The sequence below is a fragment of the Callorhinchus milii genome, unplaced genomic scaffold (assembly GCF_018977255.1).
Source record: "Callorhinchus milii isolate IMCB2004 unplaced genomic scaffold, IMCB_Cmil_1.0 Scaffold21, whole genome shotgun sequence".
In the NCBI taxonomy this organism is placed as follows: Eukaryota; Metazoa; Chordata; class Chondrichthyes; order Chimaeriformes; family Callorhinchidae; genus Callorhinchus; species Callorhinchus milii.
Window position 1 is genome coordinate 1,990,906 of NW_024704762.1, and position 69,709 is coordinate 2,060,614.

Sequence of the window (69,709 nt, forward strand, 5' to 3'; positions counted from 1 at the left end):
ACCCCACTCCGAACATCACAGCATGGGGATGCTCCACTTTGATCAGTGTGGCTGGGGACAGTATAGAGAGGTCGCTAATCCGTGCTATAGCTGATCCGGGAGTGCTGGACGGACAGTGTTGAGGGAGCTGTACTCTGTCTCTAACCCATGCTGCAGCTGATCTGGAAGTGTGGATGAACAGTGGCAGAGGGAACTTCACTTTCTGATTCAGCATTCCCAGCACAGATAGAGAGACAGATAGATGCACTGTTCCATGCTGAATTCAGGGCAGCTTTTTGCTGTGAGGAATTGGGCGACACCGGCCCCAAACTGACCTCGCAAAGTGTCGTTCAGCTCATCAGTCTGATCAGGGTTCCAAATCGGGCACCAGCTGGTAAAGGAGTGTCATAGACATTGTCAATGAGAATGGTGGGCGTTTTCAGCACACCAGTGCTTGCACAATTTGAGCGACTGAACATGAGGAGTAAAGGAATTTTCCAAATGTAACAAGACAAATTGTAATAGCGATGTAATGTAATAGCAAGTCTCGGAGAGCAGAAACTGTGCTCTTTTCCTGCTTACAGCAGCCTCAGACAGACTGGACTGCCAGCACGTAAAAATAGTAACCTGGTGTATTGCCAGTCTAACATATGCTGTAATGTGTTTAAACAGGGTGCTATGTTTCGCACTAAGGTGTACTCGCTTTAAACTAGACACACCAGACTCCAGAGTTTATTTTTTCAATAAGGATATTCCCATTCACTGATGTTGCTTCAAATTTTATTTTTTTCTGATGTTTCCGAACTCTCAACAGATTTATTTGGTCAGCTGGTTGCCCAACACATAAGAAGCCCATCACTGTGCTTAAGAGTATCCAAACCAGACTAATAATAATAATAATCCTTGCATTTGATATAGCGCATTTCACGTCGGGAGGACATCCCAAAGCGCTTCACAGAACACACTGTAAAGTGAATTGACTGTATATTTGTGGGCAAACGCGGCAGCCAATTGCGCACAGCAATGTCCCACAAAGTCGTAGATTGAAAATGACCAATTTATTATTGTTTTTGGTTTTGGAGGGTTTATTATTAGGCTCTGTGTGGAGTAAGGAAACTTGCCCAAGGTTTCGCCCTCTGCCTGGAATTGAACTCAGGTCTCTCACTTGCAAAGCGAGTGCTCTAACCACTGAGCCACAGGACTCCACGAAGTGGAGTGTTCCTCATACTTGTGTACTACCTATGCAAGGAATGCTGTGTCTGAAAAGTAATGCACATTCATAGAATCATAGAATTGTACAGCACAGAAGGAGGCCCATCGTGCCCGTGACGGCCCTTGAACAAGCTATCCAAATTAATCCCACTCCCCTGCTCTCTCCCCATAGCCTTGCAAGCTTGTCCTCCCAAAATATCTATCCACTTCTCTCTTAAAAGTTGTTATCAAATCTGCTTCCACCACCGTTTCAGGCAATGCATTCCAGATCCGAACAACTCGCTGTGTGAAAACATTTTCTCCTCATCTCCCCTCTGAGATCTCTCCCAGACAGACGGACGCAACCTGTTTACTTAATCCCAGAGAATATTAGGCTCAAATTGCTGACAGCTAAGATTTGGGGGGAACCCAGTGTGTGTGTTGGGGTAACTGTTGGAGTCTAACCAGATCAACATGGCCATTGATATCACTGCCTTTCTGGCAAGCTTTCCCGCTGCTTGTCCACTCTACCCATTAGGGCTTTGGCTTGCAGGATTAACTGGAGCTGAGTCGGAAGAAATCCTGCTCTTGCCTGAGTGAGGATAACAACAACCAATTTATATTCATATGGTTTGTCACGTCAGGAAGACGTCTCAAAGCACTTCGCACAACGGGTAAGGCTTTTAATCCATGTAAACTGCCAATGTGTTGACTTGAAAGGGAGGATGAAAAGAGGCTTGGTGAACTTTGATTGTTTAATGGTGAGAATTCTCAAGGGGATTTGAGATGAGAACACTGAAAGATTTATGGTACGTACATTCAGTCATTTTTATTCCCAGTACTGGTTATAAATGTTAAGGAAACGTTTTATTTCTGTGATGTACTTTTTTTCATTTGATATCAAACAGCAGCTCTACCTACACTCTACCTAATCCTCTAGAATTGTCTACCCAATTCACTCTATTAAAGCCTGAAGTCATAATAATCATAATCATAATAATCTTTGCATTTGATATAGTGTCTTATCAAATCTTTGAGACGTCTCAAAGCGCTTCACAGAATATACTGTAAAGTTAATTGACTATATATTTTGTGGGAGAAACATGGCAGCCAATTGCACACAGCAGCGTCCCACAAACAGTCATGGATTGAGTGATCACATTTTTTTTGAGGGAATTCTTACCCCCTGAAAAGCGATCCCCCAATCAACTAAACCGGGTTCCCAATAACTACCAGGTAAACAGAGTCATCTGAAGTAAGGAAACGTGCCTAACATTTCGCCCTGACGGGAATCAAACTCAGGTCTTTCGCTTGCAAGGCAAGCCTTTCACTTCATGGCTCTTTGTGGGACTTGGTCTTTGCACAAATTGGCTGCTGCATTCACCTACAAATTCACTTAGCAATAAACACTGTGAGGCACAGTAATTGAGATGTCCTCCTGACGTGAAAGGTGTTGTATCAAATGTAATGATAATTATTATTAAAGGTTAGAGGAGCAATGACTGCAGTGGTAGCAATAGAGAAAGACAGAGGAAGATGTGAGACAGAGAGAGGGCAGGAGGCAAGAAGTGCCAGAAAATGCTTCACTCACATTGTGCCAATAATAGCCTGGGAACAAAAGCAAACTGATCTCTCTATTGTATCATATGCAATTGATTGAAAGCAATACATTGTCTGAGCTGTCTAGTCCTGTGCCAGGACACTCCAAGCACACAGTGAGCAGTCTAATACGTCCTGCAACGCTTCAAAGTAATCTCTGGCTGCCTCGCTTGTTGCTGGGACCAGACACTTTCTTCACTGACCTGGAATTCAGTCTGCAGACACGGAAGTTCAACCTCTCTAGACATTGGGAAATGCTGCAGAAACTACCGCCTGTATATATATATATATATATATACACACACACCAATGCAGTGGATTAACAAAAATAATAAAAGTAATCCTTACATTTGCTAGATTGCATTTCACATCAGGAGAACGTCTCAAAGCACTTAGAATACATTAGAATATACAGCACAGAAACAGGCCATTCGGCCCAACAGGTCTATGCCGGTGTTTATGCTCCACATGAGCCTCCTCCTGCCCTTCCTTAACTAAGCCTTCAAGCATAACCTTCTATTCCTTTCTCCCTCATGTACCTATCTCGCTTCCCCTTAAATACATCTACGCTATTTGCCTCAACAACTTCTTGTGGTAGCATGTTCCACATTCCCACTTCTTTGTCTAAAGAAATTTCTTCTAACTTCCCTATTTGATCTACTTGTGATTATTTTATATTGATGGCCCCTGATTTTGGTTTCCCCCACGTGGAAGCATCTTCCCTATGTCGACCCTACCAAAATCTTTCATCATTTTAAAGACTTCTATCAGGTCACCCCTCACCCTCCTCTTTTCAAGAGAAAAGCGTCCAAGTATGTTCAGCCTTTCCTGATAGGTATAACCTCTCAGTTCCGAGCATTTGCTGTACTGCACAGTGCAGTGATTGTGTATTCTGTAAGCGAATGTGGCAGCCAATTTGTGCACAGCAGTTTTCCACAAAAGCCATGAAGGCAATGATCCAACTTTATTGGGTGCCTGTTGGCCAGGACACTGGGAAAAACTCCTTTCTCTTTTTGAATAGGGCCAACGGGAACTTTAACATCTACTTGGACAGGTAGAAAGAACCTTGGTTCAATGTCTCATTTGAAGGATGGCATCCCAACAATGTAGCATGCCCCCAGCACTGCATTGGAGTGTGAGCCTGGGCCATATGAATTCAAATAATAATAATCCTTGCATTTGAGATAGTGCCTTATCACATTGTTGAGACATTTCAAAGCAATGTGAAGTGGATTAACCGTGCATTTTGTGACTGAAACGCAGCAGCCAATAATGCACAGCAGTGTCACATAAACAACAACAACAACAACAAGATTTCATTTATAGAGCGCCTTTCACGTCGGGAGGACGTCCCAAGGCGCTGGACAGTTGGGTCAGGAGTCAGGAGACCTGTCCTGGTGTGGGGCTTGAGCCAACAATCTTCTGATTCAGAGATGAGAGCGAGAGTGCTAGCAACTGAGCCAGGCTGATACCTGATGATCTGGTCAGATCTATCTATGTATATGCAGCCTACTAACTCATGCTAAATGCAGAGCTGCCCATTTTACTCTGCGGGAGAAGGAGAAGAGAGCAGGAGAGAAGTCAAGGAGAGGACATGGCCTTGTGTCCACATGAATTCTTCAACATTTTTCATAAGACTATGAGCCACATCTGTGAAATCTGCAAGGAACTAGATCCCGCTTTGATGTTGGAATTTTACACAAGTCATGCTCCAGCCCCCTACTTGTGAGGTTTCCATTGAGGTGATAAAATATCCTTACTAGACCCTGTCTAGTCTAGTCACTGGGAGATACATGTTTGTCTGTACAGCTGGGGCAAACAGGAGAGCTTCATTCACCGGCAAACCTTTGCTCAAACAGATGTTAAACAAACAGCGCCAGTTGTTTTAGTCTGGGTCGCTGACCCTGGTGTGAGAAGGACAGAAAGTCGCTCTCTGTTAACTTTTCACCGCGGAAAACAGGCTTGTGAGAGACAAGAATGTGTAAGTGTGAAAGTGGACTTGATTAATTCTTTAACATGTGGAAAGGTTACACAGATCATTTATGAGGACCTTGTTTTTAATTGCGAAACCTGGTTCAACTATCCTGGCCAACAGTCCCCTGGAAAAAAATGGTCAATTACTTCATTGGGACACTGCTGCACGAAAACTGGCTGCTGTGTTTTACTCACAGAGTATACAGTCACTACACTTTACAATAAATCCTGTGAAATGCCTTGAGATGTTTTGATGGCATGATAAGGAGCTATATCAAAGGTGAGGATTATTATTATTATTACATGGAAGCATAGACTATGACTTCAAAGACCCAACATGGGGTTTGAACACACAAGCCGCAGATAAGCAGATGCATTACCTGGATGTAACAGATTAGAACATATTGAAACTGAGGAGATGTAAAATACATCAGCTATCTCTGCACATTGAACCTGGGACCTTACTGGCCTGTCTGGCTCATTTCCACATTAAGCAATGCCTTTAGCAACAGAGCTTTTAGGGAAACAACTAAAGTGGATATCTGATGTAATACTAATTCTGATTCTGACGGAAACACTACTTCACTGAGCAAGTTGTAAACGTGTGGAACAGGCTCCCCAGGGAGACAGACGTTGGAAGCAGAAAGTGCCAATTCGTTCAAGAACAAATTAGATAGATTTCTGTTAGGAGATAATATTTCGGGATACAGTATACAGTTTGTGACACCGCATGTCATGCGACCTCCAGGATGGTGGAAGGCGAACTGGATAGACCTTGGTCTTCTTTTGCCCAGCAAATTCTTATGTTACTTATGTTAACTTTGCTACAAAACATAAGAAAACATTGACAATATTTCATTGGTGTTGTACATGTATTCCAGTGTTCTCAGTAGTAAAACCATTCAATAGTAATGTAGTAATTATTCTTGTTACAGGATTCTATAGTAGTAATAATAATCCTTTCATTTGATGTAATGCTTTACGTCATTGAAACGTCTCAAAGCGCTTCGCAGGATTTATTGTAAAGTGTAGTGGCTGAGTATTTGTAGACGAATGTGACGGCCAATTTGCAAACAAGCATTGTCCCAAAAACAGTCATGAAGTGAATTTTAATCAGGAATACTGTGAAACGTCTAATTTCAGTAAAACTGATGGTTTACTCTCGCAGTTATCCCAAAGCACACCCTGGATGTCTGACAAGCCTTGACTCTTGCCAACCTGCTCCTAATACTTTCCAGAATTAGGATTCATCCCTCTAGGGAGTGAGAGCGCATTCCATTACAACATTCTTTCTCTGGCATAGGTGGGATGCATGTAATTTTCAGTTTATTTTGGATACTGTTAAGCAGGGTGATGGGTTTCCGCATGTGTCAGACATCCAGCTGAGCCCCCAAAAAAGGGCGAACATGACAGGCAATTTGTATGCAGCATGGAATGGATCACCAGCGAGGGTGATTGAGGCCAAGATGCTGGGAATCATTTAACAAACAGCTGCAAGTTGTAATAGGAAGATGAGATCAATTGGATCAAAAAGCTTTTTCCTTGATGAAACTCTTGACATTGTAAGGACACGCCATATTCCTGTGATTCGTTGTATAGCACCGGGAACTAGGGACATGAAAGGCGCTATATAAATGCAATTTGTTGTTATTTACCATAACAGTTTGCATTAAACCTTTCACATAAGACGACATCTCAAGAGCCTCTGAGTGACTGAGTGAAAGCTGAAGCAAGGTGGGAGATGGGGGTGTGGGGGTTGGGGTATTGGAGACAGATGGCTGAAGAGATAGGCTTTTAGAAGCGTTTTGAAAAGAGAGAGAGCAGGATATGAGGTGGCGGGATTTGGGGAGAGTTCCAGAGAGCGGGAGGAGGGACACTTGCAAACCCGTGTAAGTAGAAGATTGTCACGCTATCATCTGGTGAAAGCGCTACGGTCAGTGCTGGTGAGATGTCAGCAATCTCCAGCTGTATAACCTGAGCGGTTTGCTGCGATCAGAATTGATGGATGTCTCCCGATTTGTAATTTCACAGGGAGAGCACGAGATGGCGATGCCACAGCAGCGTTGTCTGGTCTGCCAGAAAAGATTGAGCCTTTTGGGAATGTTTGCGCTCAGTCAAAGCTGCTTTTCCCCTTTTCTAAAAAAAGTTGGTGTCTGTTTGAGAGAACAGTGGAGTTATACTAAAAAGAAAGCGCTGCAGATGCTGGGAATCTGAAACAAAAACAGAAGTCGCTGGGATCGCTTCGGGTCCACGACCCAGTTCTAACCAAGGGTCGTGGACCGGAAACGTTGACCCACTTTCCTTTCTCCATAGATGCTGCCTGACCTGCTGAGTGCTCCCAGTACCTTCAGTTTTTGTTTCAGTAATTATGCTGTCTGCACGCAGCGCTGACAGGTCAGAGACACAACAAAGCTGCAGTGAACGCTACAGTCCAGCTCCGATTAATAGTGCTGAACGTACAATAAAACCATAGCCTGGACATGGCGCGATAAGGCGCTGTGGGAGTGCAAGTATTGTTATTATTAATATGGCTGTTTGTGAGGCACTGCTGTGCGCATATTGCTCAGTGTCTCTCTCTATTACTCAGTCCCTCCATTACTCAGTGTCTCTCTATTACTCAGTCTATTGCTCTGTCTCTCTCTTACTCAGTGTTATTCTCTAATACGCAGTGTCACTCTGTATTACTCAGTGTCACTAGATTACTCAGTGTCACTCAATTACTTAATGTCACTCTATTACTCGGTGCTAGTCTGGATGTTGCTCAGTGTTGCTCTGGCTGTTGCTCAGTGTTGCTCTGGGTGTTGCTGTGTATTACTCAGTGTTACTCTGGCTGTTGCTCAGTGTTACTCAGTGTTACTCTGGCTGTTGCTCAGTGTTACTCTGGCTGTTGCTCAGTGTTACTCTGGCTATTGCTCAGTGTTACTCAGTGTTGCTCTGGGTGTTGCTGTGTATTACTCAGTGTTACTCTGGCTGTTGCTCAGTGTTACTCTGGCTGTTGCTCAGTGTTACTCAGTGTTACTCTGGCTGTTGCTCAGTGTTACTCTGGCTGTTGCTCAGTGTTACTCAGTGTTACTCTGGCTGTTGCTCAGTGTTACTCTGGCTGTTGCTCAGTGTTACTCTGGCTGTTGCTCAGTGTTACTCTGGCTGTTGCTCAGTGTTACTCAGTGTTGCTCTGGGTGTTGCTGTGTATTACTCAGTGTTACTCTGGCTGATGCTCAGTGTTACTCAGTGTTACTCTGGCTGTTGCTCAGTGTTGCTCTGGGTGTTGTGTGTACTACTCAGTGTGGCCTGAGGGGAGCTGGCGGCGCTGTGGTTGGTGTGGGGGGGTGTGAGGGGCGGGCAGGAGGGGCGGGATGGCGCGCTGTGCTGTGTGTGTGAGGCCGAGGCCGGGCCTGGGGCCGGGGAGCCGGTGGCTGTGGCTGACCCTGTGGGTGTGTGTGAGCGCGGCCCAGGGCGAGGCCCACACGGCGGAGTTCAATGTGCGACCCGGCGGCATCATCTCGTCTTTCTCCCAGAGCCTGGTAAGCGGCAGCCCGGCCCCGGGCCCAACCCCAACCCCCGGCCCCAAACCCCGGGCCCAACCCCCGGCCCAACCCCCGGGCCCAACCCCGGCCCCGGGCCCCAACCCCCGGCCCCGGGCCCAACCCCCGGCCCAACCCCCGGCCCCAACCCCCCGGCCCCAACCCCCGGCCCCGGCCCCAACCCCGGGCCCAACCCCGGCCCCGGGCCCAACCTCGGCCCAACCCCCGGCCCCGGGCCCCAACACCAACCCCGGGCCCAACCCCCGGGCCCAACCCCCAACCCGGGCCCCAACCCCGGGCCCAACCCCCGGGTCCACCCCCCCCCCCCCCCCCCCCCCCCCCGGCCCCACTCATTCCAACTCAGATATAATAATAATCCTCGCATTTGTTATAGCGCTTTATTACGTCTTCGAGACGTCTCAAAGCGCTTCACAGACTATACTGTTAAGTGAATTGACTATATTTTGTGGGTGAAACGCGGCGGCCAATTGCACACAGCAGTCACAGAGGAGTCGTGGACCGAAGTGACCAACTTATTATTGTTTCTTTCTTGAGGGGTTATTATCGGGTGTATAATTGCCCGGGAGCTCGCTCTGCCGGGGATCAAACCCCGGTCTCTCGCTTGCGAGGCGATCTAACCACTGAGCTACAGGGCTCCCCTCCTATATATATGTCTATAAATCCTATATATTACACCACAAATACCCCATAAATACACCTAAACCCACTCACACTAAGCCATATAATATTTCACCCCAAATATCCCCCAAACCCTACTCACACTAAGCCGTATAGAGTATAATAATATAAATCCGTTATCTGACGCATCAAATAGACCCTAAATCAGATCTAATGATATAATCCTGCTCACCCGAAACCATATAAACCCTGCACATTACATCCAAAATACCCTTAAATTGATATAAAATAATCTAAATAATTTATATTACAGTCAAAATATCTTTCAACCCTGCTCACCCGTAAACCGCATAAACCCTTTAAATATTCCTAATTATCCATCAATAAAAATAATATAAACCCTTTACATTAAAGCCAAAATGCCCCCCAAACTAATATATTAGAATCAAAATACCCCAGACTCTGTGTATTCCCCTAAACTGATAAATAATATAAATCCTTTATATTACAGCCCAAATACCCCCAAAAAACTAGGGTGACCTATTTTGTAAAACAAATCCGGGAAAACATAAATAAAATTCAACTCCCCGCAATGGCTGATGCTGGCAGTTACTGGAGTTGAACTGATGGCTGCGTTTCTCTGATGAGTGTCTTTGTTTTAGAATTATTATTGTTTCCTGAATCCTCCGCTCCACCATTGGCGATTATGCCTTCAGCCACTATGCCCCAAAGCTGTGGAATTCCCTCCCTCAATCTCTTTCCCCATTTTCAGGTTGTGCCTGAAGGCCTTCCTCTTCGACCGTGCCTACGGTCACCTTTCCCCTCACCCTGCCTCGACATCAGGCTCTGCCATTGTTAAATGCTCTGGGACGCCACCCGGCGTGGGAGGCGCTATGTAGATGCAAGTTGTTGTTGTTGAGTTTGTTGCTGAACTCAAGACAGGGCATATTTGGCCCCCGGGGACACAATACCTCATCGGGGAAAAGTCCCCGGGAATCGGGAACTTATGGGCACCCTATGTTCAATATAAAACCCTTTAATTACAGTTTAATAATACTTTAATAATCCCTCAAAAAAATAATAAATTTATGCTTAATTCACCCTCCAGATAATTCATCACTAACCCCATCCCACTTAGAGTGACGAGTTATCAGCGGTTTTCCTGTGAAATCTTTATGATGTTCAACAATATCATAAATACCACAGAAATATAATAAAATAATAATCCTTGCATTTGATATAGCACTTTTCACATCTTCGAGACGTCTCAAAGTGCTTCATAGAATATACTATAAAGTGAATTGACTGTATATTTTCTGGGTGAAACGCAGAAGACAATTGCGCACAGAGTGACCCATAAACAGTCGTGTATTGAAGTGACCAATTTTTTTTAATAAAGGAATTTTTACCCCGGAAACATGAGCTGCCAATCAACTAACAACTGGGTTCCTACTTACTGCTAGGTAAACAGAGGCGTGTGGCATAAGGAAACTTTCCCAACATTTTGCCCTGCCGGGAAATCGAACCTAGGTCTTCTCGCTTGCGAGACGAGTGCTCTTGACCACTGAGCTACAGGACTCCAATCGTTACATAAAATATAAAACTTGTAAATCTTTGACTGATATTTTATAAGCCTATAGTCACTGCAAAAATAAATCTCAAAATATATTTTAAACTCCATAGAAAATGCAAATCCTTAAAAATACTTTAGACCTCATTAAAATGCATAAATCCTAGAATATAATATTAATCCAATAAAATAACTTAACTCTTAAAAACTCCATGATGTCCTTCAATACTATAAATCCTTTAACATTTACAAAAACAGCCCTAAATTCTATATATCCTACTAGAGAATCTACAAAACTAATTTTAAAAATATACTTTAAAACTCCATTAAATAAAGTTTGGTTTTTAAACATTTTTACCTTAAATTTACATTCCTCTGGTAGGCTTTTGAAAATATCCATGGATTCTGCAGGAGCTGTGAGACCAAATCCATGTTAGCTTTCAGAAGGAAACTGAATAGTTATCGGAAAGGGAGTAAGCTACAGGGGTATTAATAATGATAATAATAATCCTTGCATTTGATATAGCGCTTTTCATGTCGGGAGGACGTCCCAAAGCGCTTCACAGAATACACTGTAAAGTGAATTGACTGTATATTTGTGGGCGAACGCGGCAGCCAATTGCACACAGCAATGTCCCACAAACAGTCGTAGATTGAAAATGACCAATTTATTATTGGTTTTGGAGGGATTATTATTAGGTGTGTGGAGTAAGGAAACTTGCCCAAGGTTTCGCCCTCCCTGGAATTGAACTCAGGTCTCTTGCTTGCAAAGTGAGTGCTCCAACCACTGAGCTACAAGACTCCACTTCCTATTGGGGAAATGGCAGGTAAATAGGACTGAATGGATTGCTCTTCAAAGAAGCCGCTACAGACATGATGGGCAGAATGGCCTTCTTCTGTGCTGTAAAGTTTCTATGATTGTAAGGTCCTAGGTTTCTAACACTGCCCGACCTCATATCCACTATTTTTTGTATACAATTGGAAATTAATTTAAACTAAAACCTGGAATATTGTGTAGTTCTGGGTACGTCACATCAGGAGAGGTGTTAAGGCCTTGGAGAGGGTACAGACACGGATTATAAGAATGATTCCGGATTGAATGGGGATGGATTGAATAGTGCCACGGGATCTTTTAAAGTCCACTTGAACAGACAGATGGGACCTTGATTTAACATCTCATCCGAAGAACAGCACCTCTGCCATGCAGCACCCCAGCACTGCATTGGAGTGTTAACTTAGATTATGTGATTCCAAGTATCGGGGCTTGAACCTACAACCTTCTGACTCGGAGGCAAGAGTGCTACCACTGAGCCAGGCTGACACACAAATCCTATTATATTAGATAATTTATTTTGTAATTATAGTGTATATTTCAGCTACAAGGCCATTTTTTAATTGGAAATCAAAGGTATTTAGAGCATAATTTGTAAGAATTATGAATTTAAGAATTTGAATAACTTAAAGTCATGGTCCAAGTACCTACAAATCCAATAAAAAATGACTGTAAAGCTGAAATATACACTAATTACAAAATAATTTATTGAAATATAATAGTCTTCATCCTTTTGATATATTGCCTTATCACAACCAAACGTCTTAAAGCACTTCCCACAAAGCTTCTTTGAAATGCATGGAATCTTGCTGTAATCTTAAGCGCTTTGAGATGTATGTAAATGTGGCAGCTAATCTGCTCCAACAACATAATTACAGTCAGCAATGAGGTGGGTGGCCAATTAATCCGTACCTTTAGTGAGTTTGGATGAGGGAAGAATGTGTCAGAGGCTGAGGAGGCACGACAGCAGTGGATAAGCTTAAAAAAGAAGCATTGCCAGGTGCCGTGCCAGACCGTACATACTCAATAACAGCTCCGAGTCGCAAATGAGGACTTCTGCCATTAACTAGAAGTGTTTTCCCCTTACACTTGGGTACTCCGCTCCAGAAATAGATTTTGTACGAATGGAGTTCCCACAAGTCTACTGAATAATATTGCAAGAATGATTGATTGTAGCACAAAGTATTGTCAGACCTGGTTGTACCACAGTGGATTTGTTGTATCAGACCCCATGCTCTAATGCTCTTAGAGAGTAAGTTGCTGCTCAGCACCTCTATCATGTCAGGTATCTAATGATGTCATGGTTGACGTCACCAAACCCATCAGAAAGCCAAGCAGTCAGAGGTGACCGCTTGTGCAAACTTCTCCATCAGTCACTGGGATGTTACTGAGGCCGGTGGGGGAGAGCATTCTGTGTCTGCGATGATCATCACTTACAGTGTACCCACACTGTATACACTCCTGCATTTCTACCCCCATTATGAAGTACTGCGCTCTGAGACGCCGTCCGGCGTGGAGGGCGCTATATAAATCCAAGTTGTTGTTGTTGTTACTGACTAACATGAAATAAGTACTTCTGATTAGCAGTCATTTGAGGCTTAGGAATTGTTCTTACGAAATCCTGTTTGACATCACCATTTTTTACCCCAGCATTCGCTGACCCTAAGCTCAGGTATGAACCATGGTGAATCCGATTTAGAGTATTCAAACCAAACAGAATTCTGCACATGTAAACCACCTACACCTGGAAAACCTGGTGTCTGGAATGGAACGCGCACACTCTCGCTGGAGTGGTGCACCCTGGTGGGTATTTGGTGCAGGTTATCAAGGGCTGGAGTTCAACCAGCTAAAACCGTATAGCTTGCCATAGAGAGCACTATCAATTTGTCTAGCTAGGACCACCCTATTCTTAAGGCTTGTTTGCAACAACAACAACAACAAGATTCCATTTATAAAGCGCCTTTCACGTCAGGAGGACGTCCCAAGGCGCTGCACAGTTGGGTCATGACCCGAGCAACCAAGCAGGAACCAAGTGGGAAGAATCCCTACCTCAAGATGTTGATATGCCTCTCCCAAGTCCTGTTGATGAGCCAGACTGCCTTGTCCTTCGTAAGCAGTGCCCTGGATGACCTGTTTCGCAGTAGTCAGCGCCATTGATGGTAAGTGACTAAACAGCCGCTCACCAATTCGCTTACCTTGACCTTTATCATTGTATATGTCACTGTTGGCATGGAATAACTAAATCTACGACATTTCACTGAGCTTTGCAAAGCAAAGAAGATTTCAAGGACTCGCCAGGCAAGGACGAGGACACCTGGCACAGAGTTCACCATAGATTTAGTTTACTAGCCCCTTGTCGACCAGTCACAAATCAATTTTGTTGTAAGAAAAACAAAAATACCTATAAAGTGATGCATTGCGATATGACATTTCATTGATGGGCACCATCAAGTATCTGGTCTGTTTCCAAGGAGACAAACATTAGCATCTAAAATCCAGCTTAACAGATATAAAGTACCTTCAATCTTCCAAGACACCCCACTGTTAAATTGTATAGTTACATTTTTCACGTTACTCGGTGCTATAATCGATCATTCCTGCATATTATTTTGTTGTGTTCTGTCATGAAACTTTTAATAAAAGTTTCAGGATAAGTTCAAACTTTTTCCTTTCATAATTCCCCCTTCTTATCTCCTGAAGACGTTTTCTCTTCTGCTAAAAGGTGCAGCTCCACCATGACTGGGATATCTTGCTCATGTAATTCACAGTTGAGCCTTGACAGCGAGAGAGAGTTTTCACCAGCAGGGGGGACAAGCAAATAATGATAATATTAATCCTTGCGTTTGATATAGCGCCTTATCAAGTCTTCAAGATGTCTCTAAGTGCTTCACAGAATATATTGTAAAGTGATTTGATTGTATATTTTGTGGATTGTATATTATGCTTTGCATTTCATTCCGGATGTCTCAAACAATTCACAAGGTATACTGTAAAGTGAAGTGATTGTGTATTTTGTAGGTGTACACTGCAGCCAACTTGCGTGCAACAACGTCCCCGCAAAACAAGTGAATGATCGACTTATGACACATTTTTATTTACAACAACTTAAATTTACATTTAGGGACTGTCGGCCAGGACACTGGGAGAAGCTCCCTTCTTTTCGATCAGTGCCATGGGATCTGTAGCGTCCACCTGAACAAGGTGTGGCGTAAATACGCACTCACACTCCAGCAGGCACATCGGAGAGCAATCAGCAGTGAAAAACCCGGCTGATTTTCCTCTTTCCCCAGAGTCCCTGGAGCAACCCTGACTGAGATCGGAATGAATGTGGCTTACAGTTTATCTAAACACCGCCTTTCCAAATGCAGCCAAATTATTATAACAATAGTAATATAGACTAATTATTATTAACAACCTTTACTAATGTTAAAGATCCCATGGCACGATTCAAGAAGAAAAGAGGTTTTTGTGGCTGTTTGAGGAGCATTGCATTGTGCAAATTGGCTGCCGGGTTCGCCCACAAAAATACACAGTCACTACACATTACAGTATATCCCGTGAAGCGCTTTGAGATGCCTGGACGACGTGGTAAGGCGCTGTATCAAATGCAAGGAATGTTGTTATTATGATTCCCGGAGCAGAGTTCTCACAGATTGGTGTGACTCACATCATAACACCAGAGGGAGTCGATACTTACAAATCCTGCTCGAATCCTGTTGAGACTCCTATTTTAGATCTCAGTACATTGCTCACAGTCGTGCTGTTAACCAAGTTCTTTGTGCTACGGTATAGAATCATAGAATATTACAGTACAGTAGGAGGCCATTTGGCCTATCGTGCCTGTACCGGCTCTTTGGAAGATGTACCCAATCAGTCCCACTCCCCTGTTCTTTACCCATATCCTTGCAAATTTTTCCTCTTGAACCTGTCCAATTCCCTTTTGAAAGTTGTTAATGAATCTGTTTCCACCACCCTTATATTGAAACCAAAACCAGCCTTGAAAAAGAGTAATAATCTCTTTCAGACTCAAAAGTACTGCTCTCACGAGAAGGAAGTGATCCCGGTGGATGGTTGAGTTCATTTCACGAGCGCTGAGTTCTCTTGAAAGTATTTCATTTACTGTATACCCATCATGGAGTCCTGTAACTCAGTGGTTAGAGCACTTGCCTCGCTAGTTGGAGACCTGGGTTCCATTCCCGGACAGGGCGAAATCCTCATTCCACACGCCTCTATTTACCTAGTAATAAGTAGGAACCCAGTTATTAGTCGATTGGCGGATTGCTTTTCCGGGGATGATAATCCCTCAACAAAATAATAGTAATAATTTGGTCACGACTGTTTGTGGGACACTGCTATGCGCAATTGGCTGTCGCAATTTTCCTGCAACTATACAGTCAATTCACTTTATAGTATATTCTGTGAAGCGCTTTGAGACATCTTGAAGATGTGAAAAGCGCTATATCAAATACAAGGATTATTATTATCATTACTCTAACCCACTTGACATGGTAGATTGTGCAGGATAACACGCAAGGACTCTGATAGCAGTGAGTTGGCGCTGTCAGTGTGACTCGCTTCAGGGTTTGTGAATGTAGGTAGCTGATAAAGCATATCAGCCCAACTCTGTGCATAACCTGCCAACGATCTGTCTAAGATCATGCGTGAATAAGTATTACTTGGAAGAGATACGCGAGGGTGAGTTGCCTGTGTTATTGTTCTTCCCAGTAGAAAAGGGAAAAAGGAGTCGGAAATGCCTTCAGGACTGGCGGTGGATAGGCCAGGGAAATAAATGTAGGAACCGTTCCGTGATGAGAAGATGCTATAAATAAAACTATGCCAAACCATATTGCTCTGATTTTGCTAAGCATTCCTTAAACAGCTCGTGGCAGCCCGCTTCCGAGCTTTGGGAGCGAGGAGTTCTAATAGCGAATTCTGCCTATTAACTCCCCTCAAAGTAAAGGTACTTTTCCTTACCTCCCCCGTGCCTCATTCCATCAACTGGAAAGTGCATGCATTGGTTGAATTTGATTTACAAAGATCTGAGGGACTTAAAGCCAGGAATAAAATTCAGTGAGACATGGAGACGTGCCTGAAGACTTAGCACCAGCTATTGATCTATGGCTTTAAAATACGTTTGCGCCAAAGTATTTGCATAATGTTTTCTTCTGTTGCAGAAAATGGAATCTCCCTGGCCTTGCGACTATATAGTTTTTTGGCATTCAATTTTACACCTGTTAAATGTGAAGCTGATCGCAATGAAATTTGACAGGTCAATTTCCTTAATGCTATTTTTTTAACTGATAAGTAGAGAGGGAAAGAGAGAGAGGAGATAGGATGGATGGATGCTGTTTCACTGGAGTTGAGTAACATAATCGGCTATTCTCTGAGGATTAACAGGGAGAGATTTAAATGCGACAAAACATATTCAAATCTGCAAAGGTTTTTAAAAAGGAAAGTTTGTTAAAAAAATATATTTTTCTGCTATCAAAAATGATTTTTCAAAATTGATGTAATTGATTTAATTGTTTTTTCTGTTTGAACAAAAACAATCCACTTTAATTTTTAATATTCCCGCGGGTTAATTAAACGCTGTTTTAAAATGCAGATCAGTGGAGCCGGAAGGGCAGTTAAATAGAGCATGAATTGAAATGATTTAAAGATCAGTTGTTTCCAGTTTTACTGCCAGATCAGGTTACTGTCCCAGCCCAGACCAATTATCTGAGGACGAGATACTGTTCAGTACTGCACATTTTTTATTTGATAGCTGGATGTCTAACACATGTGGAAACCCGTCACCAGGCTTAAGAGTATCCAAACCAAACTGAGAATTCCATGCATCCCACCCACATGTGCCAATTCCCGTGATTTGGAATGGAATGTGGACTCTCTCCCTGGAGGGACGCACCCTGCTTTATCTAATTCCGGAACGTATTTGGCGCAGGTTGGCAAGAGCCAAGGTTTGGGAACCCCAAAGCGTGATTGGGGGTGAGGCGCTGCACTTCCTCATGTGGATTTCAATCAAAATGTGGAATTGTGATCAGCATTAAAGATGCACTAAATTAAATTAATTGTATATAGATATACATACACATATTTAGTAATATAATTATAACTACATTTTTATACTTGCGGACTAAAATAAGGCTTTGGTCCTCTTTTGAGAATGAATTAAGTATTGCCATATTCCCATTATTTATTTACAGTCCCGTTCTCATCTTTGAAAGGAAAAGGTGAGGGAAACGGGAGTGTGGGGAGGGGGGGGATGGTGAGAGTGGATGCTCGTTGAGTATAAAAAACGGCAAATTGCTGCTCTGTTCACCTACAAAAATACACAGTCCTTATACTTTACAGTAAATCCTGTGAATTGATTGAAATGTCCTCCCTGATGTGAAAGGCGCTATATGAAATTGTAAGGATTTTATGGGTTTGACTCCTTTCTTCCTAATGGGCTCAGAGCTTCCGCCGTCATTGTGCTGATCACAAGTGGACTTTTATTCAAATTAATTTGAATGTAATCTGAACCAGAAATCTGGTGAAATACACATCTTAAATGTAATTTCAGATGAAATTGCATCTCAATAGAGATTACTGATTGTCCTGTATTTTATTCAGGACGGATACACTTGTACATTCACATACGCCTCACAAGGAGGGACCAATGAGGTAAGCAGAAATCTAATGAAATTGACTTAATTTATTCCATGTGTCAAATTAAATTCATACGTTTAGTTGTATGAATTTTTCGACCGGCTCTGGCCTTGTGCATGTCCCTCATGCCCTCTGTTCCTTCCACCATTGGTTTGCTATGCTCCGAAACTCTGGAACACTTCCTCTGTCCCTCCAGCTTGCCTCATCCATCCCCATCTTCTGGTTGTGTCTGAAGATGGGGATGGAACCTTCGAATGGTCAAACCTTCCTATATAACAGTGTCTACGGTCACCTCCCCTCTCCCTGACTCGTCGTCGTGTTCCGCCACTGTCAAGCACTCTAGGATGCTATCCTGCATGAGGGGCGCTGTGCAAATGCAAGTTGTTGGATGGAATCATTTGAAATCTCGAACCCCATTCAGCTTTGTGTTAAAGCACTTCCCTCCCTCAAAAGGGCAGCAAATTGCTCCCCTGATTGTTTTGTTGATAAAGACACTGGGGGAACAGCCAAGGAAAGTCCCAGATTTCTTAGATGGAACTACAGTTGACCTCAACATCCCTGGGGGTAGGAAGGCTTAAAAATAATCAGCCAGGGTTTCTTGCAATCAAGGACTATCACTGATTCCCTGCCGGAATGGGCTTCTGTGTAGATATTGCGGAAGACAGGATTGGATAACGCATGAATATTAGCCACTTCGTTGAGGTACGAGAGAACACCTGTTTGTTGCCAGTGGAATCACATTTCCACAGAAGGTGTTGAACACTTTCAGGAGAGGAAGAGTGAACATGTCGTGCCTGATTATGTGCTGAATACATGTTTTCATTCAGTGAATTGTTGCTGTCTTCTCATCCTCCAGCAATGGCAAATGAGTCTCGGTGTCAACGAAGATAGCAAGCTCTTTTCCTGTTCCATTTGGCGGTAAGTAGCTGCTTACATCTGGTCTATTGAAATGTCTCAAAACGCTAATGTAATTAGTTAGTTTGAAGTGCCGTGCCCGTTCTGTAGGCAAACGCAACAGACGATCTGCACTAGCAATACCCCCTGTCTCCACCCCCTCCTCCCCAAAACCAAACAACAACAACAAGATTGCGTTTATAGAGCGGCTTTAACTTCAGGAGGACGTCCCAAGGCGCTGGATAGTTGGGTCGGGACCCGAGCAGAGGGGAAATGGTCAGGGTGAGGGGAGGGAAGGGAGGAGGGGGTAGAGAGTCGAGAGGGGAGCTGAAGGCACGGCTGAAGAGAAAGGTCTTGCGACCGGCCTTGAAGGAGAAAAGGGAGGAAGCGGTGAAGGCACTGGGGGATGGAGTTCCAGAGCCTCGGGGCTGAGAGGCTGAAGGCCCGGCCACCGATGGTAGGGCGGTTGGGGCGGGGGATGTGGAGCAGACCGGAGCCAGAGGAACGGAGGGTACGAGCAGGTATGTACGGGGATAGTAGGTCGGAGCGGTAGGAGGGGGCGAGGCCGTGAATGGCCTTGTAGGTGAGGGTGAGGATCTTGAATTCGATCCTCTGGGGGATGGGGAGCCAGTGGAGGTGAGCGAGGGTGGGAGTGATGTGGTCCCGAAGCCTGGTGCGGGCAGTACACGAGCTGCAGAGTTCTGAATGACCTGCAGCTTGTGGAGGGAGGGCCGGGAAGGCCGACGAGGAGAGAGTTCCTGTAGTCCAGCCTTGAGGTGATAAAGCAGCGTGAGGGGTGAGGTAGTGCCATAGTCTGGCGATATTCCGGAGGTGGTGGAAGGCGGTGCCAGTTGTGGTGCGGATGTGGGGAAGAAAGGACAGCTCAGGGTCAAACAGAACCCCGAGGTTCCTGATGGCTTTGAGAGGTGGAGAGTGCAGCCTTGGATGCTGATGCTGTCAGCGTCTGAGGTGCGGAGGCGCTGACGTGAGCCTATCAGGGGGGCCTCAGTTTTGCACACATTGGCCTGAAGAAAGTTGTCTCTCGTCCAGGACTCGATGTCGGACAGACAGCTGTCAGGACATCGGTGGTCGTGGAGTTGAGGGTAGAAGAGGAAAGGTAGAGTTGGGTGTCATCCTCATAGATGTGGGAGTTAACCCCATGTCTGCGGATGATGTCACCAAGGGGGAGCACATAGAGGGTGAAGAGGAGGGGACCGAGGACAGAGCCCTGAGGGACACCGCACGAGACAGTGCGGGGGGTGGAGGCAAAGCCTTTTGCAGAGACAAAATGAAGACGGTGGGAGAGGTAGGACCTAAACCACTCAAGGACAGGGCCTTGAAGGTTGAGGTGGGAGGACAAGCGATAGAGGAGGATAGAGTCGTCGCCCGTATTGAATGCGGCCGGTAGGTCGAGGAGGCAGAGGGAGCCCTGGTCGCAGATGGTTGAAGATGTCATTGGTGACCTTGACCAGGGCGGTTTCCGTGCTATGGGCAGCACGGAAACTCGATTGAAGGGGTTCAAAAAGTGAGTGGGTGGAGAGGAAAGAGCGCAGCTGGGAGGCGACGATTCTTTCAAGGACCTTGGACAGGAAGGGGAGATTGGAGATGGGCCGGTAGCTTGAGAGCTGTGACTCATCAAGGGAGGATTTTTTCAATGTGGGAGTGATGGTGGCAGTTTTTGAGGGGAATGGGAACAGAGCCAGAGGAGAGGGACAGGTTAATAGTGTCTGTGAGAAGTGGGGCAAGGAGGTGGAGCTGAGAGATAAGGAGTGGAGTGGGGATGGGGTTCAGGGAGCAGGTGGTGGATTTCAATGACAGGATGAGTTTGGTGACAGAGGGTGGGGTTTGAAGGTGTGTAGGGGAGGATGGGTAGGAGTCGGAAGGTGGGAGGGAAGGGGTGGGGGTTGGGTGGAAGTTGGAGGGGCAGTGACCGCGGAGCAAAATCCCTTGATTTTGGATTCAAGGAAATCCAGCATCTCCTCGCCGTGAAGGTTGGAGGAGATGACCTGCGCGGGTTGAAAACAGAAGTCTGGGGTTGTTCTTCGCCTCCAGGATTATCCCTCTGTCACCAAACACAGCAATGACAAATTTCTCTGTTTATTGGTGAATTGGAGCTGAGGGGGAAACATTCATTGGGACAAACGGAGAAACTCCTCGATCTTCTTCCAAATAATGCAACAGGATCTTTAGCATCCACCTGAATCCCCCAAGTACTTGGTTTGGTTTATTGTCTCAGTCGAGGAATAGCACCTCAGTCATTGCAATTCTCCTTCAGTCCTGCTCTGGCATGTCAGCCTGGATTCGTAAAACAAATCCTCATGTGGATCTCAAATCTACACCTTTCTGGTGCAGATTACAGAGTGACTGATCCAGACCGACACTGTGTTTTAGTGGGTTGATACTATTTGGCATTCAGTTAATTACCATCGAGAATTCCTTCCACAGTTCTGACAGTGAAGCAAAGTGAATCTGAAAGGGGGAAAGTAATCAAATAATCCCAGCTAAACACATGTACTATGTACACATTTTTACCGAGTGCGAAACTGGCTTCGAAATTTGCAGAATTTGGCAATCGGACAACTTAGTTCTTTTGGAAACCCTTTTGTTGCAGATTTCTCTCTAGTTCTCCGCCCCCATCCCCACCTCCAACCCCAATGGTTGAGTGCAATGTATAAGCCATGCAATGTTAAGCTCCCAGATGTTATTTCTGCTATGTTCTGGTCCAGTCAACATCAGCCAGAGTTTGGTGTTGTGGGAGAGAGAAGAGGAATCAATACCCATGAATCCTGCTGGAAGTACCTCACTTGCATTGGCACCGTTTGATTTATTTTGTGCTGCATTTAGCTACTGTACAAAATTGTTGATTAATTTCAGTGCCCATCTGGTGCAGGTTCTGGGGAACAGCTATTTTGGGAGGTTCTAGCCTTTGGGTAAATTAATCCTATCATTACGTGAGGCATATTAAGTGCTGATGATGTTTTCTCTTTCATTTTCAGACCTCAGGGAAAATCCTACTTGTTCTTCACCCAGTTTAAGGCAGAAGTCACAAACGCTAAGATAGAATACGCTGAGGCTTTTGTGAGTAGTTATTTCACTCTTTACTCTATACGATACAATTTAAATAGTACCATTCATATCAGGAGGACTTCTCAAAGAGCTATACACTGCTGAGCCGGGGGTGGGAGCAGAAGTGTTCATAGGGGAGAGATGAGCAAAAGCAGCCAAAGAGATACATCTTGAGATTGACCTTTAAAGGGTGAGGAAAAATCGCTGAGAGTTTCAAAGAGTAGAATGGCTGTAAACCCACCTGCCGAAAGTAGGGTGGATAGAGCGGGGGTCATATTCTAATCAAAATTCTAACACTAAAACGTTGATAGCTTCCCTGATGGTACCAGGATACAATAAGTCCAAAGGGCAGGAGGGTGGCAGGTTTGAGCGTGCTGAGCTAGTTCCTCTCATTCGGAGCAGCAGTTGGGGCTGAAATTGGATTCAGGGTTCGGCAGGTGAAAATTAACTGCTCCAGTGACCCTCCTCCCTGAATAATGTGTAGACATGCACATTGGTTTTGCTTTGATGATGTCTCGATGATGTGATAAGCCGTTATATCAAATGCAAGGATTATTATTATTAATATGGACTGGGTAGTGCCTTTACTCCCAAGGCCATGGGAAGGGGTTGGTTTGCAAAGTTTAAAGCCTGTTTTGAATATTTACTAAATAAATAGCATCACAGCTGTGATGGTATTTACAGCTTCCAAGAAATAATATCGTGGCAGCTGCTCATTAATGGTGAATATTGAGCCTTCACGGCTGGTTGTTGCTTTATGGCGTAATGTAATATAGTGCGAGGGTAGACCAGACATTTAGATTATAATATTAATTGCAGTATAGCTTTGGTCTGTTAAGAGCCTTAGGCAACCGTATGCTGCAAACTTTTGTAAAATTTAATGGTCGTGCAAAATTTGTTGGTTAATATCAGTCCCGACCTCATGGTGTTCTGACGAGCGATCGATTCCATTCATTCTTTTGCCTAAGGGAAAGCTCGGAATAGCTGTCTCCGGATCTCCAAAAGTTCTTGTCCAAAACTCAAATCTCAAGGGTGCTTATCGATCCCCTAAATTCTGCACCAACCCTGACAATCTTACTGAGAGCATTCTTCCTCTTTTCCTTTTCCACGTCTCAGTTTGCCCAGCAGTAAGTAGGAACCTGGTTTCCTAGGATAATAATTCCTTCAAAAAAAAATAATAATAATGATTTGGTCACTCAATCCACGACTGTTTGTGAAATGCTGCTGTGCGCAATTGGCTGCTGCGTTTTGTCCACAAAATACAGTCAATTCACTTTACAGTATATTCTGTGAAGCGCTTTGAGACATCTCAAATGCAAGGATTATTATTATTTTCCCCCTCCACATACCCAGCAATGCCAGCCAGAACCGCTATGTCCTGCGGTGTATTGCTTGCTTTTGTTGAAACATTTCTCCTGTAAATTCTCCCTTTCTATTTTAAACTAGACACACCTCCCCAACTCTTTCCAGTCTATCCTTATAATGTAATAAATTTGTATCTTTTCAGTAAAACAATGAAGGTTAAGAGGGAATCTACAAATAATGCTTTCACATCAGGAGCACATCTCATGTATCTCAGCAGAATGTACTGTAAAATGAAATGAATGTGTACCTTGTGGAGAATATGCTAGCCAATTTGTAACAGAAATGACGCACAGCTATCAAGTTAACGGTCAATTTTAATTTGTAGATTGTTGACCAGGACACCAGGAGAGAGAAACTCCATTCCCTTTTCGAATAGTCCCCTGAGATCTTTAATATCTGCCTGACAGATAGACAGACAGGACCTCAGCTTAATATCTCGTCCAAAGGACGGCCCCTCCAAAAATAAAGAGCCCCATCAGCACTTAGCATTGGAGCATCAACATAGATTATATGAGCTGTAAGTCCTGATGTGGGTTCTGAACCCACAACCTTCTGAATCAGAGGCAAGAGAGCTACCAACTAACAAAACAACAACAATTTGAAGTGCTGTAGTTCAGTATGAATATGTAGTGCTGTATGAGGCGCTTTGAGACGTCTAGAATAATAATAATAATAATCCTTGCATTTGATATAGTATTTGATATAGAAGACGTGAAAAGTGCTAAATCAAATGCAAGGATTATTATTGTTGTAAATTACATTTGTATAGCGCCTTTCATATCAGTAGGACGTCAGAGACTAATGCAAACTAAGCCAGACTGATGCATCTAATAAAAAGAAATCAAAACCTGAAAAGTTTTCAAGGTAGACAGTATTGGCCTCCTCACCTCCTCGCTCCATAGGCTGCAGATCATCCAGAACTCTGCAGCCCATGTCCTCTCCTGCACCAGGCTCCGTGACCCTATCACCCCCATCCTCGCCTGACTCCACTGGCTTCCCATCACACAGAGGATACAGTTCAAGATCCTGGTCCTCACCTTCAAAGCCCTCCATGGTCTTGCTCCCCCCTACCTCTGTGACCTCCTAACCCACTACCATCCTGCCTGCTTCCTCCGCTCAGCGGGCTCTGGCCTGCTTCCCGTCCCCCGCCTCACTCGCCCCACCGTTGGCCAGGCGGGCCTTCCACCACTCTGACCCCACCATCTGGAACACCATCCCACACACTGCCTCACCCCTCCGTTGCCTCTTTCAAGACTCATCTCAAGACCCACCTCTTCGACCGTGCTTTCGATCACCCTGCTTCCCCCACTGCCCTCCACCCTCCCCGATTCCAACCCCCAGCTCGGGTCCCAAACTCGGGCCCAAACTGATTGAATGAAGTCCCTGGTGTCTGTTGACTGTGAGAGGTTTCTATGTGAGGTCCTAATTCCTGACTGTCCAGCACCTTGGGACATCAACTCGATGTAAAAGGCACTATACAAATGTAATTTTGTTGTTGTTGAAAGATTATTCCATCTTCTTGATAAATTGCCAACAAATATGTCTAAACTCAGCCTTATTGCTGGAGGAATTGAGGAGGCGATTAGAAGACTTTTTCACACAGAGGGTTATTAAAATATGGAATGCTGTCCCTGTTGTATCTCTGGCCGATATATTTCAAAGATAATTGGATAAATATTTTAAAAAGAGTATAAAAGGGTATGGGGAATGATCAGGGGAATGGGATTAGAGTAGATGTTTTTTGTGGTGGAACACCAGTAGAAACACAATGGATCAAAGCGTCTCCTTTTGATCATATCTCTCTCATTGTTGGTGTTGTGGAAACTCCTGGCATTGTGTAGTTTTCAGCTCAACCGTTCCTCTAGCCCTAGAGTAACCCTCACTCACTATGTGACCACGGCAGCCTGTTTGCTATTAAGTTTCTAGCAATGGAACAGGCAGATTTAACCCAGTTGAAGTTTGCATGAAAGCGAGGTCAGTCGGTGGGGCAGTTTGGTGGAACTCTGTGTCCTCAGTGAACTGGGAAAAAACATCCACATCTATTCTCTTGCATTGATTGAATAAACTTGTGCAGATAATAACCTTTGAAATTCAGGCCAAAGGTACAACGTGAATTTTCCTTTTAACAGATTGTGTCTGTTAAAATTGTCCCTGTCATCCTGACCTCCTCCAAATCCCACTGCTCATGAGTGGTTTTAATTTTACTCGCCTGGTCGGGAGTCTTGAAGTGAATCTTAATTTCAGCACAGCAAGGAAGCAGAGAGCAGAAAAAGTATAAAGACTTCCCTTCTTCCTACCACTTCCTTCAGACTTCCCTTCTACAAGTTACAGCTTCTGCGTTTCACCCACAAAATATACAGTCAATTCATTTTACAGTATAATCTGTGAAATGCTTTGAGACATCTCGAAGACATGATAAGGCGCGAATTCAAATGCTAGGATTATTATTATTACAGGCTCTTCCAGGCCCCATGTGTTCTGATGATTTATGAAGCACATATGGACTGTAAATCAGTGTCATCTGCAGGAACAGTGGTGATGCATCACTGACTGCTTTCTAGAAATTGGCATTGACAATCGCCTTCATTTTAATCCAAATACCAACCACTCTTTCTACAAAGATTTTTCTTTTAACTCTTTCTTTCTATCTATCCCTGTCTTTACTGTTACTAATGGGACAGTTGTAACCACACTAGATTATCCTTAGAACCACCAAAGAGTTTGATGAGTAGAAACTGTCCTTCTCACAACTTCTTATCTATTGCAACCGTTCTTGCCTTCCTCTATTTCATTGTTTCATCCTCATCCTCGCTTTTAAAGCCATCCGCAGTCACGCTTCTCCCGACCTCTGCGACCTATAACACTTTACCAACCTGCCCTCTCTCTGAAGTTTAGAATACTAATCCTTGCATTTGCTAAAGCGCTTTTCATGTCTTCTAGACGTCTCAAAGCGCTTCACAGAATATACTATAAAGTGAATTGACTATATATTTGTGGGTGAAATGCGGCAGCCAATTGCGCACAGGAGCGTCCCAAAAACAGTCGTGGATTGAAGGGACAAATTTATTTTTTTTGTTGAGGGATTATTATCAGGCTTGTGGGGTAAGGAAACTTGCCGAAGGGTTCGCCCTGCCAGGTCTTTCGCTTGTGAGGCGACCTAACCACTGAGCTACAGGACTCCTACAAGTTGTTCTGCCTAACAATTTTCAGAAGAAATGTTCAGTCAGTTCATAAAGTACCTGAAGTAGCTTGTTTCATTATTGATAGCTATTATTTTGTTTAACTCTGATGTGGTTGAACTCTCCCTTGATGACCTTGACCACAGCACTCCCATCCCCTCTCCACCTCCTCATCTCCCCGTGTGCTTTTGTCAGCTCTGCCCACATCTTTGGAACTCCATCCCACAGTCCCTTCATCCTGCTCCTTCCTTTGCCTCCTTCAAAGCATATCTCAGGACCATTCTCTTCAACTGTGCGCATTCGGCCACCCTCCTATCCCTACTCCCCACCCCGCTCCTTCACCCCCACTGATCACAACCCTCTGCTCGGGACGAAATCCCTGACTGTCCAGCGCTTTGGGACGTCCTTCCAACGTGAAACATGCCCTACAAATGTAATTTGTTCTTGTTGTAGTCATTCCGGATAGAATGACTGTTCTTGGCTGCTGTTCATTGGGGATAGGTAGTACTAGATGTCTGTGGTGAGGTGTGGAGAGGCAGTCACACAACCTCCTTGCTGCATCCTGTCACCCTCGTCTTCAAAGCCTGCCTGGAGGGCGTACTATCACAGTTCTCGATCAAGGATTGCCACCTCACGTTTGCAAGGCACCAGCTTGATTTTTATCCGACTATTGATATGATGGTTAAGTAGGCTTCTCTGAGACCACTTTCCGTGTCTGCCAGCACTGTCGGGCATCTGAGATAATGGATCGGCCTTGAAATATTTGTGAAATTGAAGCACGCTGCGTTTGAAAAACTATTGAGGTTTGATCACACCTTCAGTAAAACCTGCTGTAAATCATATCTGTTGAATTTATGATTCCATAGAAGGTAAAGCCAGAACAATACATTAAATGCAGTAGGACAAAAGGACACAGAGCTCCATCACCGCCTAGATGCTGCTGTCAATCAAAGTTATTTGGAAGGCATCCAAAACCCTTAAGCGTCTGTCTGTTCTGGGAACAATATACTTCCATTTAATACTTTGCAAAGTGGCGGATGTTTGCTGGCCACTGTGAAACATATTCCAAATTATGGCCAGACTTCGAAACCTACTGCAGTCATTGAGCAATCTTCCAACAACAACAACAAAATTACATTTGTATAATGCCTTTTGCGTCGGGAGGATGTCCCAAGGTGCTGGACAGTCAGGAATTAGGATCTCACACAGAAACCTCTCACAGTCAACAGACACCGGGGACTTCATTCAGTCTGGGCTACGTTTGAATCCAGGCCACTCAGTCTCCCTTTGCCCGTAAGTGTCCCTCCAATTTTTCTCCCCACCCACAGCACGAGACATCCTGGTCAAAGGCAAAACCACATCCTCTTAGTCTGGGATCAGGGCTCAGTGTGGTTCCTTGTTCTCCTTTGCTGACACTATTTACCACTCCCATGTTTCTTCACAATCTCTTCTCTCCGATTCACTTGTTCCACTCTGGACTTTCCTGTTTTCAGTCCTACTTCCGTTGACTCTTCCAACGGCTTCTGCTCCTGCCCTGCTTGGTCATATGCAGTATTCCTCAGGGTTTTATACCTTTCCTGATGTATATACTCGCCCCCAACTGTGATATCATCTGCAGGCTTGAGGGTCCAGTTCCATGTAAATGGTTAACATCCAACTCTACTTCTCTGTCTCTGCCCTCGACTCTATGGCCACTGCTGTTCTGACAGACGGACTGTCAGACATCAAGTCCTAACTTTTCTCCAACTCAACTGAGGCTCTCCTGCTTGGGTTTCCCCAGCGACCTACTCACCTCACTCGCTGAACGTATCAAGGTTGTTCATGCTAGTGGAACCTTGATGTTTTATTTGACCCTCAACTCTCCTTTAGAATGAATGACTTTTTGAAAGAGCAATCCGATCAGTTCCATATACCTACCTTTTCCCCAATACCCCAGTAATTTAGATGACTACCTAGTTGCGTTTTTTAAACTCATCTGGATTATTAAAGATCATTGTCCACTCAGTTACCAGTAAGACTCAGCACTGAGTGACCTAACTCCTGGGCCCTTCTTGATCTCAATAACTCATCCAAGGTGGTGCCATTACCAAACTAGCCTCGAGGGGGAGATCCAACATGGCTTCACTGCGCTTTTTGAGATTCCTCAAAAAATATATAAATTACGTTAGGAGACAACAGAAGCAAGCAATTTACTGACAAAGCCATAGCGTAATCAAATCAATTTCTTCTTGAACGTTTCTGCTCCCTCTGCAGTGTAAAAAAAGCTTTTAAAAAGAAAACACATTAATCGTCTTTACTGAAAGACTCTGAAATTCAAAGCTGTTGCCCGGGATTTGTGAATCCATTTTTCTTTAGACAGCACAAATTTCCCCCTATAGCTTATCCAGCTACATTTTGACCTTTCTCACTGAAAAACGGAAAGTCGATTTGAATAATAATGTAGTAAAACACAGCTCTCAACCTTGATTTCTTGGAACGTTAAGCCTGCCTGTTTAGTTGGATGTTAAAGATCCCATGGTCGGATTTGAAAAGAGAAGGTTTCTCTCTCACAGTGTCTTCGCCAATAATCCCCCAAATAAAATTAGTCATTCGCTCCATAGTTGTTTGTGGGTACAACTGGCTGATGTGCTTCGCCCACAAAATACACAGTCACTACACTTTACATTAAATACTATGAAGTGCTATTGAGACATCTCAATGGTGTGATAAGGCACTATATCAAATAATCCCTCCAATAAAGAAAATCGGGTCATTCATTCCACAACTGTTTGTGAGACACTGCTGTGCGCAATTGGCTGCCGTGTTTCACTCACAAAATACACAGTCACTACACTTAATATATTCTGTGAAGCACTCTGGGACGCTACACTGCGTGAGGGGCGCTATATAAATGCAAGATGTTGATGTTGTCTCAAACATGTGAAAAGGCGCTATATCAAATGCAAGGATTGTTATTATTAGCTACCGATTGGTGACAAAGGCAACTGTCTGCCACAGTATTATTCCAGTGGGCGCGGTGGGGTGGGGGGGGTCTCCGTGTGCGAGACGAGGCTGGAATCTGGGGTTAGCAGTGGAAGGATGTCATCAGAAGGTCAGCCTTTTGATTTTGATCTTCACGCATCAATAAAAATGGTTTGAACTGTCAGTTATCTTGTTAATTAAGCACCGCACCAAGCTAAGTCATGCAAAAAAGCGATCAGCGTAGCTGCGTAATTAGGTTGTCATTTCACTTGAAGACCGCCAAAGGATTATTAGCAGAATTGACTTCCCTGCAGCGCTGTCACAGCGTCCCCCGTTTGGGTTTAGCTTCGGTGAGCAATTCAATAAATAATTAACCTTTTGCGCTGTGCGGTTGTTCAGTTTGCAGCTGGTGACATATTGAGGTTTGAGCTACATAACTCTACAGATGGTGCTCACTGTTTCGCCCACAAAATATACAGTCAATTCACTTTACAGTATATTCTGTGAAGCGCTTTGAGACGTCTCGAACACTTGATAAGGCGCTATATCAAATAAAAAGATTATTATTGTGTGTTGAGTCATATAGCTTAGTGGTTAGAGTGCTCGCCTCGCAAACGAGAGGACCTGAGTTTGATTCCCGGGCAGAAAGAAACCAGCAAATTTCCTTACTCCACATGCCTGTTTATCTAGCAGCAAGTAGGAACCCGGTTGTTAGTCGATTGGCAGATCGCTTTTCCGGCGGTAATAATCCCTTCAAAAAATAATAATTTGATCACTCAATCCACGACTGTTTGTGGGACGCTGCTTTACGCAATTGACTGCCGCGTTTCGCCCACAAAATAAACAGTCAATTCACTTTACAGTCTGTTCTGTTACCTAAACGATTTTAGATGAGTGTAAAGAATCAATTTCAGTCCTTATTTCCTCATTTCAGATGCGGGTGGGGAGAGGGGTGAAGACTGAGATGTGGATGAACTTTTGAAAGTACAGTAACTCCCGCTCAGCGTTCGCTCTGCAGCAGTCTGCAGTCACCTCGTCTGTATGGGGAATCGGGAATTAATTAAAAATGTTATGGAGATTTGGCACATTGCTTCTTATGAGAGTTAACAACTGAGAACAGCAGCGTGCAGTGTCCTTGACGTATAACTGACATTTCTAAGAGGAATTGAAAATATTTGTGCTATCTATCTATTTGTATCTGTGTCTGGGCCTAACTTGGTGTCTGTGTCTCTCTCTGTCTTTGTGTCTGTGTCTCTGTGTCTGTCTTTGTGTCTCTGGTGCATGTCTCTATCTGTCTGTGTGTCCCCCTTCTCTATTGAAATCCTTATGAACCTTTAGAACCGAGCAGGGCAAATAATAATAATAATAATTCTGATCTTCATGCTGATGTGAGAATTGCAACTCTCTTCAGTAGAGGGTGTTTCCATTTTATAATAAATCCAGGCTTGAGCTGAAAGGTTTAGCTGACAGTCAAGTACAAGCCATGCACTCTTCCCAGTAAATCGAATACCTTTCTGCTTGGCAGATATTCCAGATTGTAGCTAATTTTTTTTGAAAGGCTTTCTCTTGACGTGTGCTGTATACATTAGTCAATTTGGCTGATTAGCAAATGGAAATGTTAACAGCTTGCTATAGACCAACCTTGAGAGCTCACAGCATGTTAGCAGGTTCCTTGGCCTGGCATTTTACACAGCTTTTATGAACTGATAATACCGAGACCTTGTAAAATACTTGTTATTGGGTATCCGTTTGTTAAACGTTACAGAACTCGTTACTTTCGGGTTACCTTTGGACGTGTCTCGTAGTAATGAATTATTCCACCTTGAACCCTTTGCTCCCAGTTTCAAGAACAGCAGTTTACACTTATCTGGTGCCCTTCACACGAGTTAGCATCTCAGATTGCTTAACAATGGCGTAGTTTGTTGCTGAGCCGGGGGATAAATGTAGTGACTGGAAGCACTCCCAACCTGCAAGTCCCAATATGAAATTGAAGGATTTTTATTAATGTATCATACAAAGCCATATGTAGCTTTCTTTTAGGAAATAACATTATGGGATAGTTTGGGACATATGTGCATGTGACTGCCTGGAAGGTGGAAGGCGAAACTGGATGGAACGTGGTTTTTTTTGTCTAGCATTTCTTATGTTCTTATCTAGTCACTCAGATGAGAAGAATGCAGTATTTAAAGGGTTTGCTTTAAAGGGACCTTTCTTTCAGTATTATTGCTATCGTTCTGATTTTTGGGGCCTTTGCACTTTTTCGCTCCATCAGTTACAACTATGTTAATAGCAAACGGATCTATTTATGAATGGGGCTGACAGCAGTAATAAGTTTGAATCCAGGTCTGCGCTGAGTAAACAGGCAGTAGTTGGGGCTATCCTGGGAAAATCCCCCTCCTGGCTACTATCTAGCAGAGTGGTCGTAATAATCCTTGCAATTTGATGTAGTGCTTTATTATGTCGTTGAAACGTCTCAAAGTGCTTCACAGAATTTAGTGTAGAGTGCAGTGAGCGACTTCCTTCTGACTCAGAGGTGGGAGTGCTAGCAACTGACACCCAGCATGTGTGGATGTAAGGCAGGATCGTGGCTTGACTGTGATGTGCCCCACACTATTTGAATATCCTGCTAACACGCTCACACTTGGAATGACTGTGTGAGAGAAACCTGCTGGAGAGTAGATAGAGAGAAATGGGGGAGGAGTGTGAAACGACTTTGGGAGAGTGTGAAGAGAGATGTAGAAAATTTATGATATAGTTAATAGCAGTACTACTTTGTGATACTCTCCTTCACTGTTTAATAATAATCCTCGCGTTTGATATAGTGCTTTGCATGGCTGAAGAACATCTTAAAGATCTTCACAGGATTTACCATAGAGTGCAATGACTGTGTAATTTGTAGGCGAACACAGCAGCTAATTTCCACACAGTGATGTCCCACAAGCAGCCATGGCGCGAGTGACCAATTTTATCTGAAAGATTGTTGGCCAGGACACCGGGAGAGAGAAACTCCCTTCTCTTTTTGAACAGAGTTTTGGGATCTTTAATGTTCATCCAAACAAATGGGGCCTCGGTTTAATGTCATATCTGTAGGGCACCTCCGACAATGCAACACACTCCCAGCATTGCATTGGAACGTCGGCCGAGACTATATAGACTCAAAAATCCTGACACAGGGCTTGAACTGGCAACCTTCTAACATTTCAATGTACCGCTCGAGAAAAATAACAGTATCAAATTCCTTACGATGGGAGCACTGTTTTAAGTGGGATCTTGGAAGCAAACTAGTTGAATTACAGATTGATTTTCTTTCTCGCAAATGGCTGGAGCAACGTGAAGACAGGCGTCCTCTATTCTATTTCACGTCACGTGTCGAGACTCTTGTATTGTGCCGTTAGGCGCAAGGGATGTAATTCTTATTTCATCCCATTTGGTGGGTTGTTAACATCATTATATCTGTGTAGCTGTCCTGCTAGCTCGATGCAATGTCGTTAAAGAGGAAGGTTTTTTTATTACTTGATCCGACGAAGCAGATGTCATTTACACGGTTCATTTACTGCGTCAAGTGGCGGTGTGAAGGACAGCCCACGCACGCAAGGCATTGGAAGGGCATACCCATCACGTCTTACAGTAAGCCTTCCAAACACACTCAGGGCAGTACTCTGCCCCCACCCCCTACAGCCGACTTTCCGCCTTAACCGTTTTGTCACACACTGTCCGCAGCTCTTCTTTGATCATTCAAAATGCTTTCAAAAGTTGGTTAAAGATAATAATAATAATCCTTCATTTGATACAGCGTCTTATCACGTCGTAGAGTCACTGTGTGTTTTGTGGTCGAAAGATATGTTGATGTTGCGGGCTGATGTTAGAGATTAAATGCAATCTGGTTGTCATTTTAATACTGTACTAGATCTTTCAAATATGGGACCTTTAATCTTTAAGCTCTCTGCTTTATTGTTGCTGGTTCCTCCCTCCCCACCTCCGGTGCTCATCATTGCTCTTCTGAATTTTCCTCTCTTATTCCTCCCGAGCTCCAAATCCCCTGTCCTAGCCTTCTTCCTCCTCCCTGCATCCTCACTGTGTTGAAGTCAAGGCTCATCACATCATCTTTTCTAACTCATTCATCTCCCTCACTCTTCCCTTCCTCCTACACTCTACAAAGCCTCCTCACCTCCCTCAGGCTTCCTTTCCTCCTACACTCTACAGGCTTTTAAAAGCAAATCTTTGGTTGACTTAACCAAAGCTTCTTGATTTAGTTCATCTTCCCTCCTACTTTTTCCATTAGTGGTGGCTTTATGCACATGCCTAGCCTGTCTTTGCTTACTTAACTTACCTGCTACTGTGTCACTGAGCGGAGGCGGTGACCAGCCCTTGAATGGCTTTCCTGGCATTGCCAAACGCAGCTGGTCGCCCTCTTCTGCGGCAGGTTGGCTCAAGGTAGCAGGAGTGCCGAGCCAAGACTATAGAAATCCCATTCACCACAACTAAGGCAGCGTTGAGTGATTAGCTGGAGAGGTGCTCACCTCATTGTTATATTTTAATGCCGTTTTATGTCCCTCTTTAATGAGAAAAAGCTGGAGCAGAGTCTAAATTACTGAAAGGTTTCTCAGCGCACACGTCTAATTGCAGACTAATTAAACTCTCCCTGTAAATCCTGCAAAAGGTAATCCTTTCTGTTCTTTAGCTGTAAGGCTGATATTTAAGAGCAAAATAGTTTCTTAGTTTCTGTTCTGAGCTCCACCTGTTCTGGCAGCGTTGACTCACCCAAGGCTGTTTTTCGTGGCTGATTTTTGGTGGTTGTGTTTCACCTCAGGTATCGAGCACAAAACCAGCCAACCAGGAACGCTTAGTCCATCACACAGGGTCCTTCCAGCTCACAGGTGCCAAAAGTCACCTCCCCCTCCGACCCCCTCGGCTCAGCATCATGTTCCGCCCCTGTCGTACCTTAGGTCGTACCTTTCTCACCGTCATCACTTTGTCTCGACGATTGGCTTCTCCTCCACCCCCCGTACTGTCTCATGTGGAGTCCCTCAGGGCTCTGTCCTCGGTCCCCTCCTCTTCACCCTCTATATGCTCCCCCTGTGGTGACATCATCCGCAGACATGGAGTTAACTTCCACATGTATGCGGATGACACCCAACTCTACCTTTCCTCCTCTACTCTCAACTCCACGACCACCGATGTCCTGACAGCTGTCTGTCCGACATCGAGTCCTGGACGAGAGACTACTTTCTTCAGCTCAACGTGCGAAAAACCGAGGCCCTCCTGATTGGCTCACGTCAGCGCCTCCGCACCTCAGGCGCCGACACCATCAGCATCCAAGGCTGCACTCTCCACCTCTCAAAGCCAGTCAGGAACCTCGGCGTTTTGTTCGACCCTGAGCTGTCCTTTCTCCCTCACATCCGCACCACAACTGGCACCGCCTTCCATCACCTCCGGAACATCGCCAGACTACGGCATTACCTCACCCCTCACGCGGCTGAAACTCTGGTCCACGCCTTTGGCACCTCAAGGCTGGACTATGGGAACTCTCTCCTCGCCGGCCTTCCCGGCCCTCCCTCCACACTGCAGGTCATTCAGAACTCTGCAGCTCGTGTACTGTCCCGCACCAGACACCGCGACCACATCACTCCCACCCTCGCTCGCCTCCACTGGCTCCCCATCCCCCAGAGGATCGAATTCAAGATCCTCATCCTCACCTACAAGGCCATTCACGGCCTCGCTCCCTCCTACCTCTCCGACCTACTATCCCCCTACCTACCTGCCCGTACCCTCCGTTCCTCCGGCTCCGGTCTGCTCCACGTCCCCCGCCCCAATCGCCCTACCATTGGTGGTCGGGCCTTCAGCCTCTCAGCCCCGAGGCTCTGGAACTCTATCCCCCAGTGCCTTCGCCGCTTCCTCCCTTTCCTCCTTCAAGGCCGGTCTCAAAACCTTTCTCTTTGACCGTGCCTTCAGCTCCCCTCTCGACTCTCTTCCCCCGTCTCGCTCCCTCCCATCCTGGAGTCCTGTAGCTCAGTGGTTAGAGCACTCGCTTTGCAAGTGAGAGACCTGAGTTCAATTCCAGGCAGAGGGCGAAACCTTGGGCAAGTTTCCTTACTCCACACAGAGCCTAATAATAATCCCTCCAAAAACCCCAAACAATAATAAATTGGTCATTTTCAATCTACGACTGTTTGTGGGACATTGCTGTGCGCAATTGGCTGCCGCGTTCGCCCACAAATATACAGTCAATTCACTTTACAGTGTGTTCTGTGAAGCGCTTTGGGACGTCCTCCCGACGTGAAAAGCGCTATATCAAATGCAAGGATTATTATTATTATCCCTCCCCTCACCCTGACCATTTCCCCCCTCCTCGCTCCCTCCCCTCCCCTGACCATTTCCCCCCAATGCTCGGGTCATGACCCAACTGTGCAGCGCCTTGGGACGTCCTCCTGACGTGAAAGGCGCTTTATAAATGGAATCTTGTTGTTGTTGTTGTCAAACGCTCTGGGATTCTGCCCTGCGTGAGGGACGATATAAGCTGTTGTTTGGGTATGAACATTGAAACATCTTTGCCTTTGATGAATTCCCTGTGAGATGCCTCATTGATCAGTAGCTTTGCTCAGAAGGGAATGGACTTCAACCCTCTCTGGCCTCCTGTGCCAGCAAATAGAAAGAGAAGGCAAGAAGAGACTATATAGTAAAATGCCTTATTCTATAAACATAATCCACTTTGTTTCCCTCCTGAAGCGCTGCCTCATGCAAGTCTATGGTTTTACACAACATAGCCGGTCTGAACTGTCGATAGAATGAACAGGTGTAACAACTGAGTGCCCAACCTTATAATAATAATAATCCTTGTAGCTGACATAGCACCTTATCACGTCGTTGAGTCTTCTCATAGCGCTTCACGGGATATATCGTAAATTTAATTGACTATTTTTGTGGGCGAAGTGTGGTTAGTCTATCCTCTCCCCCACCCAACGACATACAGAGATGATGAACAGTGACAAGAGAAACTTTCAAATCTCGCCAAGGCTGGTAAATATTTTGCCATACAACAAAAGCTTCAGTAAAACCAACAGTTCATTTTGTTTCTGGAAACGAACAAAAAAACCTTTCAGAATAATGGAACAACAACAACAAGAACACCAAGATTCCATTTATAGAGCGCCTTTCACGTCGGGAGGACGTCCCAAGGCGCTGGACAGTTGGGTCAGGACCCGAGCATTGGGGGGAAATGGTCAGGGGGAGGGGAGGGAAGGGAGGGGGCGAGGAGGGGGTAGAGAGTCGAGAACAATCCTGGTGCCAGGTTGCTTTGGAGCAAGGCATGTTTTATGGCACCTCGTCTGGGTGTGAAAGTAACAACCTGTCTGTCTGTCTGTCTGGAGAAGCTAAAGCACGGAATGAATTTAAGGGTGTCTTTAATTACACCTCCTGAGTCTACAGAAGCCAATCTCGACTGTTTCCTGTCCTGCTTTTAAAGGGACGCTGACCTCGGGAAAGTTTTTTGGCTAGATAACTGGGGAGCGTCCCTCCAGGGAGAGAACGGACATTTTGTTTCAGACACAGAGAAATTTCCATGTGAAGGTGGCATACATGTGTGGAACGCAGTCTGTTGTGGATATTAATAATAAATCTTGCATTTGATGAAACCCATTATCACATCGTTGAGACGTCTCAAAGCGCTTCACAGAATATACTGTAAAGTGAATAGACTGTATATTTTGTGGATGAAACTAATATTAAGTATGGTGATGGGTTTCCGCACGTGCCACTGACATAACAAAGTACCTAACGTCTGCTGATCAGTGGTTTAAAAAAAACATTTGTACAAAGACTTTTACATTTACCTTTCCCCCCCCAAAAACTGGCACATCAACATAAAAGGATTACAAGAGATTTAACATTATTAATGAAGGTGTTTAATCCCAGATCTTGTTTTTTTAAAAACAATTCTGTCCAGAAGAAATTAGAGGATTGTCATCTTCGTAAGAGTAGAGCTGATATAACATGATGTTTGTCAGAAGAGATGGAGATTGCTGACGCATCTGGTCCAGGAAGTGTTGCGAGCAATTGTATCACCTACTTTCCTGCTGCTGACGTTTCTCTCTTCCCTCTGTAGTCTCAGGCCGCAGGCGGAGGGCGCAGTGATATTCCCTTGAAGCCAGAAGAATACGTAATTGGTGAGAATACAGGTAAGAGCCAGGGGAGCGCTGTGTCGTCTCTAGTAGAACCATTCGTTCACTCATTCAGCCATGCATCCAGTCGCAGAGATAATTAAACACGATTACAAACGTTATTGCGATCGATATTGTGTAACTGCTTCACGCAATAGTCCAGCAACTCAGATGTGTAGCTTGCTCCCAAGTGTCAAAAGTGTCTTATTTTCACAGCTTTGAAATTTAGGATTGAAAAGGTCCCCTTGAGTGCATTGTGTGGGCGAGAGTGAGCTCTGCTACACAGCGTGGGGCTTGGGTCTGAAATAGTAATTTAACCCCGTATAGACTAGCTATACTGTCAGTCACCTCTTACCTGGAATCCGGTCTAGATTAAGGGTGGGGGGGGGGGGGCGCGGGAGAGGAGCCAGGAAGTGGCAGATAATCTGGCAAAGTGAACAGAATAAGCATTTTTTTAGTTTAATTCACCAATCCACCAATTACAAACTAACTTTAGAGGCTGGTGGTGAAGTGAGCACTTGTAAATGCAGAGTTTGGTAACACTTTGTATGCCAAGACCTAGTTACAGTTTTACGACGGTCCTTTTGGTTTATGGCCAGAGCACAGATCAGTGAATAAACCCTTTGTGCCCCATCGACACCTCGCTTCTCCTTATCTTTTCGCTGCCAGCTCACACTCCCATCACTGGGTGGAAACGCGCACATTGTGATTCACTGTTTGATTGCCAAAGCGAGCCATCAGTTTTTGACTTGCTTATATTTGCAACTTCCCGTGCGAAACACGCTATGAAAAGATGGCTCGAGTTAGCAGTGGCCACACATGTCTGTGCCCGTGTTAAGCCGGTTACATCTGTCACACTGTCAAATCATGACAGTGAAAAGGAGACTGTGGGGGAATCATTTTAACAGTCATTATAACCTTGCCCTGGGGATGGTGACCTCCTGTTGCCCCGCAGTCAGGAAGGACACTGGCGAGCTTGCCACTTTGAGCCCATGCTGTCCAGTTTTTGTTCAAGAAAAGCATTAATCCTTTTTTTGCAACAATCTAATTTGTGTTATTTCTTCCTGTTTAGTTTTTAAGAATAAAAGGGAAAAAATTTAGGTTGGCAGTAAAATGTACCTCTCGATAGCACCAATCACCCCACCGACCTCAACACCCCAACCCGCCAATTTTCTATTGGCCCTGGTTATCACTTTACCGCAGTAAAAGCCTATTTTCCTCTCATTTCAGTGGCACACAAGGTTGGATCGTTCCGCTCTGAGCTCTCAAAACTGGTGATAGTCGCTCACTCAGCGCACGATGAACTCTGATTGAAACAAAGTTACTTTTGTGAAATATTTTTTCAGCAAATGGTTGAAAGTCGGTTTCGGAACCTGGGAAACATTAAATGGCATCTTTGCATTCTCTGCCTGTGATTATTTTCTCCCTTTCCCCCTTCTTTATCAATCTCTACGCCCAGAATCCCCAGCCTCCGCAAGGCAGTGGGATCATCTAGTCTACAGCCCTACACGTCTTTGGGTGGTTTGAGGCCTGAACGGTGAGGCAAGATGGATAGCCTTGCTGCTGGAGCGCTTGGATCACCAATAGATGCTTCATGCTTCATCTACTGCCCCGTTTGAGACCCGAGCAAGAAAAAAAATAACTATTTGAGGTTCACTTGAGGCTGAGATTTGAACTCTGACCCTCCACACTTTTAACCCCTTGACTGCTAGGCTGCGCTGACAACCAAAATACCAGTTTGCAGTCTACACCTGAATTTACACCGATTGATTGCAAGCTGTGAATCGGGAAGAAAAGTGTGATCAACTTGTATCCTTTGGAGACAGATTTGTTCTCGATTACGTGCAAGTTTCTCAATGATGCAGTCTCAATGATGCTGCAGTACAGTGTTCTCCAACTAGTTTGACATTAGGGACCAGCTCAGTCTCTTAAAAGGTGGTGGGCGGTTAGTCAAGTGAGCTCCTCGGGTCACTCAGTCTACAGTCATCTCTAGTGTACAGACACCGTTAGTCCTTGGAGAAGCACTGCTGTACAGGAAAGTCAACACAACACTGATTTCTGAACCGAGAATATATGCCAAAAATATTTGGGAAACGTAAAACATTTATAGAATCATACAATCTTGCAGCTCAGAATGAGGCCATTCGGCCCATTGTGCCTGTGCTGGCTCTTTGAAAGAACTGCCAACTAGCTGCACTCCCCCATTTTTACTCCATAGCTCTGCAAATTTTTCCTTTTCAAGGACCTATCCAATTCCCTTTTGAAAGCTACTATCAAATCCACTTCCACCACCCCTCCCCCTCCCAAATAAGATTGTGTCTCCAAATTAACTTTGGGCTTTGATGTGGTTTTCTTTAGAAATGAGAAAGTTATTCATACACAGTGATTTTTAAATCAAATGCAACCTGGAGGTTTAATTCGCGGGAATAATAAATACTTTTGTAGATGCTACATTGCCAGTTTTGATTTATTTTCGTTCCTGGGCCTTTCTTTCATAATCCCAATGAGATTGTATAACCAAATGGCTGTGTACTTTGGGTGTACCTTGCACTGTGACTAGGACTGTATGTCCCTGTACTATTTACTGTTTGCCTTCTACTCTAAAATATCCTTCATGTGAAGTGTTGTTTTCAATCATTTGTTCCAGAACAGTTACAAAGAGAAATAAATTGCTATAGTAAACTCTTAATTAATAGATCATTTGTGTATAACTTTACCATGGAACAAAGAAAGAATTCTTACAGTGCTTTATTTTGTCCGAATCTTTCAAAGCGCTTCTTATGTAATTACTGTCAAGTGTAGTGACTGTGTGGCCAGGGGAGAAAGTGATCGAGTCTAGGAATGGACCTCAAAAAGTTGTAAAGTTTCAGGGCTAAGATTATGTTTTGAATCTGCTGCGCAAGTCTGTGTGTTTCTTAGTTGGAACTGGTTGCAAAATCTTATCTTTAAAAGGGAAAATTAATTAATGGGGTTAGGACGGATGAACAAAATCTTGCCAGTGATTGTTTTCTTGTGATCCTGTGCTTTGACCCAGGCCGAGTCTCGAGTCTCATAATCTAGGCTGATATTCCAATACTAGAGTAGTGGTGCTTTGCATTGTCAGACCCATTATTTGGAAGGAGAAGGGAGTCCTGGTCAACCACTCCCCAGATACAAATGGTCATTCATTCCATGGATGTTAGTGGGACATTGCTGTCCAAGCAACTGGTTGCCACACTTGCCTACAAAATATACAATCACTGCACTTACCAGTAGATCCTACGAATCGCTTTCAGGCATTTCTACAACGTGTGACAAACTAATGACAAATGTAATTGCTGTACTTGCCTCAAAAGAGCTTCACACAAATTGGAGTTAGCTTTGGTGGTTAGACAGGTAAACGCAGCAGCTAAATCTGCACCAGCAATGTCCCACACTCGGCAATAAAATGAAACGCACTTTCTCACATGGCATGGAGTCCCGTGGTGTAGTAGTCAGCGCACTCGCCTCGCAAGTCAGAGGATCTGGGTTCGATTCCCGGGTGGGGCGAAACCTTAAGCAAGTTTTGCTTATTCCATGGGCCTCTGTTTATTTAACAGTAAGCAGGAAACCGATTGTTGGTCGATTGACGGATCGTTTTCCTAATAATCACTCCAAAAAATGAATAAAAATAATAATTTGGTACTCAATCCACAACTGCTTGTGGGACAATGTGGTGCGCAATTCATTGTCGCATTTCACCCACAAAACACACAGTCAATTACTTTAAAGTGGATTCTGTGAAGCGCTTTGAGACATCTCGACGATGTCATAAGGAGCTTTGTCAAATGCAAGGTGTTATTGTCCTTATTATTGAGCACATTTCAATAGATTGAAAAGAAAATACTGCTTGAAATCTGAAAGTAAATTTGGTGTCGTAGTGGGGTGGCAACATCTGAAAGAGAGGTCCCAGTAGGTGAAACATTACGATAGCTTGTCAAATTAGTGCACATCATTCTATCATTTCCTATTTTTATTACCAATTAATTGAATGGTCCATAATGTTAACGCCTATTAGCTGAACAAGGCATTAGGTAGTGAAGCATTGCGAAACCATTTAAAATCAGATGAGAGGATGATGTATCTGGATTTGATTATGCAGCACTGATTTAATATTCAATGGCCTCCAATTCCCTAGCGACAATTCTCAAAGCTAACCTTTCCCAGCACAATTTCAAAGAACGCGAGATATAATGATAATAATAACCTCACGTTTGCTACAACTCCTATATAACGGAGGCCTTAGCTTAGTGGTTAGACCTGGGTTTGATTCCCGGGCAGGGCGAAACGTTGGGCAAGCTTCCTTATTCCACAAGCCTCTGTTTACCTAGTGGTAAGTAGGAATCCGGTTATTAGTCGATTGGCAAATTGCTTTTCCGGGGGTAATAATCCCTTGAAAACAAAAAGAAATTTAAAAAATAATAATTTGGTCACTCAATCTGCGACTGTTTGTGGGACACTGCTGTGCGTAATTGGAGTGTTTTGCCCACAAAATATACAGTCAATTAACTTGATAAGACGCTATATCAAATGCAAGGATTGTTATTATTATATAATGTCAACGTCTCAAAGTACTTGGGTAGGGAAGTGCTGTAGATTACAGCGACTGTATAGTTGTAGGTGTGAAATGAAGCCATGAAGTGAATGACCAATCTGTCTGGAGTAATTTTGGGCAGGACACCAGGAGAGGCTCCTTTCTCTTTTCGGAGAGCATCTCTTTACATCCACCTAAAAGGGCATACAGGTGGGACCGAAGGTTAGTCCATCACTTTGGGATAGCTGGAGACAGAGGTGAGTAACACTTTGCGGAACAGTTTTTGTTGTTGCCCGAGGCCATGTGGGAGGGAAAGTGAAAGAAACAAGACAATACTGGCAGCCCAGTAAGTCTCTTAATATACAGGTTTCTCGGCTAGTTTTCCATTGATACTTTTTGAAAATTTGGCAGCACTCACCTGCCTGTGGTTTCCTCTGTCTTACTGATCTCAGCAGTCCAAGGTGACAGACAGACAGACAGACAGAGAGCCTGCGGAAGAGGTGCCTGGTTTGAAATTCATTGAAATTCCCTCCAAACAAACGTCAAACCGTTGTCGATGTGGACTTTCTCAGCGTTGGCCTGGGATTTGTTGGCCGTGATTTTGTACAGGGCTTTGTGTTGATGGCAGTGGAGCTTTCCCCAGTATCGCCAGGCATGGGGGGCCGAATTAGATGGCACGGGGGCTCCTGTGAGTTTGTGAGGCAGTGTGCCTGACCAATGCACGTGTCCCTCTGCTGAACAGTGACAGTGGAGCCAGGGCGAAGCACACAGTTTGAGGAAGGCTGGGCAAAGTGACCGGAGTTGACCATTGGCTGCCTATGTACTCTGTCTTTCATTTGAGGCTGCGTTAACCAAGTTGGACAATTGATATCCAGACTGCAAGCTGCTTTACTGCCCAAACGGTGATCTCTCGGAGGATGGGTCCCATGAACCAGGGTCCCATTGCTTTTGTGACTCTCGTTGGCACATGATGACCTCGGTAGACTAGTCACCCTGACTGGTGTTCTCCTGGGTGGTGGGGGCGGAGGCTTGGATTTGCGGAGAACTGTCAGGATTGCTCCCTCTTTCCTCGGCCGATCTTTGTGCTTCTCCAGTGTGGACATGGCCACTCCACTGGAGCTGCTGTCCAGTGTGTCGCTTCGGTAACTCTCGCTCTTGTCCTCGCACAGGTTCAGGTCAGAGGTCAGATGGTCTATTTGCCCCACCACCTGTTTGTAAGTGAAGACAACACCACTTTTAGTTGCATTTGATCTCTAACCTTGCAATAGAGATACATAGAGTGATGTAGCACAGAAAAGGCCATTCACCCAACTAGTCTGTGCTGGTGTTTATTCCCCACACCAATCCCACCTTCTCTCCTGCACCCTTGCAATCACACAGTCTAAGCTGACACTCCAGTGCAGGGCTGGGGGTGAAAAAAATGCAAGGGGTGTGTTGCATTGTTAGAGGTCGTGAGAAATCAGCTAAATCCAGCCAAAACCAACTCAGGGTAAAGCAGCTGAATGTTAATGCTGAGTGACTACAGACCTCTCTGTACTGCTCTGCCCCTCAGACACTTCCTCTGTGTGAACAGCAGCTCATTGTGAAGGTGGCGTACAGCTGAGAAGATGACAGGAAGGACCATTAAACACTACAAGTTGCTTGTAAGCACTACAAAATGCTGGACTCGTCTGAAAGGCGGCATCTCTGACGATGTATTGCTCCTTCAATGATACGGAAATGTCAGCTCATCAAAGCAACTGACTGGAAATTGCCCCCTGTGGTAGCGTTTGGTTATAAAACGTCTTCACTTTCCTCTCAGCTCTGGGTTGCAGATGCTTTTGCAGAGAGCTCCACTGTCTCACACTCACTTTAATGATCTATTTTCTCTCTTCCTTCCCCCTCCCCAACCCCCACATAGCTCAAATGTGTTTGGTTTCTTTCCCATCTAATGGGCGATGGCTCAGCTCACCTTCCTGGGTTAGCAAGGGTGAAATCAGCCGCGGATCCTGATCCTGATCCCATGCCCCCTGCTGGATTTTGTAGTAGTGAGAACGTCAGGTGAGGATAAATTGGAGCTCGACAGGTCCCTCCCCCGCGCTCCCTCCCAAAACACATACACGTCGTGTAACCTGCCAGCACTGGCTGTAGCACTTACGCAGGAATATGGCTGTTGGGGCAAGGTACCCTAGACACCCTTCGAACTATTCCCCACTAGAGGGAAAATTTAATCAAAATTTATGATAATCTTAACCATTGTCTTTCATGTTGAGGGAGGGATGTACAAGCACTTCACAGTAAAGAAGTCGTTGGCCAACCTGTGGCCCCCGTGCCGGAAGTGGCCCGCGGAGCGTCAAGAAGGCTCCAAACCCTTCACCCGAACATTCGCCCGATCGTTCGTCCGTGTTCGATCGGTAGGTAGTGTGTTTTCAGTTTTATCGTTGATTGCATATTTCGGGATTTATGGCCCAAATCAAGAAATATTCAATCCACAAAATGTATTTTGTTGGCCGACCATATAGGTTTCCCACCACTGATATAAAGTGTGTCGACTGCATTTTGCAGTGAAACGCAGCACCAATTTGTGTACAGCAACGTCCCCACAAACAGCAAAGACCAATTCCATTTGAGGGATGGAACTCCCTTTCTCTTTTCTTTAGAAACCTAGAGTCCTGTAGCTCAGTGGTTAGAGCACTCGCTTTGCAAGTGAGAGACCTGAGTTCAATTCCAGGCAGAGGGCGAAACCTTGGGCAAGTTTCCTTACTCCACACAGAGCCTAATAATAATCCCTCCAAAACAAAACAATAATAAATTGTTCATTTTCAATCTACGACTGTTTGTGGGACATTGCTGTGCGCAATTGGCTGCCGCGTTGCCCACAAATATGCAGTCAATTCACTTTACAGTGTGTTCTGTGAAGCGCTTTGGGACGTTCTCCTGACTTGAAAAGCGCTATATCAAATGTAAGGATTATTATTATTATTATTAAACCGGAGGAGGCCATTCAACCCCTCGAGCCTGTTCCACCCTTCTATTAGATCATGGCTGATCTGTACCTCAACTCCAATTACCTGCCCTTGCCCCGTATCCCTTGATCCCATTACTTAACTTCCATCTATCCATTCAGTCTTGAAAATGTGAATGGATTCAGCATCCACAGCCTTTTGGGGGAGAGATTTCCAGATTTCCACTACCCTTTGGGTGAAAAACTGCCTCCCGATTTCACTCCTAAATGGCCAAGCGCTAATTTAAGATGATGCCCCCCTTTGATCTGGATTCCCCCACCAGAGGAAATAGCTTCTCTGGTGGGGGAAGATGGCAGATGGAACCTCGGCTTAGCGTCTTATCCGAATCGCGGTTACGATTCAGGAGTCGGGGGGGGGGGGGGGAAATGTTGGGGAAAAAATATCTGCTGCCAAACACCTAATAGGATTGTACTCTGGCCACAGCCTCTGTGTTCACTTCATACACACATCAGTCAGAGCACAGTGAGCAGACACCTTAAAGCTCTACATACTGATTTACAGCTTGCATTCTGCCACTCAGCTCCCGCTCAGCTGAGTAATGGAAGCTTTGTCACCACATATTTCACTGTAAGTAGGTAGTAATTTCACTGTAATATATATTAGGCTCTTAATTCTATTAAAACTCTGCGTTCAAACAGCAAACTAATTCCTCTAATGTACTCCCCGGTGAACTCCACCATACTGCAAGGATTATCAGTCTCTGAATCAGAGTAATTTCATCTTTAATTCTCATTAATGGCCTCTCATTTTATTGAGCCTTTGATCGGGTTGGATCCTATAGGACTGTTCATTTTGAGCGAAAGCTGCACGCTTAAAGCACGCTTGAGCAGGAAATCGTGGGATGAAAATTTATTGTGTTCCCTTAAGAGCAAATGAATAATAATAAAAAATATATAATCCTCACACTTGGTACATCAGGAGGATGTCACAAAGCGCTTTGCAGGATTTAATGGGAAATTGAGTGACTGTTTCTAGGCAAATATGACAGTACACTGTCCCACAAACAGCCATGAATCGAATGACTAGTTTTATTTGTGGGATTGTCAGACAGGACAGTGTTGTCGAACTAATCATAATAATAATCGTGATAAGGCGCATTTGATATATAGCGCCTTATCAAGTCTTCGAGATGTTTTAAAGCGCTTCACAGTAAAGTGAATTGACTGTATATTTTGTGGGCGAAACTCAGCAGCCAATTGCGCACAGCAGCGTCCCACAAACAGTCGTGGATTAAGTGACCAAATTATTATTTAAAAATGATCTGCCAATCGACTAACAACTGGGTTCCTACTTACTGCTAGGTAAACAGGCGTGTGGAGTAAGGAAACTTGCCTAAGTTTTCGCCCCTCCCGGGAATCTAACCCGGGTCCTCTCACTTGCGAGGCAAGTGCTCAAAACAATACACCACCGGACTCTAGAAGAGGATCCATGAGAGAAGGTGAGAAAACTGTGGTAACAGAGACCAGTTTACGTTAACACCAAGAGCCTCATACTTTTAATTAAAATATACATTATTCCACATTTACAGCCAAAGTAAATCGTTGAGGTGTCTCAAAGCGGCTCATAGGATTTTTACTGTAAAGTGTAGTGACTGTGTTTCATGGCCAAAAGTGGCAGCTGATTTTTGCACAGCAATTTCCCATAAACAGTCACTGCGCTTTACAATAAATCCCCTGAAGCACTTTGAGGTATCCACCCGAAGAGAAAGCCGCTATATCAAATGCAAAGATTATTAATATTATTTAGTCATTAGATGTGCAGAGATCTTCTACCCGACTCCCAAACCCTTCAGTGCGATTTGCCTCTCTCCTACCCCCCCTTTGTTGTATAAGTGATATCTCCATCCGAGGAGCCCAAACACCAGCTATCAAACACCAGCTGGGTCCCCCCCCCAATCATCTAGAAAACCTTAGGCAAGTTTCCTTACTCCACACGTTTCTGTTTACATAGCAGTAAGTAGAACCCAGTTATTAGTTGATTGGTGGATAGCTTTCCAGGGGTAATAATCCCTTCGGAAAGAAAAATAATAATAATTTGGTCACTCAATCCACAACTGTTTGTGGGACGCTGCTGTGCGCAATTGGCTGCCGCGTTTCGCCCACAAAATACACAGTGAATTCACTTTATAGTATATTCTGTGAAGTGCTTTGAGACGTCTCGAAGACATTATAAGGCGCTGTATCAGATGCAAGGATTGTAATCATCAGATCACACCTCTGCGCACCTGTGATGACTCAAAGGGTAATAGCGTTTATCGATAGTGTGTTTCCATCACCTCAGCTGCCTCCAAGGCTCAGTGGTAATGACAGCGATGGCTGACACTGCCCAGTGGAAGGTGGAGCAGGAATCGGCTCGAGCCCACTACACAGCGAGAAAGTGCATGGCATTGATCCAAAAATTAGCTTTGTTTAGTTCTTATAGTGGGAACCTACAATCAAGGGTACTTAGTTCTAATTGCAGTGTCTATTGAATAAAGCCTCTCACATCAGCCATTTGAAATACAGTACGTTAGTAATCTGACTGCCGGCCTCCAGCAAAGTGTATCACTGGGGGTTAATTTGCCACATTCTTCCCGTTGGAAATTCCCGCAGCATTCCGGCTTGGGAATAGAGCACCTCAGAGCAGGTTTCCCGCAGGTCCATGATGTATCTCAGTGGTGGGTGGGCGAAAATGACTACGGAGGGGTTTCTGATACCCTGTCCTAAGAACATAAGAATTTGTTGGCAAAAGAAGACCAACAGCCATAATAATAATAATAATAATAATAATAATAATAATAATCCTTGCATTTGATATAGCGCTTTTCACGTCGGGAGGACGTCCCAAAGCGCTTCACAGAACAGACTGCAAAGTGAATTGACTGTATATTTGTGGGCAAACGCGGCAGCCAATTGCACACAGCAATGTCCCACAAACAGTCGTAGATTGAAAATGACCAATTTATTATTGTTTTTGGTTTTTGAAGGGATTATTATTAGGCTCTGTGTGGAGTAAGGAAACTTGCCCAAGGTTTCGCCCTCTGCCTGGAATTGAACTCAGGTCTCTCACTTGCAAAGCGAGTGCTCTAACCACTGAGCTACAGGACTCCACAATTCCGGTTCCGTCCATCCTGGCCATGGCATGGCATGTTGTTTCCAAACCCGACACTGAATCCCAACATGTTATTTCCTAACATAAATCTATGTAATTTGTTCTCGAAAGACCTGCCTAAAAGTCCCCACCTTTAAAGCTCTTCACGGTCTTGCTCCTCCCTACGTCTGCAACCGGACACCCTCTTCCTCGCCCCCTCCTTCAAGTCCCATCTCAAGAGCTTCTTTCCGATCGTGCTTTCGGTCATTTTTCTTCCTCCAGCCCCCCCCACTTGCCCTCCACCCCTCTCTGATCCCAATCCACACCTCAGGGGCAAACTCCTCATTGCTCAGAGCTTTGGTACATCCTCCTGACGTGAAAGGTGCTGTATAAGTGCAATTTGTTACTGTGATGATATTACCCTGACCCCCCTCCCCCACACATATACACCTTTCACTGACAGTGATTGGGAGCAGGAACCTAACCCAAGGGAGTTGAGGCTGATCCTGGGTTTCTGTTGCTGTCCCAGGCTGTGACTTTACCAAATAAACCATCTGGCAAGGCAGCAGCTTCTTGGTAAGCTACAGCATTGTTATTCTGTTCGTCAGTTATTATCGGCGGAGGATTCAGTTAGTAAAATGGTTGCGATTAAATACTAGCTTCGGCTCATTTGATCTCATCCTTCCAGAATGCCCACCCCACCACGTCCAGACCTCGACCACCCTCCCGATATCCCATTGGGTCCAGAGATACCCACATAATCCACAGATGTTATCCTATCAGTCTGGGCTGGATTCGAACCCAGATTCATCCTTCGGGTGAGACATAAAACCGAGATCCCATCTGCCTGCTCAGGGTTTATATATATATATATAGGTGGACTATTCAAAAAGAGAAGGGAGTTTCCTGGCCAACAATTCCCCAGATATAAATTGATCGCTCACTTCATGATTGTGGAACATTGCTGTGCGCAAATTGGCCATATATCCATTTTGAGATGTCCTGCTGCTGTGAAAGTCACCGGCTGTGTCACATGTTAAGGATTAGGATTATATTTCTGTCCTTGAGGTCCAGGGGGGGCAGAGTGTAACCCACTGGAGCATACAAGTTCCCCAGTCATATTTAGTACCATTTATCAAATGCAATTTAGTCATTTGGATGACAGTTCCTCAACCTCAAAGTGCTTGATGCACACAGTCTCCTGTGGTAAGTGGATATCCACTTATATTTCACTTACATTTCTGCTTACATTTTACAAGCAGTCTTGAAAGGGCTTCAGTCAGTATCAGTGTAATATTGCTCAGATGGCAAGGCAAGCCATTGTAATTTATTGTCATGTCCCCAGCTCTTGCGGAACTGCTACTTTCAGGGTCTTGGGAACAATGCACCTCTAAATTGCCCACATCAGCAACAACTTGCATTTACTGCCCTTCACACAGGGGAGCGTCTCGGAACACTTAACAGTGGCTATAAGCACGGTGACTGTAAGCACGGTCGAAGAGGAAGGTCTTCAGGCGTGATCTGAATATGGGGAAAGAGGGAGCAAGGCGGAGTGATTGAGCGAGAGAGTTCCAAAGTTTCGTGGTGTAGTGGCTGAAAATTGACGAGCAGGAGGCCCAAGCCAGCCAAGTGGAGGCGGTGGGTGGTGGAGTGTGGAGTGGGGATATCAGAGAGTAAAGCAATTTGTAGACGAGTGTGAAGATCTTGAAGTTGATCCATTCTGTGTGAAGGAGCCAGTGGAGCCTTGGCTAGACCTGATGTGATGAGGTTATGGAGTTTAGAACGGGTGAGCAAACGGGCAATGGAGTTTTGAATTAGTTGGATTCTGCGGAGAGAGGAACTGGGGAGACCAGCGAAGAGGGCATTGGAATAGACGAGACGGGAAGTGACGAAAGCGTGGACGACGGATTGGGCTGCGTTGAGCGTGAAATACGGTCGGAAATGGGCAATGGTGGAGGTAAGTGGTCTTGGTTAGAGACCGGATGTGGGGATGGAAGGACAGTTGCGGAACAACCCCGATGTCTAGCTCACGCGCAGGTTCGGCAAGTCTTAGGAAAGGCCGAAGAGGTTGAGGAGATCAGAACCGCAGGAGAGAATACATTGACGGGGGCCGAGGATTTTGGCTTCTGTCTGGTCAACATTCAACTGCAGGATGGTCCCGCACTTGGAACCAATAGAACTACTTCCTGTCCTGCAGTCATTGACCTTGTAATGAGAGCCTCTGCTGGCCGCGGTGATTAAACATTTGTTATTTGTGTTTGGGAATCTGCCCTCACTGCCCATGAGTGTTCCTCGTCAACAGTCTCTCTGCAGGACCCTGAGCTCAGCCAGGCTGTCATCACAATTTTCACTAAAGAAATTTTCCCGGACATCAAGCTTCCTGCGGAGGTCCGATTTGAGGACACAGCAATAAACCGTACGAGTCACGGTGCTGCCTACGTCACGGTTACAGTCTCAGTAAAACGCGGCGGCCACAGCCTGGCATTTGCTAAAGAGGCCACATCACCTGCCAAATACACAGTCACTACACGAAAGTGCTTACAGTCACTTCCCCCAACCGCTCGGGCTTGGCGTCAGACTCCGCCACTGTTAAGTGCTCCGAGAGGCTGCCCTGCGTGAAGGGCGCAGTGTAAATGTAAGTGCCGTGCCTCTGTGTTTTACTGAGACCGTAACGTGATGCCAGCAGTGCAGCCTCGTCTGGTTTATTACTCAGCTATTCCCCGTCCCGTGGAACGCATGTTAGGCCAAGGTCCCGTGTAGGGGTGGACGGGCAGATCGCTGGGGAAAGAGAAGAGAGTTTCTCCCAGGGTTTTGACTAACAGCACTGCCGAGAAAATATTCGTTCATATTCATGGCTGTTTGGGGGACTTCGCTGTGCGCAGATTGGCTGCTGACAAACAATTCCTCGCGAAGCACTTTGAGACATGTTGACATTATAAGCTGTATCAAATCCTCTATCAATTGATATTCAGCGAGGCTGAGTTAGCTGGAAGGGAAGATCAGGGAGGATGAAATCAGCCAGGCTTCCAGCTGCTGATCCCTAACCAGATGGTGTGTGAGTAGGGATCTCCGGTGGGACAGGGCGGCTCTCTCAGCTGCTACACCCTAACCCATAGACGTACATCCTGTCAGAGGCAAACCCTGCTGCTCACCAGCCAGAGGAGCCCTGAGCCACACGCAGCAGGCAGGACACAGATACCAGCTCCACCACCAGTTATTGCTCTCAGCTGGCGTTATGGTCAAGACGCTACAATCAGTCTCAGGACCAGCGCAGAGGCCGGAGGGGTGTGTGTGGGGCGGGGGGAATTGGGCGCTGTGTGTGTGGGGCTGGGGTGGGGTTGGGGAGAATCAGTCAGGGTACCAGCTCCTGATCCTAATCTACAGGCAGGACACCAGGAGAGAGAAACTCACTTCTCTTTTCAGATAGTGCCATTGCCAATGGAGTCTTTAACATCCACCTGAACAGGCACAGACGGGACCTCAGTTTAACATCTCACCCGAAGGACGGCATCTCTGACCACACAGGTCTCCCCCCAGCTCCCACCATGTGGCTGTGGGCTCAAAGTCCCGACGTTGGGGGGGCTTGAACGCACGACTTTCTGACTCAGAGTCGAGAGCTCAACCGACCGACTGAGCCTTGAACATGAGGCTGGAGTCCGTCTGCGTAACCAGCCCCCGGCAGAAGGAAAAAGGGGGGTCAGGAGGGGGAGAGGGGGAAAAACTCAAAGCAATTTTTAAATTAAAAAATATACATTTTCACTTCAATCTACATTAAAGCGAAGGGACTGTTTGAAACCAAATAACCTGCGTGTTTTTATAAACTCACTGACTCACTCACTCCCACACTCACTTATTGCCTCCTTTATTTTGGAATCACGGCATCTCCTCCCTCTCTCTCTCCTCCCCCGCTTCCCCCCCCGCAAAAAAAACACCCCCTTTTCGTTAGAAACAAACCACGAGCAACAAATACACTTCCATCAAACCTCGCAATTCACGTCCAGCGACTGAACACATCATCAGTTTAACCTGTGATTAAAGCAGAGACCAACAACTCTTATTTTCAATTTTTTTTAAAAAAGGAGAAACTTTTTGTCCCCCTCCCTTGACTTGATGGACTATTGGAAGCTTTTAGTGCAAAAAAGGATGGAGACACTCACCTCCCTCATCTCGCTGGAGACGCTCTTTAATTCTCCCAGCACTAGCTCCAAGTCTTGGACCACACACATGATCTGCTCCTTCACTTTGTACTGAACATTTCGTCCCTTTAAATCCGCTGCAGTGCTGCTGTGCTGCCTGGACATCCTGAGAGGGGATTGCCTCTGTCCAGGCTGTCTCACATTCCCAATCCCAAACCCAATCCCATTCCCACTCCTCCCCTTTGCTGCTCAGATCAGCTCAGTGCTTGCCAGGCTACCTGCTTGTTGCAGGAAGGTCCTCTCCCTCTCTCCCTGTGTGTGTCTCTCTCTCTCTCTGTTCCAGAGCAGGAGTTTCTGCTGCATATTTTAATATGCAATCAGATGGGAAGACTTCAACTCTCTTAAAGCGGCCTCACACTTGCTGGAAGCCATCAATGCTGTCCCTGCTCAATCCACCCCATCCCTAACCTACACCGTAACCAAGCCGCCTACCTTTTGGCCCCTCGTTCCTTCCTTCATTCCATCGAGGATCTTCCCATTTGCAGATCCTCTCACTCGTTTTCAAGTCCCTTCACGCCCTGGCAGCCTCCCCTGCCTCTCCGACCTGCTTACCCGCACCCACCCACTCCACTCCACAACCCGCTCCCTCCGCTCGACTGGCACTGGCTTCCCGCTTGTCCCTCTTGCCCTCCGTTCCGGCCATCGGTGGCCGTGCTTTCAGCCGCTACGCCCCGAAACTCCAGAAGGCTCTCTCCCGCAATCCCTCCGCCTTCTTGCCTCTTCGTTCAACATCTTCATGTCCCGCCTAGAAGATCTTCCTCTTTGCCCGTGCCCACAGTCACCTCCCCCCGCCTCAGCGTTGTGCTCCGCCACTCTCTGGGACGCTAACCCTACGTGAGGGGCGCTGTGTAAATGCAAGTTGTTGTTGTTTCTATCTAAAAAAAATTATACTTTCTTCTGGTAGCCCGGCAGAGCGAACAGGGCGTTTGACACCACGAAGCGCAGAAGTTGTTTGAAGTTGGCAGTGCCACTGGGTGCTGCAGGGGTTTGGATGCTGTCCTTTCACTTCTGGAGCAGTAGGAGGCGTTCTTCTGATACTTGTGGAGTCCTGTAGCTCAGTGGTTAGAGCACTCGCTTTGCAAGTGAGAGACCTGAGTTCAATTCCAGGCAGAGGGCGAAACCTTGGGCAAGTTTCCTTACTCCACACAGAGCCTAATAATAATCCCTTCAAAACCAAAAACAATAATAAATTGGTCATTTTCAATGTGCCAGGCGATAAAAGACCATCTAGTTTGCCTTCCGCCAGATCCTGGCAGTCACTTGACATGTCGTATCCCAAATTATATAGTGTATCCCCAGATATTATTTTCTAGCAGAAATTGATCTGATTCGTTCTTGAAGCAAACAACATTTTCTGCTTCCACCGTCTGTCTCCCGAGGCAGTTCTATAAGTTTTCTACTCGTTCACTGAAGTAATGTTTCCGCAGATTTGTTCTGCATTCACCCCTCTTTCAGTCACGGAACAATAGAAACAGTAGAAGGCCATTCTTCCTGAGTCCTGTAGCTCAGTGGTTAGAGCACTCGCTTTGCAAGTGAGAGACCTGAGTTCAATTCCAGGCAGAGGGCGAAACCTTGGGCAAGTTTCCTTACTCCACACAGCGCCTAATAATAATCCCTCCAAAACCAAAAACAATAATAAATTGGTCATTTTCAATCTACGACTGTTTGTGGGACATTGCTGTGCGCAATTGGCTGCCGCGTTCGCCCACAAATATACAGTCAATTCACTTTACAGTGTGTTCTGTGAAGCGCTTTGGGATGTCCTCCCGACGTGAAAAGCGCTATATCAAATGCAAGGATTATTATGATTATTATTATAGGGACAGTGTAGACAGAGAGAGCTTTATAATAGTAATAATTACAAGCCTTGCCTTTGATGTAGCGCCGTATCGCTTAGTGGAGATGTCTCAAAGCACTTCACGGGATACATGTAAATTGGAGTGACTGTATTTTGTGGGTCAACCTTATTCTCTATCTAACCTATTCTGTCGCTGACCTGGGAGTGCTGAGCAAACTGGAGAGGGAGCTTTACTCTGTCTCTAACCCGTGCTGTAGTTAAGCGCTGTGGAACACTACTCCGGGTGAAGGGTGCTATATAAATGCAAGTTGTTATTGTTGTTGACCTGGGAGTCTGGACGAACAGTGTAGAGGGAGCTTTACTCTGGCTCTAACGTGTCCTATACCTGCCCTTTAATAACTCTTATCTGCCCCACTAATATTTTCTTCCTGACGGAGTGACAGTGCAGAGTTTCATGGTGGGACATCAAATGATTGACAGCTACCCATGCAGCTCTCCTCCTCGATCTGTCCTCATTCTGTCCCGAAATCCAGACTTATCACAACCATCGCCTTCTCTACTCCAGAATTCCAAGTCTGCAGGACTTCCCTCCTCCCTCACTCTTCCCTCCCTCCTGTACTCTACAGGACTACAGGACTCCCCCCTCTCTCGCTCTTCCTTCAATCCCTCTGACCTGACCACTCCCTCAGTAAAATCAGTAAACGCCAGCCTGATCATACTTCATGCCATCCCTCACATTGTGTCTATGCACCCAGCTCGATTGATCAGTCAGCAGTTAAGAGATTGTTGTAAAGAACGATTTGGGTTTGTCTTGTGTCTTCCCCGAGAGAGACAGAGAGAGGTTGTGGGGGGGGGGGGGGGGGGGGTTGCAGCTGGGATGGGTGGGGAGGGAGGAAAAGGGAGGGAGAGGTGATGGATGTCTCACTGAATTTCAAGTGATTGCCTGGCAGGTAACACATGCAATGCAGTTGGTGAGATAGATTGCACAGCATCTTCTAACATACAGCCGGATCTCCCGAGAATGGAGTTAATCGGGTCTGACTGCGGAGACTAGAAATACAGTGTCACTCAACACTGGAATTAAGTATTTCATTGTCTGGCCAGTGACCCTGATCTCCTACGTTTCAATCCAAGGCTGCTATTAGGTCCCATCGATCAGCTAAACACTCTCGTGCTTTGCTATTGTTCCTGATCACAATGCCGTGCGATTGCTTGTCCAACCCGAGACGCCTGTCATCTCGGCAGTTTTCAAACTGACCAGTAAATTAACATCAATTACGTGTACAGGTCATCGATTGGGCTGCAGTTACCCTACCATTACCTTGTTCCCTTCTCACCACCAAACATGCTTTTGTTGCTGAGACAACAAGGAGCTCACAAGGTACCCGCCTGCCATCAACTTAGATCGGGCTCAGACCTGCACTTGTCAGATGTCAAATGTCCGACGAGTGATTATCCTCCTTAAACGGGCAGAGGTGGGGGTGGTGGGTGGGGGGATGGGGAGGTAATTGAAGGTCTCCCTGGGGTTGAACTGGCTTCAAGGTGACATGCTTTGGCAACAGACTATCGACATTTTCTCGCCCACGAAATATACAGTCAACTTTACAGTGTATCCTGTGAAGCGCTTTGAGACGTCTCGGAGACATGATAAGGCGCTATAACAAATGCAAGGATTATTATTATTATTATTTTTATTATAAATCGAGTCCACCCTCTGTGGAGGTCACAATAGTCTAGTTCCTGAGCACTCGGATGGGCAGACAGATCACTGAGGACAGGGACTCTTCCCACTCAGCTCTTGTTAGCCCTATAAGCCTCATTTATCTACTGTTCAACTACTTTTAGAAATTTATAGACGTGAATCCCCAGATCTCTTTGCTGCTCTACTCCTCGTTGGTTCCTATCATGTGTACAACATCAACAACAAAATTACATGTGTATAGTGCCTGTCACGTCGGAGGATGTCTCAAGGCGCTGAACAGACAGAGTTTTGGACCCGAGCTGGGGGTCGGGGTGGAGGCGGGGGGAGGGCAGGCGGGGGAAGCAGGGGGATCAAAAGCACGATCGAAGAGGAGGGTCTTGAGGTGGGTCTTGAAGGTGTTGAGGGAGGGGGCGAGTCGGAGGGACTGCGGGATGGAGTTCCAGAGGGTGGGGGCAGAGTGGCGGAAGGCTCGCCCGCCGATAGTGGAGTGAGCGAGGCGGGGGACGTGAAGCAGCACAGAGCTCGCTGAGCGGAGGGAGCGAGCAGGATAGTAGGGGGTTAGGAGGTCGGAGGGGTAGGTAGATGGCTTCTTTAGTGAATCACTTTGCATTTTCCTGCATTAAACTTCACTTATCTTCACTTCAGCGCATTGGGACGTCCTCCCGACGTGAAAGGCGCTATACAAATGTAATCTTGTTATTGTTGTTGTTGTTGTGAATTTTCCGTCCTCCAGTCTGATAACCCTGTGTGAAACTATTACCCTTTCAAGTCCTAAGATCCTGTCTCCTCCAATAACTCTGCCAGCTCCTAATAATAACAATAATAATAATAATAATCCTTGCATTTGATATAGCGCTTTTCACGTTGGGAGGACGTCCCAAAGCGCTTCACAGAACACACTGTAAAGTGAATTGACTCTATATTTGTGGGCGAATGCGACAGCCAATTGCGCACAGCAATGTCCCACAAACAGTCGTCGATTGAAAATGACCAATTTATTATTGTTTTTGGTTTTGAAGGGATTATTAGGCTCTGTGTGGAGTAAGGAAACTTGCCCAAGGTTTCGCCCTCTGCCTGGAATTGAACTCAGGTCTCTCACTTGCAAAGCGAGTGCTCTAACCACTGAGCTGCAGGACTCCACAAACGCATATACACCAACACCAACACATTCTAGGTTCAAATCTTGCGAAGGGTATCACTATTGGATTTAAATAATGTGCCATTGAATAAAATCCAGGCACAGTTAAATAAAACTCGTTGAGTCAGTGTTTCTGTCAGTCCTTTTTATGGAAGGATTTTTTATTCTCTGAGAATCAGCGTGTGACTCGCATGTCATCCACTTGCTCTCATGTTATGTAAGGCACCAAACGTATTTAATCTTCTGTCAGCACAAATACATTAAGACTTTTATCGCTTTTAATCTACTTAGAGGGCGAGGGTCAAAATTTAAGCACAAGAGAGCGAGAGAGGAATTCTTGAATGAGTAGCCACGTGTCAGTCTGTCACAAGCATTGAGCCAATCCATACACCTGAACCCATATGACCACTGTGTGTGTGTGTGTGTGTGCTGATGATAGCACAGCTCAGCCTGGCTCATTGGCAGGACATGGAAGGGCAGACCAGTCACTGGGGGCAGGGAATCCTCCCACTCAGCTCCGTTAACCCTGCAGCCAAAGCCCTAATGGGTACGCTGTGCGAAGGGCGCTATATAAATGCAAGTTGTTCTTGTTGTTGGTTTTAGCTGCTTAAACTCCAGCAGTTGCCCCAACCCACACTCTGGGGTCCCGAAGCCTTCGCTCTTGCTAACCTGTGCCTAATACTTTCCAGAATTAGGTAAGCAGGATGTGTCCCTTTAGGGAGAGAGAGAGAGACGGCCATTCCATTTCAACAATCTATCTCTGGTATTTCCATGTGAGGTGGGATGCATGGAATTCTCAGTTTGGTTTGGAGACTCATAAGCAACGGTGATGGGTTTTCCGCATGTGTCAGATATCCGGCTGAGCAAAACAAAGACCACTTTGTTTGTGGACATTAGGTGAGAACAGGATAGGGATGGCAATGGAAATGGAAATGGAAAGAAGTTTTCAACAAAGCTCAAGTCTAGCTTCTTTCTCCTACTGTCATTTCAACAATATTCTCCCCTTTTCCTCCTTAGGTGTCAGTCTGGCTTAGTTGGTGACTCTCACCTCTGCGGCAGAAAGTTGTGGGTTCAAGCCCTTTGAATTCATATAGTCCAGGCTTACACTCCAATGGTGCTTGGGGTGTGAAACAATGAGACAAACACATGTAGAGGAAGAGTTTTGGAGGAATGGGAAAAGAGCAGAAAATTGAGATTAGGATGGATTAGGATACTTCTCAGAGAAGCAAACACCAACAGGAAAAGAATGGTGTGAATAATAATAATAATAATAATCCTTGCATTTGATATAGCGCTTTTCACGTCGGGAGGACATCCCAAAGCGCTTCACAGAACACACTGTAAAGTGAATTGACTGTATATTTGTGGGCAAACGCGGCAGCCAATTGCGCACAGCAATGTCCCACAAACAGTCGTAGATTGAAAATGACCAATTTATTATTGTTTTTGGTTTTGGAGGGATTATTATTAGGCTCTGTGTGGAGTAAGGAAACTTGCCCAAGGTTTCGCCCTCTGCCTGGAATTGAACTCAGGTCTCTCACTTGCAAAGCGAGTGCTCTAACCACTGAGCTACAGGACTCAGGAAGAATGGCCTTCTACTGTTTCTATTGTTCCGTGACTGAAAGAGGGGTGAATGCAGAACAAATCTGCGGAAACATTACTTCAGTGAACAAGTAGAAAACTTATAGAACTGCCTCGGAGACAGACGGTGGAAGCAGAAAATGTTGTTTGTTTCAAAAACGAATCAGATCAATTTCTGCTAGAAAATAATATCTGGGGATACACTATATAATTTGGGATACGACATGTCAAGTGACTGCCAGGATCTGGCGGAAGGCAAACTAGATGGTCTTTTATTGCCTGGCAAATACTTCCAATGTGCCCACAAAATGTACAGTCAATCCACTTTACAGTATATCCTGTGAAGCGCTTTGCGACGGCTCGAAGAGATTATAGTAATAAGGCGCTATATCAAATGCAAGGATTATTACTATTATTATGTTCTTATGACCATTCTTGTCTCCTTCCCCAGGAGTGTGAGAGAGGAACTGGAAGAGCTTCGTGCAAAGGGAGCAGTGATGAAGTCTCGGAGGGTCTTGGCTTTTAACAGAGAGTTGAGGGGAAGAGCTGTAGGAAAGTAACACATTCTCTGAGGCTGGCTCTAATGTAGCAATAAAAACATTCATCAAATTCAAAGAATAATTTTTTAAAAACATGCCCCATTTCATAACGTCACCTAAAGTTTAATTTGCTGGATTAAAACAGGGATAAATTGAGAAGCTGCAAACTGAGAATGTATTCCTGAACTGTGATGTGTGACTGGGATGATTCAGTTAGTGTCAGGAGAAGATTTTGTCGTTGGTATATGTTGTTAGTTAGGACAAATCTGCATCAATTTCCAGCTCATCTCACTTCCAACCTAGGATCGCTTGGGCAGGAAATTATTTAAACAAACGTTAAAAATGAATATAATGCAATGGTGGGTCAGGGGGAGGGAGTGGGGCCAATCTGTAGCCAGTCTAATCCTTTGGGCACACTCCTAGTCATGCTCATCTCAAGGTGCCAGTCCTGCCTGGTCTCAGGTTCCCCCAGATAAAATTAGTCACTCGCTCCATGGCTGTTTATGAGGCATTGCTGAGCACAAATTGGCTGCCGTATTCAGCCATGAATTGACTGACCATCTCTCCCTGATCTTTCTCTCTCTCTCTCTCTCTCTCGCTCTCTCTCACACACACAAATACAAAAAAAACACCTTCTGGGGAAAGGAGAAAATTAGAGGAAACAAGACAAAAGAATTTTGACCTATAAAGCACCTTTTAAGCAGCAGACACTTCAAAGAGCTTGCCAGAGATGGACTGAGAGTGCACCCATTTCTCAATTGCAGCTATTAATTTGCCACTTATCTTTCTAAAGGACAAATTAAAACATCTGTACTTTAACTCCAGCACTGGGCATCCTTCAATTGATTTCTTTGAGTTTTTTTTAACTTAAATCCAATAAGTGTACAGTGACTTTGATGAGCGAGCTAATCATAGATGCAGGATCAATAACTGAGTGCAGTTGGAAACACTATTGATTTGAACTGTGCAAAGGACAACACAATACACAATACACCATTCACCCACAAAGCACATAGTCACTGCTCTTTACAGCGGTTCCTGTGAAGCACTTCGGGACATCATCTCAACATGAAAGCATTGTATCAAATTTATTATTAATGTACATCAGTGTTCCCTCCTGCACTCCTCTGTCTGTCACATCCCTCAAAGTATTGGAGTGAAGAGACAATTGAGTACTAGGTGTAACAAGAATCTCATCAAGCGACCATCGCAAAATTGACCTACTGAGAACAGAAGTTGCTGGGAACGCTCAGCAGGTCAGACAACATCTATGGAGAGAGGAAAGTGAGTTCACGTTTCAGGACGGTGACCTTTCGGCAGAACTCTGTAATGTTGAACTCTGATGAAAGTCATCGACCTGAAGCATCAACTCACTTTCCTCTCTCCATAGATGCTGCCTGACCTGCTGAGTGTTCTCAGCGACTTCTGTTTTTATTTCAGATTTCCAGCATCTGCGGTATTTTGCCTTTTGCCCTCCTGGGAACATCAGTCTGGTGTCAAGGGATCATCCAAAAACCTCAGAAGCCGCACTGCGTGGAGAAAAACCACAAATGTTGTGATCGCTGACAACTAACAGGAAGCAGAGAACCGAAATCTCCCCCAATGAGACCATTCTGTCTCAACTTTACGATCAGCGAGTTAGTCATGAGAGAGAGCAGACTTTTGAGAGACACGAAAAGGAATTAAAGGGGAAGTTAGAACCAAAATCTTCACACCGTGGGAATCTGGAATTCTCTGCCACGAAGCACGGTTGAAGGAATCTCCATCAATTGTTTCAAAGGGAAATTAGGTAAAATAATAATAATAATCCTTACATTTGATACAGCGCCTTATCACGTCTTCGAGTCGTCTCAAAGCGCTTCACAGGATATACTGTAAAGTGAATTGACTGTATATTTTGTGGGTGAAACTGGGTTTGAAGAAGAGGAATGTTTCTACGGGAATGGGGGTTGGGGTGAGCAGGAGTGTGGGATAAGATTCATACAGGTGACCAAAAAATCGTGATACCATTAAGCATGTCTAATAAGTCTTAAAGAAACAATGTTTTTTTTTAGAGAATAAGGTAGCTTCATGACTATTTGGTCAGCCTGCACAAGTGGAGAAACTCTTTTTGAATAGTGCCATAGGATTTTTAACATCCTCCTGAATAGGCAGAGACGGGACCTCAGTTGAACGTCTCATCCAAAACACAGCATTGCTCTGGAGACTTGGACTTAGACTAAGTGTGCTCAAATACTTAATGTGTGACTTGGATCCACAACCTTCTGACTCAGAGGCGAGTGTGCTCCTGACTGAGCCAGATTGAGACACATGACTCAGGAGATGGGCCAAATAGCCTTTGTCTGAGCTGTAAAATTCCTGTTTCTTACAGTAATACAAAGACTTGAGAGTAGAGCAATTTGACCTAAATACTGACAGCACAGATTGAGTGCCTGAGTGCATTAACGCCAATCCGAGGGGCGTCCAACAGCAACAAAGAGAGACTAATGCAGACCAGATTACCACTCTCCTCGTTGTCAGTGGCTTCACACCTAGAGGGTAATTGATGAACACACTTTGGACAACCTGTAAAACCGATTTCCTTTCCAGAGGTGGGGTACATCCTCTTAACCGGCCACGAAAAGCAACGCAGCAGATACTTTTGGCAGAAGAAAAAGCTGGTTGACTCCTAGCCACACCTCAGACCAATCTGAACAAGTCATTAAAAACCAAACGGCCTCAATACGGAGCCAGCTCAGCAATGCTGGCAATTAATCTGTATTATCACGCGTTTCCTCTAGAGATCTTATTTAACTGCCTGTGGCTGTGAAGGAAAGGGAAATTAACACCTCAGTCTGGTTTGTCTTGCTGAGAAAGTTTAGCCAAGGTTAAGCTTAAGATTAGAGTGCAGGACTCCATCAGAGAGGGGGATGTGGGAAGGTGGGAAATATTAGGAGAGAAGTCAGGGACTAAGAGTAAAACAAGTAGCTTGTCTGCCTTTACACATCACCTTTTACATGATAGGGAATGTCTCTAAGTGCTTCACAAAGTAGAATTGATAATAATACCATAATATTAATTGCATTTAATACAGCGCCTTATTCCACAATTGAGATAATTGAGGTAATTGATCACGCTTCGCAGAAGAGGCAATTGCACACAACAGTTATTATTCTTACAATTATTATAACATATTATTAATTAGAAATGAAGTGAATATTGAACAGGCAAACGAGGCAGGCAGTCTGCGCCAGCGACGTCTCATAATAATAAAATAATAATAATAATCCTTGCATTTGATATAGGGCCTTATCACATCTTCGAGACATCTCAAAGCGCTTCACAGAATATAATAACAATAATAATAATCTTTGCATTTGATTTAGCGCCTTATCACGTCTTTTAAGTGTAAAGTGAATTGATTGTATATTTTGTGAGCGAAAGAATCAGCAAGTGAATGATTCATTTTATTTGGGGAATTGTTGGTCATGACACTGGGAGGGAGAAACTCTTCTCTTTCCAAATTATAATGGGGATGAAGATATGGCAGAGTCATTAAACAAATACATTGCTTCTGTCTTCACGTTAGAAGACACTGAAAACTTACCAAAAATAGAGGGGAAACAAGAAGCTAATGTTAGTGAGCAACTTAGGGAAATTAACATCAGTAACAAATTAGTACTGGGGAAACTGTTGGGGTTGAAAAATGGCAAATCCCCTGGACTGATGGCCTGCATCCTAGGGTTTTAAAAGAGGTGACTGCTGAGGTAGTGGATGCCTTGTTTTTGATCTTCCAAAATTCCCTGGATTCTGGAACAGTTCCCATTGATTGGAAGATCGCAAATGTAACACCACTATTTAAGAGGATGTGAGGGAGAAGATGGGGAACTATAGACCAGTTAGTCTGACATCAGTGGTAGGGAAGATTGTAGAATCCTTAATTAGGGACGTCGTAGTGGGGTATTAGAGGAACATAATATGATTAGGCAGTCAACATGGCTTTACAAAAGTCATGCTTAACAAATCTTTTACAGTTTTTTGAGGATGTAACTAGCAGGTTACATAGGGGCGGAACCAGTAGATGCAGTGTATTTAGATTTTCAGAAGGCATTCGACAAGGTGCCACATGAAAGGCTGCTACACAAGATTAGGGCCCATGGAATTAAAGGCAATATATTAGCATGGATCGAAGAGTGGCTAACGGGAAGAAAACAGAGTAGGGATAAACGGATCCTTCTCAGATTGGCAAGATGTGACTAGTGGAGTGTCACACGGACCAGTGTTTGGGCCTCAACTATTTACAATCTATATCAATGAGCTAGACGAGGACATAGTACTTAAACTATCTAAATTTGCAGATGATACTAAACTCGGTGGGAGAGTAAGCTCTGAAGATGACATAAAAAGATTGCAAAGGGATATAGATGGCTAGGGGAGTGGGCAAGAAGGTGGCAGATGGAATATAATGTGGGGAAGTGTGAAGTTATTCACCTGGGTAGTAAAAACAGAAAAGCAGATTATTTTCTAGAGGGGAAGAGACTAGACAGTGTTAGTGTTCAGAGGGATATGGGTGTCCTTGTACACTAGTCACAAAAGGTTAGTTTGCAGGTATAGCAAGCAACTAGGAAGGCTATTCTGATCTTATTGAATGGCAGGGCAGGCTCGAGGGGCTGAATGGCCTACTCCTGCTCCTAATTCCTATGTTCCTATTCCTATGTTCCTATGTTCAAAGAGTGCCATGGAATATTTAACATCCACCTGAACAGGTGGACAGGAAATCAGTTTAATATCTCATCCAAAGGAGATGACAATGCAATGCTCCTCCACCCACCCCAAAGCACTACATTGGAGCAACAACATCAGAAAAAAATAATTATTTTCCTCTTTCAAACTATTATTGCAAATTATTTTATGGTTATGACTTGCTGGCTGTGAAGTAAGACTGACTGCCAGCCAATATGTTGTAAATCATGTGCGTGCGCTCAAGGGACAATTTGTCATTAATTTCTAAATATATCTTTGTCAAAATAACAAATGGTTTCAATTTTTCAAATGGCTTTTAATCCTTCCGCCTTACGTTAAAAGGTTCATTCAAATTGTGGTTTCCAGTAGTTAATCTCCCAGGAGTCGTGTTTATTAATAGGGGCTCTTAATTTCTTAGCTTTGACCTGCTGTCCCTTTGACTGTGAACCAATTTAACACGTAAAATGTTCTCGCCTTCTCTTTGTGATTTTTTTTTGGGGGGTAGGACAAGTTTGCAGGGCAACGGGGAGAGCGTGGAGGAGTGGGGTTGAATCAGATAGCTCTTTTCAAAGAGCCGGTACAGACACAATGGGCCGAATGGCCTCCTTCTGCGCTGTATAATTCTACGATTGTATGATTTTTGCACTCGCCTTGTGTTGTGTGTGAGGCTGCCATTCATCCTGCTATTTATTGCCTGACCTCCCCGCACCCTCAGCCCCCGCTAACTCCCCCTCTTCGCCTCCACTTCTCCCCTCTTCCGCGCACATCCTCTCCCCCCGCCCCCCCTCGCTCTCCCTCCCTGTCTCACACCCTTCCCAATTTGATGAATCGAGGACAGCATGTATTGTGGCAGATGAGAGGGGAAAGCACTTAAACTGGAAGCAGGCAAACACTTTGCTTCGAGTGATTAGGTCTGATGTTCTGGAGGAAAACTAATGGTGTGAGGGTTCAGCATATTAAAAATGGCTTCTTTCTCTCTCCGTCACTTTCCCTCTGTGTCCCTGTCTCCCTCTGTGTCCCTGTTTCCCTCTGTGTCCCTGTCTCCCTCTGCGTCCCTGTCTCCCTCTGCGTCCCTGTCTCCCTCTGCGTCCCTGTCTCCCTCTGTGTCCCTGTCTCCCTCTGCGTCCCTGTCTCCCTCTGCGTCCCTGTCTCCCTCTGCGTCCCTGTCTCCCTCTGCGTCCCTGTCTCCCTCTGCGTCCCTGTTTCCCTCTGCGTCCCTGTCTCCCTCTGCGTCCCTGTCTCCCTCTGCGTCCCTGTCTCCCTCTGCGTCCCTGTTTCCCTCTGCGTCCCTGTTTCCCTCTGCGTCCCTGTCTCCCTCTGTGTCCCTGTCTCCCTCTGTGTCCCTGTCTCCCTCTGTGTCCCTGTCTCCCTCTGTGTCCCTGTTCCTCTGTGTGTTAAGAATGTAAGAACTGCTACATGAAAGAAGACCAAGGTCCATCCAGTTCACCTTCCACCATGTACTTCATGTCCCAAACTACATACAGAACTGTATGTTACTGTTTCTGTCCATGTTACCTTGTCAAGATGTCCTTCTGACTTGAAAGGCACTGGACAAATGTGATTGTGTTGTTGTGGTTACTCTGCAGTAACCGGTGAGGAAAGTGACAGGAGGTTGGGCTGAAAATCACAAGAAAATCAAGATCCTCATCCTCACCTACAAGGCCATTCACGGCCTCGCTCCCTCCTACCTCTCCAACCTACTATCCCCCTACCTACCTGCCCGTACCCTCCGTTCCTCTGGCTCCGGTCTGCTCCACGTCCCCCGCCCCAACCGCCCTACCATCGGTGGTCGGGCCTTCAGCCTCTCAGCCCCCAGGCTCTTGAACTCCATCCCCCAGTGCCTTCGCCGCTTCCTCCCTTTCCTCCTTCAAGGCCGGTCTCAAAACCTTTCTCTTTGACCGAGCCTTCAGCTCCCCTCTCGACTCTCTTCCCCCTCCTCGCTCCCTCCTTCCCTCCCCTCACCCTGACCATTTCCCCACTGCTCGGGTCATGACCCAACTGTGCAGCGCCTTGGGACGTCCTCCTGACGTGAAAGGCGCTTTATAAATGGAATCTTGTTGTTGTTGTTGTTGTTGTTGGGAAAGGTATAATGATTGGAATAATGCGACTTAATGGAGGAGCAGTTTGTGAGTGAGGCAAATGGGTCAGGACATTAATAGACCAAAGCTGGAGAGCACTAGAGAGTGATTAATGCGAAGAAGAGGTATTAATCCCCTTCCTGTGATTTTATCTTCAGTCCCACTGACACAGTATTCCTCTCTGTGATTCTCTGTATTTCCGAGTAATTGGAAGCACTTTGAGACATTGATCCGTGTGAAGGGGCAATATATACGTACAAGTTGTTTTTGCTTTGTTTGTCAGATAGACATCTGAATCTGTAATGTAACAGGAATAATCCTTGTATTTGATACAGCGCCTTATCACATCATTAGGCCGTCTCAAAGCGCTTCACAGAATATACTGTAAAGTGTAGTGACTGTGTATTTTGTGGCCGAAACGCGGAAGCCAATTGCGCACAGCAGCGTCCCACAAAGTCATTCTGGAACTCCATCCCACGGTCCCTTCGCCTCGCTTCCTCCCTTACCTCCTTCAAGGTCAGTCTCAAGACCTTTCTCTTCGACCGTGCCTTTGGTCTCCTTCCCACCTCTCTGCCTTCCCTCACCCCTACACCCCCCTCCCCCATGCTCGGCCCCCGACACCTTTCGGACGTCCTCCTGACGTGAAAGGCGCTCTATAAATGTCATGTTGTTGTTGTGGGTTGAGTGAACAAATGATTATTTTTTCACTCTGTGTATGGGTGCAGGCGAGAGGAGAGAGTCCAAAGAAAGACAGACAGACAGACAGACAGACAGACAGACAGACAGACAGACAGACAGACAGACAGACAGACAGACAGAAAGAAAGAAAGAAAGAAAGAAAGAAAGAAAGAAAGAAAGAAAGAAAGAAAGAAAGAAAGAAAGAAAGAAAAAGAGAGAGAGAGAGTTGAAGGGATGGAAGCGGCAGTTGGGAAAGTGTAATGATTGATAATGAAAATGAGCAGCTTCAGAAAGTGTGAAGTTGCCAGATGATCTTATTGGATGGTATTGAGTTAGTGACTGTGGGGGAGATGATGGAAGTCATTTATTTAGACTTGGAAACGGCGTTTATCGGAAGCCATCAGTGGTGCCTAATTGGGAAGATCAGAGCGAGGAGCAGCAGATTGGGTGGAAGAGTGATTAGGAGGCGGGGGACGTACATTAACTAGAGATGTTTCCAGTGGGATCAGGCAGCCAGGGACAGTTACATCATTTACTTTAGTTTCATTCGCACATCAGAAGGTTGTGAGGTCAAGTCCCACGTCAAGACTTTGTGCTCACAGTCCAGGCTGACGCTCTAGTGCAGTGTTACATTGTCCAGAGGTGCCGTCCTTCACATAAGACATTGATTGTAGGTCCTGTCTATCTGTTCAGGTGGACATTAAAGATCTCAGTGCGAGTGGACTCAATGGGGTTAATCGGCATGAGCCATGAGCACTGAGGGTTTGAGTTGCAAAGGACAGTGTAAGGACAGACACAAGGAAATTTTTATTTTATCCAGAGAGTAATTAACAACCGAAACAGTATTCTCAGCAAGAGTGGTTGAGGCCAGGACCCTGGGACTGATTTAAGAAACAGCTCTATGCAGTTAATAATAAAATAATAATCCTTGCATTTGATGAGCACCTTATCATGTTGTTGAGACGTCCCAAAGCGCTTCAGAGAATAATAATAATAATAATAATCCTTGCATTTGATATAGCGCTTTTCACGTCGGGAGGACGTCCCAAAGCGCTTCACAGAACACACTGTAAAGTGAATTGACTGTATATTTGTGGGCGAACGCGGCAGCCAATTGCGCACAGCAATGTCCCACAAACAGTCGTCGATTGAAAATGACCAATTTATTATTGTTTTTGTTTTGGAGGGATTATTATTAGGCTCTGTGTGGAGTAAGGAAACTTGCCCAAGGTTTCGCCCTCTGCCTGGAATTGAACTCAGTTCTCTCGCTTGCAAAGCGAGTGCTCTAACCACTGAGCTACAGGACTCCACAAATATACTGTAAAGTGGAGTGACTGTGTATCTTGTGGCCGAAATGCGGCAGCCAATTGTGCACAGCAGCGCCCCACAAACAGTCGTGGATTGAGTGAGTGACCAAATATTTTTTTTGGAGGGATTATTATCCCCAGGAAGCGATCCGCCAATCAACTAACAACTGGGTTCCTACTCACTGCTCAGTAAACATAGACGTGGGGAGTAAGGAAACTTGCTGAAGGTTTCGTTGTGGGAGGACGGGTTGAGTTGGTGCTCTGTGGAGATGAGATCAAATGGACTGAAGAGTCTTCTTCATCTAAACCAATCTTGTGATCTTGTGATTATAGAGGCTTTCTTCCTTGCTGGGAGTATTCCTTCCTTCCCAGCAGTATTCCTTGCTAGGAATACTGTTCCAGTTGCTAAATCAGACTCTTTAGTCGTGAAGGGAGCTCATAAAGTTTGAAATGAGGTTGAGAAAGTAAACGCAGGACAGTGCACTGAGACAACAAGACAAGAGGACACAGGTTTGCAGTTGCAAAGGGCAATTAACCAGAGGGTAATTCATGGCTGGAATAAGTTTCCAGGGAATGTGACTGAGGCCCGGACATGGCCACTCATTCAATAGCTTGATGCTGTGATGGGTGGAGACTCTTCAAGGATGAGATCAGATGGGTTTTCTTCATTCAAACCGATCTTAGGATCTTGCAGGACAATAAATACCTGTTACGTTTATACAGCGCTTCTCACACCGGGAGGATGTGTCACAGGGCTTCACGTTGCCCTCCACCTGGATGGCTGAGGTGGAGGGTGATGGGGGTGTGGGGGGGATGGGAACCAAGGAAGGGGGGAAGGGGGGATGTGACCGAAAGTGTGGTAAATAGAGGTGTGGGCTTTGGAGGGAGGGAGGGAGGGAGGGAGGGGTGGAGTGAGAGTGGGTGAGCAACAGGGGTCGGGGTGGGGGGGGGAGAGAGAGAGGGGGGTGTCAGTGGGAGAGAGAGAGAGGTCGGGGGGAGAGAGAGAAGGGTCGGGGGGAGAGAGAGAAGGGTCGGGGGAGACTGAGATGGGCTTCAAGAGAGACGTTGGGGGAGGGTTGGGAGAATAGGGTAGTGGGGGGGTGGCAGAGAACCCCTTTTTTTTTTAAAAAAAAGGCTGTGAGATAGGCATTGAAAGAAAGTCACAGTCTTAAATAACTGATAACACCTCCGCCATCACAAAGGGTGAGTCCCCCATTACAGAGAGGACACACAGAGCTCCCGAGATCATCGCAGCAAAGTCCCGTCCAACCTCACAACTCCTGAGCTGCTGCGTGTGAAAGGTTAACGCTGTCCGAAGGTGATGGGCGGCAAATGAACCGAAATCAATCAGTTGCCTTCCTATCATCAGGTGCTCCCGATGACCCCATCTCTGCTAATGGCTGCACACAGTGCTATCAGGTGTCCAGCGAGGAGATGGAGATGGAGAGAGAGAGAGAGAGAGTGCATCATCCTTGAGAGATGCACCGCTCTGTTAAAACATATTAAATGTTAAAAAATAAAAACATATTAAACTCTAATTTGAGCCGAGAGAGAGAAAGCAGTGGGTAATATGTTTATATGAGGGGTTCAGCGCTGATCCTTTCCCGCACTCCTCGCAACGTGACTTTTAATGGCGGAAAAGCTCAGCGAATGGAAAACCGGTTTCAAATCGGTGGCTTTGAAGTTCGTTCCCGCATCAGTGTCGCTCCCTCTCCCTCTCCCTCTCCCTCACCCTCTCCCTCCCTCACCCTCTCCCTCCCCTCACCTCAC

The 69,709-nt window shown here is 45.3% G+C and overlaps 2 protein-coding genes across 2 annotated transcripts; one reads left to right on the forward strand and one right to left on the reverse strand.

Annotated features, from left to right (window-relative positions):
- The first annotated feature begins 8,038 nt into the window (after positions 1–8,038).
- mydgf (myeloid-derived growth factor) lies at positions 8,039–40,195 on the forward strand. The gene is made up of 6 exons (XM_042342738.1): positions 8,039–8,264; positions 17,918–17,968; positions 18,810–18,871; positions 21,844–21,925; positions 37,520–37,592; positions 38,805–40,195. Exons 1-6 carry the CDS (start codon positions 8,097–8,099, stop codon positions 38,882–38,884), a joined length of 516 nt encoding a protein of 171 aa, XP_042198672.1. The 5' UTR covers positions 8,039–8,096; the 3' UTR covers positions 38,885–40,195.
- A 2,473-nt stretch (positions 40,196–42,668) lies between these two features.
- LOC103188127 (protein Largen-like) lies at positions 42,669–52,742 on the reverse strand. Its single transcript, XM_007907974.2, has 2 exons — positions 52,358–52,742; positions 42,669–43,334 (listed from the first exon to the last, which is right to left on the reverse strand). Exons 1-2 carry the CDS (start codon positions 52,499–52,501, stop codon positions 42,669–42,671), a joined length of 810 nt encoding a protein of 269 aa, XP_007906165.1. The 5' UTR covers positions 52,502–52,742.
- Between the last annotated feature and the right edge of the window lie 16,967 nt (positions 52,743–69,709).

Excerpts from the sequence above, each read along its gene's own strand:
- LOC103188127 (XM_007907974.2), bottom strand. The coding sequence starts at position 52,501 with ATGTCCAGGCAGCACAGCAGCACTGCAGCGGATTTAAAGGGACGAAAT. Across the intron at positions 43,335-52,357 it reads TCTCCAGCGAGATGAGGGAG|GTGGTGGGGCAAATAGACCA; the intron begins GTGAGTGTCTCC and ends ACTTACAAACAG.
- mydgf (XM_042342738.1), top strand. The coding sequence starts at position 8,097 with ATGGCGCGCTGTGCTGTGTGTGTGAGGCCGAGGCCGGGCCTGGGGCCG. Across the intron at positions 17,969-18,809 it reads CACAAGGAGGGACCAATGAG|CAATGGCAAATGAGTCTCGG; the intron begins GTAAGCAGAAAT and ends CTCATCCTCCAG. Across the intron at positions 37,593-38,804 it reads CGTAATTGGTGAGAATACAG|TGGCACACAAGGTTGGATCG; the intron begins GTAAGAGCCAGG and ends CTCTCATTTCAG.